This window comes from Acanthopagrus latus, chromosome 21 (assembly GCF_904848185.1).
Source record: "Acanthopagrus latus isolate v.2019 chromosome 21, fAcaLat1.1, whole genome shotgun sequence".
NCBI lineage: Eukaryota > Metazoa > Chordata > Actinopteri > Spariformes > Sparidae > Acanthopagrus > Acanthopagrus latus.
This window is the reverse complement of record NC_051059.1, coordinates 550317-611264: the sequence shown is the minus strand read 5'-3', so window position 1 is coordinate 611264 and position 60948 is coordinate 550317. Positions and strand designations below refer to the sequence as shown.

Genomic DNA, 60948 nt, shown 5'->3' with positions numbered 1-60948 from the left:
CCATGATAAAGACATTTTGGCTTTACTTATGACAGTGTAATGACAAAAAAGCAGTTATGATTCTCAGATGAGGGCTTAACAATTGTTTTTATATTTCTTTTTTACTCCATTTACGCTAATATGTTGTGGTTTCTCTCTTGTGACAAATGTAGGCTACATATGAACAAAAGCATCTGCCAAATGCCCTAAATGTAAATGTAAATGTAATGAAGATTTTCAGCGTTTCCTTCTTCATTTCAAACTTTTTCTTATATTTGGAGTGCCTGCCACCAAAATGTAATGGAGTGGTGGTGTAACAGAAAATAAAGATACAATTACAATTTTAAAAAGTCCTAATACCTTAAAATTATACTTGAGTTAAAATACTTAGTTACATATTATCACTGGCTACTCTGCCATTATAAGAACTAACAATAGCAGAGTATGTCACCAGCATAGTAGTCCATGCTGGTCCATGAAGTAGTGGTGCTCTACCTACACAGCAACGTTCCCTCAAGTGCTCCTCCAAACTGATGAGGAGAGTCTGTGTGGAGATCCAGAGAGTAAATACACACAGAAACAAATACACACAATCTGATGAAGGGAGAACAGTTGTAAGCCACAGCTACACAGAGCTGCAAACATGTTTGGATAAAGTGGGTCAGAGAAATCTAGGCCATCCTGACACAATGGGTGTGTTGCAGTCCCTGTCAGCAGAGGGTGTCAGAGAGAGATGTGCCTCAGCCTCAGCAAGGCCTGCTGCACATTTACCATACCAAAACAACATCACACACGCACACACATACACACACACACACACACACACACACACACACACACACACACACACACACACACACACACACACACACACCTAAATCAATACTTTGGGGTAATATCTAGTGGAGTAGCCCATACAAGGCCCAAAGCAGAATTTTATTTTGAGCCCCCCCCCATTACAAAATGACTGTATCACGAAATGCCATTTACCTTTACAACCTTTCTTAGTAGGAACAAATCAAATGGACAGCCTCTTTCAACAATAAAGAGACAGCAGAGAGGACAATTGTGTCTAGATGTGGACTGGAGATGTCTAGACAGAATTGTCCTCTCTGCTGTCTCATGATTAGCAGGCTGGGGAGTTTATGCCACAAAGTTTTTCTTTTTTATTTCAACAACACACCCACCCTCAAGTGAAGCATGAGCCTCCTCTTGTTTTGACATTTTCTTTCTTTTGTCGGTGTTCTTGAGTTACAATTAAATTAAAGTGAGAAAGTTTTCCAGCCCCATATGCTTTATAATTTTCAGCACGTCACTGAGTGTGTTTACATTCAGGAATTCATTCTTTTCATGGTAGTTTTAATGGCTAGAGGCAGAGTCCACCATTCCTATTCATTTTGAATTTCAATTTGTTACTTGTTCTCTTTTTTTTTTTCTCTCCTGCCTCGGGCTGACTTCAACATTAAAAAACGTGATCTGTTGAGCAAAATGCTTTGCAGCTCAGTTAGACAGGAAACATTCTTTGCGTTGGGGGAGTGTGGGAATTGTCTGTTGTTGGCTGTGGCAGAGTGACTGTGGCTGCTTCTAAACCTTAGGGTCTACATCTTATAAAGTCTTCATTGCTTCTTTTCCTGTAGAAACATTCTGGAGTCAGGAAGGAAGCTCACACATGCATTTCCTGTCACAGCCATGTTAAGATAAAAGCGTAAAGGTATAGAATTCCACTCAGAAGTAGTTAGCAGGAACTTCAACCGTCTGCAACCATTAAGGACACAAGCCCACCGACACAGCACTGTGACTCAGACGGGGGGGACCATTCCACAAATGCCTTCTGCCCATAGCGAATGAGAACTGGCAATTGTCCTCATAAGAGTACAAAGACATGCCATTGGTCATAATAGCAGCAGGTACATTCAGTACAAATACAATAAAAATATTAGGGCAAATGTAGAGGCAATAAGAAACAAAAAGTACTATATACAATATGCATCGAAAACAATAGAATAAAATAGAACGTTCCTAACTATAGATTACTATATACAATAAAATGCTAGTTATGAAATATAATACAAATAAAAATATTGAGGTAAATAAAATGAAATGTTGAGGTAACTGAAACATAAAGAGCAAGAGTGAAGGTACAGGTTTATGTACAAATGCAGGGTTATGTGCAGAAATAATGTAAAGCTCAATAGTTAAGTGTGTGTTTTGTGTTTTGTTATGTGAGCAATATAAAGTCTGATGTCAGCAGGTAGGAATGATATCCTGTGCTGGTCTTTAAGGCAGCGGGGTTGAATGGGTGAAGCTGCTCTTCAGTTTTGTGGAGGGGGTGAGAGACTTTGTCCACTATCGCCAGCAGTTTCACCAGCATCCTGTCCTCCACCACCTCCACCAGGGTCAACAAGCTCAGAGCCAACAACAGACAGTTTAACAACAGTTTATTCAGTCTGTTTGCATCCTTTGTTTTGATGCCCGCATCCCAGGACACCAGTGTGAAGAAGATGGTGCTCCCAACAACAGGCTGATAGAACATCTGGAGCATCTGATTGCAGACATTGAAGGACCTGAACCTCCTCAGGAAGTAAAGCTGGCTCAGGCCCTTCATAGACTGCCTCTGTGTTTGTAGTCCAGTCCAGTATACTGTCCAGCACCACACCCAGGTATTTGTATGTATCCACAATGTCAACGTCTGTCCCACCAATGCAGACTGGAGAGGGCGAGGCTTGTTCCTCCTGAAGTCCGCCACCATCTCTTTCATCTTCGCCACGTTCAGCTGCAGGTAGTTCTCCCCACCACATATTGCCGTCTGCACGTCAGATAGGCTTCAACCCACATGACGCAGGCAGAATCCACCTGCATGTTCTCCAGTTTGGCCTTCAGCAGCCTGGGCTGGATGGTGTTGAGAAGTCAAAGAACATGAAGTGGACTGAGGTGTTGAGTCCATCCAGGGAGGAGAAGGCTTCCTGCAGCAGGTAGATGATTGCATCATTAACCCCAACATGGGGCTGATATGCAAACTGTAAGGGGTCCTGTGATGGGCACACTAAGGGTCTGAGGTGTGCTAGAACTAGCCTCTCCTTGACCTTTGTGATCTGAAAAAGAAGAAGAAGAAAAGAAGAAGGACATTTTGAAAAATGACCCTATAAATCTGACCTACTTGTGAGATTTTTGAAAAAAATTCATTTTGAGAATTTCAGAATCTGAATCTAAGACATGAGACAAAATAGTGCTGCTTGAAAATACATTAACCTCTTGAGCTTTTTAACATTATTTTCATCAGTCAGTGGGTCACATGACATGGAAGCTATTGAGAAAAAAATCATAATTTCTGCATATTAATATTCATATAAAATAGAGGAAGCACTAAAATACAATAAAGATAGGTGTGTCTCATTCGTCCAGTTTACTAATACAATCTGCTGCTAGAGTCACAGGGTCACATGACATAGAAGATATTGAAAAAACTGCAATTATTTTGTATTGATATATTTATGCTAAGTAATTTAATGATGGTTCCTAAATCAGTCCCCAGCGATTTACCACGAGTTTGAAAAAATGGGTTTGCATGATTCACGAGAGACTCATTTCAGGTCGGAAAAGCCGGATTGCCAGAATTATCTGGCAGAATCACACCCATACTCTCTCGTTCCAATAGCCATACTTCCCTTACTTACTATACTTAGTTACACATATACACTGTACACATGCTGTGGGACAGCGTACACTGGAACAATGTTGGCATTATGTTTCCTCTAAAACACAAAAACGAAGCAAATTAATCATAACTGAACTAGGGCTGCACAATAAATCAAATGTTCATCGTCATCACCATATGAGCATGTGCCATAAACACATCTCGCGATAAACACATCGCAAAAGACTGCCTGAAACGCAATGAATAAGAAAAATCCTTTTATTTACACGCACCATGCGCGCTGTGGACTGCAGCACTGGGAGCGGCAGGACGAAGCGAGACAACATGGAGAGAACATACACGGGAGACTCTGCTTGGTGTTTAACGGAGGCCCGCAGCGAAGGGGGGGGGTCACTTATGGGTCACAGAAGTCTTCAACAACGTAACGTTGAATGGTGATATATTCCATTTGTTCTCTGATGTTATGGTGTAGTAATTGTTGGCTCTGTCAACATGGGAACACATAGCTAACATCATTATCGTTAGCAACATGCTGACATGCTTCATTGTAAAGAGCGTGAATCACTGCGACTGTGCAACAACTGGTTTAATCAAGAGGTCAATTTATACACTTTTTATGATGAAATGATCCGTTCAGCAGAGCAGGGGATGTCTGCTCACTCATCACTCTCCCACTTTGTGTGTCAGTAGGTTCAGGAAGGTAAACAACAAGCTTATCAAGTTATGGGAGGTGATTAGGGTTAAAAAGGGTGATGTGATTCAATTGCATTAATCTAAATTTTTCTTTTAAGGTTAAGGTTTTCAAATTGATTGCCAGAAATATAACACATTTATAATGACAGCCCTTAAATATTTCATTACTGCACTGTCATAAAGTGCAGTAAAGATATATATTTTTATTCTTAATAATGTTAAATGGGCCTAGGGGCCTACAGAGGGTAACAGAGTTATAAATAGGCCCACATTTTCCAGTTCAGACAGGAAATTTGGTAAGTTTGGCTAAAAGCTTAATATCAAACTGATATGCACACTTCAATATTTGGTTATTATTGTCACACATCACAGATTTTCCTTATATCGTGTAGCCCTAATTTGAACCCAATTTGAAAAAGACATGACTGCTGATGATGATTGCTACCATCATGGCATTTGTAATTCCCCAAATCAACATGTGGAGGAGCCACTATGAGTTTTAACATGACAGTTGACTTTTGGACAATAGTACATATGCATTATTTTAAAGATTATTTTTGGCATCTGGCATTGTGTTTTACACTCATACTGAATGAAACCACACTAACCCCTCCCCCCGCACACATCATGCAAATGACATTCCACTGAGGTGATTAGATCACTCCTCAGATACACTCAACAGTGATTAGGTCCATTCAAAGCCCTCACTGCCCCCTCCCTCAGCCATACATGCATACATACATACAGTGTGTGAGAACAACTGTCTTTGTCACAGCAGACAGGTTGGAGCTTTGTTTGCTCTGGGCTGACCAAATGTGAGATATGCCTGTGAGATAACCAGATGGTCAGCACTCTGCAGGAGTTATCACTACTTGTGAATGTTGTAAAAGTGCAGACAAATGTGCAATGTCTCTAAATCACACACGGGTCAGTCTATACCAAATCACCTTGGCCCTCCTTGTTCTCTAAGGAATTCAAGTCTTGCAAGAGTCTATAGCTATAGCTCAGGACTAAATTTCAGCATTTTAGTGATGCCTTGTATGTGTGTTTTAAACCTCACAAATTAAAAAAATAAACGTGTCCTAAAGATACAAGAGACACTAAGGATCATATGCAACATGTTTTCATTTATATAGTTGCTGCTGAATGGTTACAGTCATCATCATCATTAACATCAGGATTTTTTTTTTCTCTTTTCACCAGAATGAAGAATCTTTTATTTTCCAAAACCACATCTCCACTAGTCTTCACTTCCTTGCAGAACTAAGAGCCACAGTTCTTGTTAAACAGCGTTAAGCTTAAGGGGGGTGGACAAGCTGCAACAATATATGTATCATATGTGTACCACGTAGCCCTAACTGAAACCATATCGTAACACTGTATCCGCTGCTGTACCTGAGTACATGCGATGAAGCGGATTTAGAAGCCTATGAAGATGGCGGCTGTGAGTGCATCACATGTAGCGAAGCCAGCCGTGTATATGGTGCAGTAGCGACACATTTCGATGTTGATATTTGTGAAATTTAAAAAAGAAGATGGTGACATCTTGATGCCATGGAATCTACCATCTTGCCACGTTCCAGAAGAGCAGAAAGGGCGGGGCCAACGATAAGACTATCCACACGGTTGAATAAGCTCAACGCCTCTGCATTCCCATTGGTCTGAAACACTCTCCCGCTCCGCCCATTTTTGGGATGCGAGTCAGTCATTGCTCAAGAGAGCTGTCACTCCCAGAGTGGACGGGATTTCCATGGTCCTCAGTTTTATGAGGCAGGAGAAGAAATTTAGATTTTCTTTTTACTGCTCGAAGTGCAGCCGCTCCGGACCCTCTCTTTCTCTCTCTCGTAAGAGCTCCCCCCCGCCTGCCGCCACAGCTTCGCCATGGCTTCAAAGAAGAACGCAAAAGTACACGTCAAGTCCAAAGGTGCGTCGCAGCTCTCCTCCGTGTGTGTGTATGTGTGTGTAACAGTGTGGGATGAAGCGTCGCAGCCTTCAGCTTCCACAGGCAGGCCTCTCAAAGTAAATCGGGTGTTAAGCTGTTGTTTCGTTCCGGGCCCTGGTCCTGGCTAGCTAGCGTCATTTAGCTTCGTAAAACGGCGTGGACGTGTTAGCCGCTCTCTGCAGTGCTTCAGCCGAACTTAAGCTGTCCACACAGAGCATGTCGACACGTTGTATATAAGCCTGCTTATATACACGCACAGAGCTTCGACACCAGTGACCGTCCCTAACGTTGGCTGGCTCAGTGTGTTGATGTGAATCTGTGTGAGCGACATGACGTTACACTTCACCGTCTGTAACGTCTGAATCAGCTCTGTTGCATTAACGCTGATGTTGGCAACCCCAGCAGCACCGGGGTCCAGGCTGGTTGACCATGGCGACTCCATCTCGTGGGATTACAGTGGGGCACCGGCTCACACGCTACAGTTAGCCCGCTCATCTATGGGTTTAGTTTCCCTGCCTGCAGGCCTGGTACTGAGCCCTGATCTGTGGGCCTGTGCGCCGCCAGCCCCAACAAGCTGGACCGGAACTGCTAGTCTGTGCATCCCTGGGCGCTAGGCACCCCGCCCCCCGATTCAAGTCGAGTCACACTTCTAAATGCTCACGTGTCATTTCTAGAAGCCGTGGGTGGGGTTATACGTGGCTCCAGGGGTCTGGGTCCCCCCCGCACAGGAACCCTCACATCTATAGGTCTGCTGTTGTATACGCTCTGTGCAGCTGTTTGCAGTGTCGAGCCTCCTGCGGTCTAATGTCTCGCCTCATGCCACCCTGCAGAGATCGACGCTGCTCCCAGATATCAGTCAAATCGATCAAATCACGACACGAGCGTCGTCGTCTGTTCATAACACAGTGAGCTGCACAGACACCCGCTGCTCCTCAGGACAGCTTCATGGTCTGTGTGTGGATGGAGGAGGCAGTAATACCGCTGACACGTGGCTGTGGTTGAGCTGCTCCAGCTCCGAGTACACGCTGTCCTTTACGAACTGCACTGGGCTCCGGACCGTCAGAACGACGGACCTGTAGAGGTACACGTTGAAACACACGGCATCTGCTAAAATCATGCTCGTGTAAAGTGTTAGCTGACCCCTGAACCTATAGCCCCGCACACCCAGCTCAATGATTAAAGCTCAGTGTGGTGCAGCTTCAGACTGGAGTTTCCTCCATTCTAATGATTGTATTTCCATGTGCAGAGTTCATGGTGTTCCTAATCAGAGGACAATGTAATGGTTGAAAGCCCAGAGAACAAAATGTTCAGTTTTTCGTGTGAAGTGTAACCCCGCCCCCACCTACCCTATGCATGCACATATGTACCTAGTGGCTCAAGCAAGCTTGGTTACAGTGGAGCAGAAGGCCTGCAGGTCCTACAATGAGCACATGCCCACTCTCCAGCAGAAAATGACATTTATTAAATTAACTTGGGTATCAATTGATGGGCCCACATTGTGCAAATGTATGAAGCTCTCTGTTTACTAGGATAACCTCCAGCTGTTGGTTCATACTGCATCTGTGAAAGTTGTACCCAAGCAGTTGACAAGTATCGCAGCAAATTCCACTATCAGTATCAATCTCAAAGCTTTGAATGATGCAGACTGTATTGTGTGATACATGAGTGGATGTTTAACATAATATGAGAACCCTGCCAGATGTGGTCCGTTAACCCATTACCTGTTGAGAAAAATGTCTCAGCCGTCCCTGGTCAGTAGGTGTGATATCTTTCCCTACAGTTGAGTGTGAGTGTGCTCTCCTGTAGCAGCAGTAGGTTCACAGAGCCTCAACTGAAAGGGAAAGAAGGCCCAACACACTGACTCTGTATTTATTTGACTTGCATTACATGATCAAACACTGGGTGGCTTATCAAATAATGAAGTTGGCTCTAGGTGTGCTGATCACATGGCTAATGTAATCATGGACCTCTGAGGCTTGGATATTATCACAATATTATGAAGAATGGTAGTGATATTGATATTGAAAGTAATTATTTTTAGTTGAGTTGATTATTTTTGTTATCACTCTCCTTGAATTATTGTCATATTTCTCCCTGAACAATATGCAAAAAAAATTGTCTGTGATGAGTCACAGTGACTTTTTATTTAGACTAAAAGAGATTTGATTTTTGCTAGAGGTAGGTAAAAATATTGATTCATCAGTGCATTGCAATATGTTTTTTTTTTTCTAAATTCAGTATCGATTTAGAAAGTACTTTTGAATTGATTCAGGCAAGCAGCGCGCCCCGACCATCCCCTGTCCCTTGCAGGACGCCACTCGGTCCCCGCCTCCAGCAGCTGGAAGCGCCTCGCCCGCGACCTTGTTCGAGGGTCGGAGGGTGATGTGCCGCAGAAACGCTATCGGAGCTGCGGAAGTGGGTAGCTGATGTCTGACGTGCCGCTCTTTCGCAAACTGTAAAATCCCAACAAAGCAGGTCTCACCCTGATCGCTGCACTCTTTTCCAGGGAGAGAGGGGGTTCAGTGTCAACGTTTAACCCCCTTGCGTCTAGCTGGAGGGCAGAGGGACCGCGGTTATGTCGATGTTTATGTCAGACAAAAATGTACCATGCAGTCCCAGAAACAATGGCACTTTCTCAGCTAAACTATGGTTACACTATTTTATATCTTAACACATCGTGTGCCTTTGTTAACATTTCAGTTCAAACTAGAACTTCCTAGAGGAAAGATTTATGATTTAAGATTACTTCTTTAGGTTTAAGAAATATCAACAGGTACTCTAATGAATTATTTGTTTATTACTACTTATTACTGAATCGATATTGAAGCGTTTATATCAATATTGAATCAAATCGATATTTAATTGAATTGCAACCTAAAGAATTGATATTGAATTATAAGGTTCTTAACAATACCTAGCCTAATTTTGCAGGGGTGTTTACCAACAAAGCATTTCTACATCCGGACAACATGATGTATACCAGTGCCTCTGTGCAGCGCCACAGTGCTTCATGCATAATTATAAATTGTGACACAGCTTGCAGCTCCTGTGTTAAGTGGCACTTTTTTAATAACTGTGCTGTCTGACGTTTACCTTTTTTTTTGATTTATTGTTTGTCGTGTATTCTCTTTTCTTTTCTACATTATGTGTCATTTCATCCCTCAGGCCTCCTCCTCCCCTCGTCTGAGGTCTGGGAAGTTTGTACAACTGACAGGTTAACAGCTTGGTCTGTTCCTCTGATGTGTCATGCTGCTGTGTTATGTTCTTTGCATTTGCACAGTGTGTTTTTGAAACTTAAACCCATAGATGGACACATTGCCATGTAACTGCACAAAAGTTCAATGCTGTGTGTGTTCTGTTAAGGCTTGGTGTTGCATCTTCCTGCCTGCTGCACAAGTTTAACAAAACGTAAAGCATTATTAATGTTGCTATGGTAATGGAGTGTAAGTTTTGGATTAAACTGAGTGCTGGAGCTCTGTATGAGGCCCTATATAGGCTTTGCTTTATATGGATACCAGCCAGCAAATCTGAAACTTTTAAAAATCTATTTTCTGTTGCGAAGTTACAGGAATCATTTAAAAGAAGTGGCACATGATGTGCACAAGTGTAGTATTATACAGCAGTGTGTCCTCACTACTGTTGGAAACAATATGAAGTTGCAAAATGTTTTAAAGGTGAAACGTCCACGCTGTGTTTTGACCAGTGTGTTTTACAGTGAGCTAGTGATGAATCCAGTTGACTCAACACCTCAACAGACAGCCACTCAAGCTAACACTGGTGATTTTCTGGGGATTTCTCACAACAAAGCCATGAATGGGATCTGTTTCCTGCCTTTTCTGTTGTGCACAGCCTCCATCACTGGAATGTACTGTTCACCATCACAAACCATGGCCCATGACTCTGAATCATCCCAGTCCACTCTCTACACACCGTTCAAATAGAGTGCTGCTCTAAGTGAGTGTATGTTGTTGCTTTCGAGGCCATACGGGTATGTTCTAAAAAGCATCTGTTTTAAAGTTGGTTAAGGGTCAGAGGTCGGCCTCCTTCAGCAGTGGTGAGGCTGTGAAAGTGGTTGGAATGTATTCAAAGGTAGAAGAACCAGTATGTGCACAGTCATTAGCGTGCTAACGTCTTAAAAGCCAGAGGGATGTGGGAGTTTTGAAGGCGGTGCACAGCAGCCCTTACATAAGACTAAAGAAGAGCTGCTCAGGCCGAACAATGTGTACTGAGCCTCAGAGTAGAGACGAGCACACAGTTTTCCACTAGTTTGGAAAAGAGGATTGTGTGTAAGTGGATGCACTTGCATGTGTGAAGTAGCTGCTGTGGTCATACGAGGATGGAGTGTATAGACGAACTAAGCGGTATGTTATTGCCTGGTTTTCGTCTTCTTTTGGTGTGTGTAGAGTGCGGGATGGCTTCTCTTTGTCTTATGTGTGGAAATTGGTCCATATTATTGTAGAGTATTCAGTTCAGCACAAGGGGGAGATTTGCATTTATGTAATAGTGTATGCATGTACAGTATTTGTGTTGCTGTTGGGCTGATTGAATCCAGTTGGTATGAATTTCAAATGCTGTTGAAGGAGAAAACAAGAACTCATCTTAAAGGGGCACTGTGTAGTTTTGATGAAAAAATTAAAACTTGGAATGTTAACATTTACATTTTTTAGCAATTTCTCAACAGATCAAAATGTATTGAGTAATAAGTAAAGTAATAATTTAACAACAGATTTTCCTCATAACAATTTAACCATTGTCATTCGTATTTCAGTGTTTTATTCAATCATCAACAAACATGACAACATATGCACTAGGGCTGGGCGATATGGCCAAAAAATGTAATCTCCAATTTTTTCACACCGAACTTGATTTATGATTTTAATTGCTTATATTGCTTCTCAAAAACTACTAATGACAAAGAAATTATAAAAAACATTGTTTTATTTGAATACATTTATTGTAAACAAAATTGCCCTGACATTTTAAACACCTTCAAACTCACCTGAAACTTGTGGCAATTTTTGATAAAATGCTTTTGTAAACATACATTTAACATGTCAGATTGCTTGTTTTTATAAAAACAGATCAGTATCCCCGTTTGGTATAGATAAAAACAACTTTCATCAAATACTTTATTTTGCAAAAGGTATTTTATATCCCTGAAGATATGTAAACTAAATTAAACATCTGCATTGCAATGCATAGTAAACATGACATGTGATGTACAGGACATGAAGACCTTTCTTTTCTGATTTCTTTACCAAAGAAGTACACCATTTAAACTTCTTTTTTTTAATTCACTCTCCTGCTGACTTTAAATTGGGAGACCAAAGAATAACCTGAATGCATGAACCTGAATTTCTTGCTTTGTCAAAAATGTCACCATACGGGTCCTTTGTAGGTAGAAAAACAGTGCTGTAGCAAATTGCAGGTAAGGGATGAACAGACAGGACTGCAGTTCAAACAGTTTTTTGGGCAGGAACTCAACAGTCATGAGCTCCTCCCTGTCCTCTCTCTGTTGAAGTAAAAATGAGCCGACGGAGTTTCATCATGTCTGTAGTTTCATCTGTATTCCAGATTCACACACACGTCAAATAGGGACTCAGAAATGACGACATACTACATGTGAATATGATGAACATTCTCAGTCGCCCAGGTCATGGTAGGAGGCTACGACAGTTCTAACTAATTGGAGAGTTGCATGCTTTTGAACTCAATGGGAGTTTCCTTTATAGAGTTGTTATGGACACCTGTGAGCTCTGAGGCCCCATCCATACGGAAATGCTCTTTAGTCTAAATGCAGTTTTTTTCCATTGTTTTGGCCAATCGTCCACACGGATCCTGTAAACACAGCGCCTGAAAATGCACTTTTTTGAAACCGGTTCTCGGGGTGGAAAAATCTGCAAATGCTGCCCTTGCATTTTTGTGTGGACAGCAAATCTGCATACCTTCCGAAACGATGAAGCCATCGCCCCACCCCTCGACCTCTTGCCTCCGACCTCTGAACCCAGCGACGTCTAATAACAACAACAGTGGCGGACGACATGCTTGTGTTTGTGCTGCAGAAGATATTGAGCCTTTCTTGCAACTTACTCGCCTTGTAGTTGAGTGTGAGTCGCAGCAGCGGTTTGATCTCATTAACGGTCCACACAAACGATTATTGTTGTGTTTGGTTTCTCTTTCTGTCTGTTTGTTTACTACGGGTGGGAAAAGTAATTGATTCTTGGATGAATTATGATTCGGATATGGATGATTCTGAATCGATTCACAAATGTCAAATTGATTTTCTACATGTTAGTTGACAGCGTAATGTTGACGGGATGCAAGAGGCGGAACTCGGAAGTGCAGGATTGCAGCGCCCGGACAGTTGATGGCGTGCACACAACAAAAAACATGGGATGTGTCGTGAATGACTGTACTCACAAACAACTCATGAGTGGAACAGTCTGAGGCATTTGTTCATGCCGAGCGGCTCGAGAGCAGTGTGGAGACCACTGTTGGCTGTTAGTTGTGGTGTTGAGTCCACAGCGTCCGGTTAACTTGTGACTCCTGTAACTATCGGGTATTTCTGTCATTCCGCACTGTGTTCAAATGGTTACTTAAAGCCATCATTCCCAGCCGTGTACATCGTTACTGAGTCGATGTGAAAACTGTACACTGTCATACAGCCTGCACCGTATGTTGAAATCCAGCCCAAACTCATCGTGAGGTCAGTCAGCTATGGCAAAGTGTGAGACGTCCAGATCAAGCTGTGATACAAACACCTGTATCGACCGTCGAGCAGCTGCAGCTGTATTAATGTCCTACATGGATGCTGCTACAGGCACACTTTTTTCTTTTCCTTTTGGTTCTTTGCAAAGCTGGATGTTTGCTAGCAAATGTAACCATTCACTTGACTTGCCACATTTCTTTAATTTGTTTTATTAATTAAATAGATTGGAAGTAAATAGAGTACGGATCATTACAAATACTTTGCTTTGAAATTACCAAGTCGTCACACAGTCAGAACAAAGTAGGAAGTGAAAACTCAAAACTCACCAAATTTGGAATTTATGTCACATCTGACGAAAAATTTGATAATGAGCGTGCCTGACCTGCAGGCTTTGTAGCGCCCCCTATTGTTCTTGCCTGCCTTCCACATGGTCATAGATGAATGAAGTTTTTTTGCACAGATTCATCATGAGCAGGCGCACAAAGTCTGAGGTCCCTCCAACAGGAAGTCGACCATTTGATGTGTGGCAGCATTTTTCATGCCTAATTTGAAAACTGTCTTGTCCTAGAGCTTAAACACTACAGTCTTCACACTCGTTTAGTATTGTCTTCATGCCTTGAAGATGAAAAGTTATGGAAATCTTTCAGCTCTGTCATACCTGGTGGGCGTGACGGTGGTAACCATTTTTTTTCTTTCGCCGTGAAGCATCAAATCTTTATAACTTCAACATACAATTTCCCATCTACACCAAAATGCACATACATGTAGACGGTGTCGCCCCGAATATGTCTCAGCATCAATACTAAGTCGGCCATTTTGATTGGGGCCACCATTTTGAAATATTTCCAATCCTCGCACTGTTGTGACATCCTCCAACAGAATTAACACAACAGATTTCACAGTCAGTCAGTATCATCCTCAGACCTTGAAGATGAAAACCTGTTAAAAGCTTTCGCCTACATCATGCCTGCTGGCCATGGTGGTGCGGCCAATTTAAATCCTTTGCCATGAAGCATCAAGTTCTTGTAACTTCAACGTACAATTCCCCTTCTACACCAAATCTCTTGGGAATGTAGAGGGAGTTGCCCTGAATATATCTGTGCATCAAAACTGTGTCATCATAGCGCCACCCACTGGACAGAGGAAGTCAGACAAAAACCATAATAATTTAATGCCCCGCCTCCTACTTGCAGATACAGGAACTAATTCGGTACGTGTATTTGCATAAAAAGCCCCTCTTGGACCCATACTGTCAGTCCAACAGGAAGTCGTCCACTTTGATGTGAAATGCCATTTTATGCCTCCTTTGAAAACTATCTTGTCCTAGATATTAAACACCACAGTCTTCACCACAGTGGAAAACATTTTTTTTCCTTCGCCGTGAGGCATCAAGGCTTTGTAAGTTTAACATACAATTTCCCACTAAATTATTCAGGAATGTAGAGGGAGTCACCCACAAGGGGTGGGAATCTCTTGGCACCTCACGATTCGGTGCCAAGAGATTCCCACCCCTTTTGTTTACAGCGTGCAAGCTTTATGAGCATGCTCCGTCTGTTCTTCTCCATTTTTGGTGAATTTCAGGCACCACCTATAGGCCTGGAATATAGTGTTCTCGGTCATTTTCAGTGGATCCCTTTGGACGCAAATATTCTTGAAAAGATGCTGAGGAAGACAGAGGAAAAAGAGATTGTTTTTGTATGTGTGGTCTTCATGTTTCTAGGGCTAGGTGAGCCCAGGTGTGAATAGTTGTTAAGCTGTCTGGTTAGAGAACTCCAGTACAGCACTGCAGGTGGGTGAAGAGTGACGTCTTAAGGCCCCCACACGCCGCCCAGCCTCAAACCACCAGCCAACTGCCTTTACTTGACCACTCTGTTGCCTTTTGTCTGACCCATTCGGCAGAAAAGTTGCATTGAACATACCGCTACGACTTGCTGCCAACTCTATGGTAGCATGTACGTTCTGCGCTTGCACAAGATAAGCCTCAATAATAAGCCTCATTACCAGCGGGTGGCGCTAGTCTTGTGCCAAAACATGAAAACAGGAAATGACGGAAAGGAGTGCATAGAAAAACAAAGCTCATACAGTATTCCACCCCTCCCACACACTGCGCTGATTCGCTAGCACACCACCAATCAGTAGGGGTGGGCGATACTTCAAATTTTGGTATCGATCCGATACCAAGTAATTACAGGGCCAGTATTGCTGATACTGATACTTTTGACTTGAAAATTACTGATCATTGAATGATTTTGTACTTTTGCCTCTAATGAGTTGATCATGATTATGATGAAACACAGGACAAAGATTTTAGCCAATAAGAAAATGATATTTAACATAATTAAATCTATAACCCATCTGCATGTAGCCTAAATAGGAATACTAACAGATACAAAAGGGTTAGGAGGGGCACAGTGAACCTGAGTAAGCGTAGTGAGAGAGGTGGAGTGGAGCTCTGCTCATAACGACTAAGGGAGACGCTGCACTCCTACAAACTCTGTGAAGAAATGAGTGATTTGCTGAACTTATAGAAGAGAAACTACAACAAAAATATTGATCTCATCCCGCTAGTATCAATCCGATACCAATACTCAGCTTGGTATCGATACTGTCGATGTTTGGATCGATCCACCCACCCCTACCAGTCAGACTGGTCATACAGCTAACGCACAACCAATTAGAGAATCCACTTTTTCACACACATGGATGTTTTCCCAGACACCTGTGAACACACTTTGTTATATTGGCATGATTTAGTGCTGGGCGGTATGACCAAAAATATATATCACTGTATTTTTTTTTTTTCATGCATAATCAGGTGTTCACAGCATTTTCTACTGGTTGAGAGAGGAATTACTAGCCCCTTTTAGACAGAAAAGGCGGCACATTTCCTGCAAGGTAAATGCCGCACTCTGCCGCCCTGTCTATCTCAAAAGGTGGTTTGATATTCTTTCTTTCCCAAAAAGCCGCCACTGGGGTAGGCATAACCATCTGAGGTGACGTGAAGCACTAAGTTGGGCATGAACAGTGATGTACAACATATGCATCGGAAGAAATGTGTTGACACTTGATAGATTCGCTTAATTACTGACACATGGCCCATATTCTCGCCTGCTCAGTCAAACACACGCTAATGTCAAACCCCCGCTATTAAAGGAAGCGTGCAGTGGAGCGCCTCGCATTAGCTGCCTCAAGCAACAGACAGCTAACAGGGACGAGGTCGAATTTGTCTTCAAAATAAGAGCTTTACATTGCACCCCATTGGAGATTAGAACTGAATTCCTAGCGGGGGGCTTTTAATTTGAAAGTAGCAGCCGTTAGTAGCTTGCCGCTACAACAACAAGCTGACAGCTAGGGACCGAGGAGACACAAGTCTCTCCCGAATCTCAGTGGCTTTCCAGTTGCTCATCTTGACATCCGCAGATGAAGTCATGAACTGCTATCCTATCCATCTTCACCGTAACTTAACACCAGAGCACAACTGTTTACCCTCACCACACCTTGCAATCGCACTATACCTGTTTAGAAGCGTATTGAAAAGGGTCTGGGATGAAACAATGTCGCATGGTGCAGCATTCTGTACATTTTGTAATCAATTTCACTGGTATGGCGATATATGAAAAATTCATATAACAAAAATATACACCGGTATTCGGTGTGAACCGGTATACCGCCCAGCACTAGCATGATTCTACTTTCTGTGAAAGTTGCAGCTTGTGTAAAGCTGGTTGAGCTAGTGTCACCTGTAGAGCACAGACCCATTTACACTACTGTGTAGCCCCTCCTACCAGGAAGTGATACCCCCCCTTTTTTTATTTAAAAAAAGATAAGATAAAAAAGATAAGAAACCCCATTTGATCCTTCAAAGCTGGCCCTGCCAAGTTAGCCTTCTCTTCCTCTCTTTGTGTCAGGCACAGCTGTTCTAACAGCACTATAAATAGCTGTCTTTGACCTCCAGAGCCATATGAGGCTCAAAGAAAAGGGTGACAGAGAGCAAGGATTACTGGCAGATGAATGATAGACCCTGTGAACAGAAAAAGTGAGGAGGGACAGACAGGGAGGCAGAGAGGAGGTACGAGAGGGAGGCACAGCTACACTTTGCCTCAGCTGGGATTGATTGCTGTGCTTTCTAGCCACTTCATACTTGGTTAGTCGGCAAGCCAGGTAAGCAGGAATGGGTGATCCAGCGACCCTGGTTGAGGCTGCCGCTCCTCCTGTCGTCACGGCAATCCCTACGGTGATGGCAGGGGAAATGCAAGGTGAGGAAAGTCTCTGTTCAAGGGCTACTGACTTGAGATCTGACAAGGACAAAGGAGCGTGGAGGTCATTAAGCGGGCCTGGTTGTCCTGCTGCAGGACTGAGGACTGAGTGGGGAATTAACATCTCGACGGTCTGAGAGCACTTCAAGCCCCCTGAAACTCCAGTTCATATACAGTTTTTTTGATATTGTATGTAATTGTGGTGTGATCAGATCTCTGTAATAGAAGTGCATGAACAAATCAGATATGTATTCTGAGCTGCCTGTGTAAGATGGGTATCAGGAAAAATTCTCAAGATGTTGGAGACCTGCATGTTTTTCAGGCGTTTGCTGGATTTTGAGTTGTATAATTGGACAGTGATCAACTTACTGACCACAGTTGACCTCTGGTGTTGATCACTGAATATAATGGTCACTACTAGGGCTGCACAATAAATCGAATTTTCATTCTCATCGTGATACAAACATGTGAGATAAACACATCGCAAAAGACTGCCTGAAATGTGATGAATAAGAAAAATCATTTCATTTACACACACCATGCACGCTGTGGACTGCAGCACTGGGAGCGGCAGGACGAAGCGAGACAACATGGAGAGAACATACACGGGAGACTCTGCTTAGTATTTAACGGAGGCCCACAGCAGGGGGAGTGTTACATTGTTTCAAAGTAATCAAGTACATATAGGTCACAGAAGTCTTCAACAATGTAACGTTGCATGGTGCATGATATATTCCATTTGTTGTCTGACGTAAAGGTGCAGTAACTGTCGGCTCTGTCACACTGGGAAAACACCGCTAGCATCATTAACGTTAGCAACATGCTCACATGCTTCATTGTGAAGAGTGTTAATCACTGCGACTGTGCAACAACTGGCTTAATAAAAGGTCCGTTTATAAACTTTTTTATAATGTAATGATTTGTTCAGCAGAGCAGGGGATGTCTGCTCACTCATCATTCTCCCACTTTGTTTGTGAGAGGACTCAGGAAGGTAAACAACAAGCTTATCAAGTTATGGGAGGTGATTAGGGTCAAAAAGGGTGATGTGATTAAAATGCATTAATCTAAATTTAAAGGTTAAGGTTTTCAAATTGATTGCCAGAATTATAACACATTTATATTGACAGCCCTTGAATATTTAAGTGGTAGTAAAAATATGTGCAGTAAAAATATATCTTTTTACTCTTAATAATGTTAAATAGGCCAAGGGGCCCGCTGAGGGTTATAGACTTATAAGTAGGCCTACATTTTCCATTTCAGACAAGAAATTTGGTAAGTTTGGCTAAAAGCTTAATATCAAGCTGATATGCTTAATATTTGTTTATTTATCGCAACTTATATCGTCATTGCAATATTTAACAGCGTTATCACACATTGCAGATTTTCCTAATATCGTGCAGCCCTATTCACTACTGTGTGTCTGTGCAGCTTGAGTTTTAGAAAGTTATAAGATGCACTGTAGGTGTGAGGGCTTTGAACTATGCTCTTTGAGTGTATGTCTGAGTGTGACCTCTCCCAATGTAGTGGACTCCAACACCTGTTCATTCTCCCTGCCACTATTTTCTCCCATCATGCCTTGTGAAATGTCATCGGCATCCCTAGAATAGCCTCTTGCTTTTTATTTTCTTTCCATTGCCTGCACTTCTTTCTCCAGAGGCAGTTCTGAGTTGCATATGAATTCTAGCACATTTTCCCAGATTTCAGTTTAAAATGGTAACAACTTGGAGTAACTCACTGTTCATGTCTAGCCTTTATCGAATGTGTCCAAAAAAAGAGAAGGAAACCTGTCAAATTCTGAGATCATGTAAATATGTATATGTACTGTCCTTGGGTTGCAGATGGGACGAAAACACAGTCAGCCAATAAGAATGGGAAGAAGGCGGACTCTGGGTCCAGCAGCAGCTTCTTCACCTGGTTCATTGTACTGGCCCTGCTGGGTGTCTGGACATCGGTAGCTGTGGTCTACTTTGACCTGGTCGACTATCAAGGAGTGCTTGGTGAGTACGCGGTGCAGCACACTTGCACATTTGTATACCTGAATCTTTTCTTCCTCCCTCTACTTTTCCACCTGATGCCCCTGCTGGAGAGGACGTGCTAACAACTAGTTTAACTTTTGTCACATTGTCAACACATATGTCTGCCATCTGTTCCTGAAGTCCACCTCAGCCTTGGGTAAGAGCCAGTCTAACCATGATGTTTAGCATTCATATCAGAACACGAACGTCGCATCTGCAGAGTCTGCTTCAAGCCTCCGTTCTTCTTACTCTTTCCATAGTCCATTGTCTGACACACTTGCTTTATACCAGATACTTAAGATGTCCATCAGCCACCGTAATGGTTGTGATCAAGAATTGGCCAAATCAAGTGAAGCAACAATGCCTTCATTTAAATGAAAGGCCAATGTTTTGCTGCATCCTCAACATTCTTAGTGTTCAGTATTCTTGGGATAAATGTGAGCAGATAAAGGACATGGTGTGTATGTGGGATAGACTGATAATCGGCCTGGCTGATTATATTCAGCATTCTGATAGTCAACATATTCCAAATATTGACATCTGTGATTTTTCTTTCAGATTGCTGATAAAATACACTGATTTAAAAATGTTTGGCTCTGATGCAGCATCCTCTCACACAATGTCATGCCCACAACCCCGTCACAACATCAAAATGATGCCTGTAAACACTGAACAATTGAATCAGCAAAGTAACTAGTAACTAAATGTACCAAATATGAAGCGTACTGAAAATGTCATGTAGCAGAAAATGGGAATACTCAGGTAAAGTTCCTTTTTAAAAATTGTACTTAAAGCTGCAGTCTGGAGTTCTGAGAAAAACGTGGACTTGGAATATTTGAATGATACAGCTCCCAGGTCCCCCCTTCTTCCTCTCTGCTGCCTGCAGCCCTGCCTTCAAAGCCCCTCCTCACAGAACAGCCTGTCATACACAAGCAGGCTTGTAACCATGGTAACAGAGGAAGCCAGTTAACCAAGATGGCACATTCAAAATAACAACATCATTCGCCCTGATTGTTGTATTTCAACTAAATTGTAATGAGGGCCTCATGCCGATCACTATAGATATCCTAGGTAACAAACACTATTCCTCACATCCACATAAATGGAGTTACCAGCTAATCATTCAGGTAACCATTGTCACCATGCCGCCTTTTTTAAGCGTAAGTGATGTTATGTAGTGTTGTATTTCTCTAAACCAATTCAACCACTTTAGAGCAAACCAAACACAAACTAACGTTGTACTTGCCTGGTTACTTAAAAACACTTTTGCTAACCAATAGCACTAAGCTTAGCACTAAGCTAAACACTGGAGTTGGCATACAAGCTAACAAGCTAGATTTACCAATAAGCTACATAGCTTGACTTAAAGTCTCAAGGCGATACGTGCTATTGCGAATATTACTGTAACCGCTGCCACTATAGCCTTGTGGTTAAAATATAGAATGAATCATATCAAGCAGGGCTTCTTACTTGTCCAGCTGAAAAGTCCTTACAAATCCCCCAGCTCCCTCCACATCTGAATATGACGCTCCGATATTTATCCTAGTTTTCTCTCTGGCTCAGTACAATTCTTTTACACTGCTTTGTCAGTCTTCTTATTTCTTCTCTTTGACGTTGACAATGGTGGGGCATTTTTCTGCTCAGTTGCTTCTCCGTCATTGTTTGCAGTTTGGGCATGACCGCATCTGACCAGGTAAGAGCAGGCACTGCGCCTGCGCGGGGGAGAGGCACTGCCCATTATACACTGCGTATTGGAGGGGGGCTGCCAACAGCATAGGCACAAGAATGATTGACACTTCTCCGACACTGCCCTGGTCTCTGATTGGTTGTGTTGACCCGGGAGTGGTGGATTCTTGCAAATCAAATTACAGCCACTGGGTGGACCCACAGACAGTGTATTTTTACACAGCTGACCTGTATCTTATTCTGCTGTCAGATCATAATGATAGTTTTAGCAATTATAACAAAAAATAGTTACAGACTACAGCTTTAAGAACAGTACTTGAGTAAATTGTTTGTAAATTATTTCATCACTGGGTTCTCAGTGTTTGGACATCATTTCATTACTACTGTAAATGAACATCAGTCTCCTTAATTTCTAATGTTCTGTGTCAGCCCTGAAAAAAGTCATATCAGGCGACCCCCTAGTGTGTATACCATCTTATCCAGTGTTTTTGTTAATATGATAATCCATATATTGCAGTACCAACTCTTGTACCTTTTAACAATCTGTCTGTTAGATGCACGTCTGTCTCTGAGCACACGATCCTGTCTCTTAACTTTACTGCTAATGATTATTGTTGAACATTCTTGTGTTTTTAGTAATACACTATTAATGTATGAATTATAAATCTGCTCTGTTGTTTTGGTTAATCCTGCTCCTGTTCCAATATGTGTGTTTTGTGTTTGCATGCAGACAAGGCTAAGGGCTTACAAATTAACCTGTCTGAGGCCTTGCAAGGTAAAAAATCACAAGGCATATTTCTGTTGCACCCTGTGTGATCGTGAATTAGTGTTGTCCTGTGTCTTGTCCTTTGTGCGCTCATTCCATCACTCCCTTTCACACTCTCCTCAGAGCCCAGAATCTAAACCAGGCAGTACTATTAACACATATCACATAACACATATCATGAACTGATGATGTAGTAAAACATGCTGCACACGAGCCTCATTGCTTTCTGTCCCTGCACTGTGTTGAAGAAAGGCTCAGTGTATTCATAAACTGAGGCCTAGTCCACACAACTAAAATAAGAATGATCTGTCTATGTGAACATTTAGCACCTTATGATAATAACAGCAATAATCCCTTTATAACCTTATCCATACTACACTGAGCAACCCTGTGCTGTGTAAACAAGACGGGCAGCAGAGTCCTCCCAGAGTTATTTGATCACAAAAAACATTAAAACCAAATGTCCCACAGTGTCCTACTGGCTTATGTTCAGTGATGGACACTGTAGTTAACAAGTCTCTGAATGTTCCTTCCTGTTCCTTCCTGTTTTACCCACCTGGTCTCAGTGTCCCATATCCCCTCACATTTAAAGGACCTCCTTCCACTTTTTAGCAGAGGGAATGATGCGGCCGATCTCCTGCAAGCTTGTTCTAATTCTTTGTCTGTGTCTAATGGTGCATGTAAATGTCCAGAGATCAATGTGTTTGCCGAGAAACAGTAAGTCTCTGTGTGTTTGTTGCTGCTGTAGGTAAACTGGTGGCATACGATACAGATGGCGATGGTGATTTTGATGTCGAGGATGCTAAAGTTCTGCTAGGCAAGTTGATTTCTGTAATTTACTGCTGATGTTGGTGGTTACTATCAGTGTCTTGCAGAAAGTAAACACAGGCAATCCATTTGTTTTCGTTCAGTGTTTCCCACAGAATCAGACTTTATTTGTGGTGGTGACTGTCCAGCCGGGGTGCCAAAGAGCACTGCCACCGACAGTCAGCTAACTTCCAGTTTAGCGCCGAGCTAACTTGTATCAGGATAAAATAATGTTATCTGGCGGCTCTTCTAAATTCTCCAAATTTCGTTGGACCGAATTGCCCAAAGTCTAACAGCAAAATGAGTCATTTCGCAGTGTTGATGTTTTCAAGGCCGGCGCCCTTTGTGGGGGCTTGGTTTCGATGATGAGGCCAGCCGTCTTCTTTGCAGAGGAAGTTTCAGTCAAGCCAACTGCGGTAAATAGTCCCCCTACTCTTCCTTGATGGTTTCATCATCGGTATGTAAACCACACCACCATCCACTGTATCAGAGTACATAACCTCATGCTATTCACGGTGCTGTCTTGAGTGAGAATCAATATGTGGCGGCTGATGTTGTGGTGGACCACCACAAACAAATGAATGTGTGGGAAACACTGCATCGAGAAACATGTAAACATCACCTCTGCATTACTATTGAGAGGCGTTATGGCTGCAAGAGTCAAAACAGAGTTTGAACTTTTCTGCAGGCCACTGATGAAGTATTTTTTGTGTTTGTTAATTACATTAAATGGCAATTTGGGTTTCTTTTGCACGACTGACAATTGTACAGCTTACTGTTACCATTGAGACAGTCTCATTAATGAAAGCAGCAGAATATCTTCCACATTTACTGCCTCAGTACCTCTGTGAAGTTTTTTTTTTTTTTTTTAACGCAAACTTGCTATATTAAAAGTGTCATAGTTTGAATTGGTTCTAAGATCCAAAAGCTTCTAAAGCTCGCCTCCCAACTTAAGGCTTGGGGTGGCACCTCTATCTATCTCTATCTCTCTCTACACACATACACCTTCTTAATGGAACATACTTACTGTGTGCAGGGGTTGTATGCAAATTGCTGAATTTAAAACAGCATGAAGCATTAAAACTTGGCTTGCGATGACAAACAATCTTCATGAAACTGAAATTATGTGCCCAGTTAAATTGTCACATGGGCATAGTGGTGCAGACGCCCCGGATCCGTTGATGGATGTCAAGCCGATGGATCCTGCTCATTTCTATTGATATGTGATATACAGTATGGCAAGTTGCCAGTGCTTAATTTGCATTATTATGGCCCTCCTCTGTCTTATTGTACCAAAATCCTACCAAACTAGAAGTGCTGATCAAATATCAGTGAAGATTCTGTTAATTCTCAGCCCATTTCTCACCCCAAACATTTGCAGATACATGATTTTGTGTGCTGTTACTTGTTATATAAGTATGTGTGTGATCTGGCTGCCACATTGAAAACGTAAGATTAATAACCAAGCGCCACCCAAATCATTGTTACCTTATTCATAAGCTGGACCTCCTAGTGTTCCGATGTGTCCAAATGCATCCTCTTCTGATTCTGTGTGTCTGTACCGTGAGAATTACAGGTTCAAGTTTATCTTCATTCACATGATTTAATGAGGATCCAACAGACGGTCTCAATCTTTTAACGGCACACTCATGGTTTTTGTGATACAGCAGAAACATTGCTTTTTTGCACTGGTTAAAACCTTCACTTAACTGGTATACAGAAATCTTGGCTCAGACTGTCCCATCCTGAAGTGGTCTTGCATGGCAGCTGTTTGCTCTGCCATTATTTAGATAAAGCTCTGGGCAGTCATTTTTGTCACCAGAATTCATCCCTCAGCTTTCCTCTCCTGCTTACATGAGACATGGATGATGGATTGTATCAATCCCTTCTCAAATTGGCTTAAATTAAGTGTTAACTCTCCTGGCGTTTAAAGGGCACGCTTCTATGCATACACTGTACTTCCATTGCCCTCAATTGATCCCGTCGTTATCTCCACATGTATGCCTTCTTTTTCACACTCTTGTTTCTTGTTTGTTTGAGCTCGTCAGCATAGAGTCTGTATCAGGGCTCTATGCTGACATCTTTCCCCAACCAGCACATGTGCTCCTAAAGTTAAATATCTGGGAGCACAAAAAATATTTATTTATTGATTTATCGAACACTTCACACTTAAATAGGCATAACAAACAAAATGATTTACAGTGTTTGATTTAATTTGTTTTCCATTTCAGTTTGTACCCAATGTGTACTAAACACAAAGGATGTCAGCTGTCCAAGTGCATATTAATATCCATATAAAATAGAGGAAGCACTAAAATAGGATATAAATAGGTGTGTCTTATTCGTCCAGTGTACTAATACAAACCGCTGCTGATTTGGAGTCGCTGGGTCACATGACATAGAAGATATTGAAAAGCAATTATTTTGTATTAATATATTCATGCCAAGTAATTTAATGACTTCCCTTTATTGTCATTTGAGTTACACTTTACTGTGCAGTGGGAACAAAATTTTGTTTCAAGAGTAGTGCAGGAAAAAAAGATCCTTTTACGAGGGTCAGTGTTGAGTCAAAGCAAGCTTTGTGCTGACCATCGTTACTGAAGCAGTCTGATGTGAAGTGGTTAGCACACACACACAAACTTACAGGAACCGTAGCCGTCACGTTGTTGTTAAAAATCTTTTGTTGTCTGTAGCTGGGACAGAATATAGGCACTTATGTTGATTTTTACAACCAAGAACAGAGCAATTTGCGTGTCTAGCTCTGAGCAACGACTTTGTGAAACACTGCTATCTTACCGCTGGACACACTGATCTCCACCTCGGGGATGAACGCCCCCCTCTCGGATATTTCCTATCACCACGCAGAGGAGGCCTGCCTATGTAAATGACTCCTTTCGTTACAAAACTGACACATCAGAAGAATAACAATGAACTTGTCCCACTGGCTCTCTGTGTGCTGACAAATGCTTGCTTATCCTCCTTCCACCATAATCTACTTATAAACAGTTTGTATTTGCATATATGCGTAGTAGGACCGGGAGATGTCTGGAATGATCTCATAATGCACAATATTTATCTGGACATTTTGAAATCTCATCTGAAGGACTTCATAAATGTTCAGACTGGGCAACGATACCAGATTTAATATTTTTGACCAAATACTTTTTCAATCGTGTAATTAACTATGAACACATTCAGATGTTGGATCAGTAATCATCAGTATTTTGGATTTAATGACTGAGTGGGTAAAGACCAGTAAGATCAAGTCACTTAAAATATCACTTTACTGAAATTTGCCCTTAAAATCAGGAGAAGACAACACTTATGACATATCATCATGTAGCCATATCCAATGGATATCCTATATATATCTCATACAAGGGTAATTATACAATATCGATGTGTATTGCCCAGCCGTGCAGTGTATGTGTATTTGATATTGTCTCTGCATGCTTGGCCTACTGTAAGATTGATAACGAAGTTACTGTAATGTCTTTTTCTTTTGGTTCATGGATCTCTTGATGCCTTCTAGTTAATGTAATATATTCAGCAGTAAATGGCAACTCAAACACAGATGACAATTGCACAACGTTACTGATGTGGTGGAAAATGTACATCTACTTGCAAAGAACACGTGTATGTAATGGTAGTCTTGAGTGTGATGATATCAACAGTTCTCATTTTTCTATGATGAGATGACCACAAAAACCGGTTTGGTTCAATAATGAGTTTATTGCGAGTCTTCTGAAAATGTGACCAAATCTGCTTGACCAAAAATGTATATACAGTAACTTGAATCACTTCTAGTGAGTACAGAAAGTTGTGAGTCAAATGTTCTTTGTAGCATGGCTTCTTAACTTGTGCTGAGTGATTCTGATTCATACCAGCTGCTGATTTTTCTGAGCCCATTTTAATAGGACCTGTTTGGGTCCTATTTTTGGGTCAGCTGTCTGTAATTATAAAGTGCATGGCGCAGTTGTGTCACTGCCACGACCAGAAAACAAAATATCACCAAAAACCACCAAAACGCAAGTCTGCAAATTATTAGAAGCTGCTGGAAGGCAGGTGTCAGTGTCCAGTCAAGTGTGTTTCACATTAACATGAGCTGAGAGGCTGCTGTGTTAGAAAGAAGCTGCTTCTTCCGATTGGTTGTTGTTTGACCACAATGAGCAGCAATATGTTTGGAGGACAGAAGGTGAGGCCTTTAATCCCAAAAACACAACGCTGACTGTCCATCATGGTGCTGGTAGTATTATGATGTGGTGCTGTTCTGCGGTCAGTGGATCTGTTGCTCTAAATAAAATAAATGGAATAATGAAGGATTATCTCCAAATTCTTCAGGAAAACCTAAGATCATCAGCAGAAGATTGGGTCTTGGGTGCAGTTGGGTGTTCTAACAGGACAATGATCCCAACACACATCAGAAGTGGTAAATGAATGGATCAATCAGGCTAGAATTTTAAGTTTGCAATGACATTCCCAAACTCCTGACTTGAACCTCATCAAGACTGTGGACTGTGTTGAAGAAACAAATCTGTGCCAGGTAGACACCAAATTTAGTTGAACTTCACCAATTCTTTCAAGAGCAGTGGTAGAAAAAAATTCAGCCAGAGGACAACCAGAAGCTTGTGGATGGCTATCTGAAGCACCAAACTGAGGTGACGATGTCTAATTTTAATATTAGATCTGATCTGAAGCGGATTTGATCACATTTTTAGAAGATGTATAATAAATTGAATTGGTCACTGTAGAATTCACTGGAGGACTTGACATAATGTACATGTTCTTTACAAGTGGACGAAACTTTTGACCATGACTGTAAGTTTTGCCTGTTGAAGTGAACATAGGCAACAAATAAACATTTAAACTTCATGCGTATTATGCTATTTTTAACTTTTTGTTAAAAAAAAAAAAAACACAGTTTAAAGGAAACTCTGCTTCAGTTGTCCTCTTTTCCTGTCTGTGTTTGGAAGGCTGTCTCCACATGATGAGCAGTGAGCTCAGACTCTCCAGTGTTTGGACTCAGTTGATGCAGAGAGCTCAGCAAGATATTTCATATGATCTTATGAAAAGGTGTCATGAATAAATGAATATGGTTAAAGCTAAATCATGTGTACACAGCCTGACTGCAGCTGCTTATTATAAAACCTGAGTAGTTCCCTTGCTATCTAACCTACGCTTAAAACTTCTCTTACCGTTTCCTTGTTTCTTCCCCTTCTTTCTTTCCTCCTCTGCTCTCAACCCTCTTTCATTCTTCATCACTCATTCTCATTTAATTTTCTCTATTTATTTTCCCCTGCCTTTTTTTGTTTAGTTTTTTTCCACTTCCCTTACCACACTGTTCACAACTTACTGCCACATGTTGTGCCCCTCCATCCATCCCTCCCCACCTCTTATTTGCGTAGGCCTGACCAGTGAAGGCGATGGTCAGGGTGAACCCGAGGTTCTGGATTGGTTAGAAGAAGTGGAGGAGGGCGGCTCTGATTGGTTAAACGGTTTCTTCACTTTCCTGTATGGTCTGATAAACCCCCTGGAGACCCTAGAGGAGGAAGAACACAGTGCTTCAGGAGGAGTCTCGGAGACACAGGAGGAGGACGAAGATGATGAGGATGATGGACGGGTCAGAAGAAGAAGAGCAAAAGATAATGGAAATCAGGGGCAAAAGATTGTCATAGTCGGCCTCCATAACCAATAGCCTCAGGCCAACTGCAGCAAAACAACTATCCTCCAATGCAAATGTTTTCAGAATTCAACATCCAACAGCCCCAGCGTGGGAAAACTGTTCCTCCAAGATTTTCTCTGCTTACTCTGGGCACTTAAACCAGGCAGCTGCTCTGGATATGAGTATCACCAGTCTAACCTGTTGTGAGCCTCACCCATCCCAGGTTTCAACCGCTGGAATTCCCAAATACCATCAGACTTTACAAACTTAACTTTGTGTCTCTGTAGAGTCAGAGAGTGAAATTCTTTCTGAAAGCGTTTTCTCTGATGTCAGTCCCAGTGTTGGGATACGCCTCTACAGTCCTCAGGAACACTTTCAGAAGCTCTCTTAAACCTTTTTTTTTTAATTCAAACACCTGTTGGCAACAACTGGCAATACTGATTAACACAAAATACAGAGATGATTTGCACTTGGACAGCTGCTCGGTTGTCCCTTCTCCACCATTTTGTCTTTTTCTATTCCTATTGCCGCATGCCATATAAACTTGTCTTCAGCATATGTACTCTGGACTCTCTGGACTATACGCATGAATTTATACTTTTTAAACCTTTGTCAAGGTTAAGGCTTATGGTTTTGTCTTTCTAATTGGTATCGACATGCGATCTTGATGAGAGAAGTTTGACTGAGTTTAATAGTGTGCCCACAAGACTGCGCTTGGACAAACGGGTTTTGTGTTTCCCAGATATCTGCCCACATGTGCACTGTATGTGTGGATTTTGTGCGCTGAAATATAAACATGTCCATTTATGCAGCCAGTTTAATATTATTGGAGCTGTAGCTGCAGTTCCGAATCAGATTTACGGTACAGCTGACCCTTTAAAGTGTAATACTGCTTTCTCTCAAAATTAGCAGGTTTACACAAATGTTTGTTAAATTTTTTTTGTAAATGCGGGTACATCCACTAAGAATCACGTATTGACCCCATTCCCACTTCCCACATGTATCCCGTCTGTGATTTTTAGCAGAAATGTTGCTTGCATTACATTTCACATCACAAATGCGCTTGAAACAGTTGTAAAATTCCAGGAAACTACCCATTATGAAAGAAGCGTCCGTAAAACATTGGATAAATCTTTTGGAGTGTCACAGCCTCTGCGAAAAGACTTGCTTTATGGTCATAATTTGAGCCATTTGGTCCAGTAACACTGAGCCAGTAGTTAAATTATTTAATCTCTGGGCACCAAACCCAGAAGTTAGCTGGCTCAGTATATTTTGACAGACAGCACTTTTCAGCTCATAAACACCACTGAGCAGCTTTCATAGGAGTGAACAGGGCTCCACCTCTAACACTGTATCCAGTAATGAAACGTCCTTTAATAGATGGCATCCCACATTCTTTCCTAATTTACATGTCACCAGTGGATGTTGTCTAATCACTCTGTATGGTGGAATTTAGTGTGACCACCTGGGCCTTGTTTGTTTTAAGCCGAGGTGACTTAAAAACTTGTGTCTGCTTCAGAGTTAGTTGACCCAGGTGTAAATGAAGAGTTACACATTCCCGTTGCACACAAAAGCCTGATCTTAGCAGGGTTTAATGGGATTTTTCACCAGTGGGAAAGGGGTAAAGTGATATCAACCTCTTAGGAGGCCTAAAGATGCACTCAGCCAAAGTGAATGAATGACTGAGTGAATTCTATGATGCCATCACTGCCATCAGTAAGAGTCCTGCGATGAGCTGGTGACTCATTCAGGGTGTACCCTGGCCTTTGCCCATCGAGTAAACTGGATCTGGCCCCAGTAAGCCCCGCAACCCCTTAGGGGGGAAAAAAGCGACAACATCCCCGTGACCCTCAAGGATAAGCAGAAAAGAAAATGGAACGGAGCTCTTATAAACGGCACTGACAGTTTGTAGCATTGCCTTTTTAAGTCATGAGTATGTTTGAGCCAAATTGGTGCTTGTCGTCATTCAGGTTCTTGTGTATTCTCTAGCAGTCAAAGCTCCATATTGTTGTCGGTTGTCTCTTATTCCTTTGCCAACCAATGGCGTTAGCAGATTCTGAAGCCATTCCATTGCCTCATTTTCCTGTAAACATTCTCCAAATGGAGTAAACACCTCCATTGTCAGCTGTGAAACCTGAATTGTGTGTTCAGGTTTATTGCTATGCACAGGTAGAATCCACTCTTGCCCAAGTTGTTGCCATTCCAGTTTTCTTGTCATGGGTCAGAGTTGAGAGAGAACACTGCAGTAGAAAGGTGTGATTTGTGGATTAGGCGTTAGAAGAGAGGTATGTTTGACTCACTGAGCTTGAATCAGCTAATCATTGCAACAAGATCAGGTGTCTGGAACTGTAGGGGTGTGTTTGTGGGTGTATGTGAGATCAGGGTTAGCTGTTATGAGTGCATGTACCATTCCTGATTTAGAAATGGCGTCCTCCTGTGTCTTTTTACAAGAATGAATATACAAAGAGGACAGTGCCATGTACATTCAGTCTGAAAATCCCTTGCCCACGTCACTCCTGCACACAACAGGAAGAACATATTCGCCAGCCACTTCAAATATCAGAATTTGTTTTACCTGTTATTGGCAAAACCTTGAATTTACAGTGGCTGTCTCACTGTAGAGCTTTCTTTGATTCTCTGTCATCAGACTAACACATAGAATCATAACAGGAATCAGATGCACTCTGGATCTGCTTTTACCGAATTTGCTGTTGGAACATAACATGCATCCCAAATGGCACCCTGATATGGTTACAAATCTGATACTCTTTAATAAACCAGTCATCCCCTGTGGTGATTTTACTTGTCTCACTTTTTTAGTTTTATTTGAAGGTAATTCCAATGTTTCCTAGGTCCTCCTCAGGGATCAGTATGACACAGGCACAGATCTCGATCTCTCTCGACCACTCAGTCGCTAATGTTTAGCACAGAACCTCTGCACTGTTTCTTTTCTGAAAGGAGTTACTAACTTTAAAAACAGAGGTGCTGGGGATTCTTATTATCCCATATGGTAGTCTCCTGGTTTTGATGGTTACTTTTGCCTTAACTATAGGTATATCATTACTGTGTGTTCCCAGTGCCTAGGTTCTGGCGGAGAGAGACAGAGAGAGAAAACGTAGCATCTGGTAGGAGTGAGAGCAGGTGACCTGCTAGCGTTGACTGCTCAGTTTGCTTTACTTTTTTACAACATGTGGTGAACTGTGACTTTCAGCGGGGGATCAGTATCAAGACATAGGAAACATTTTTTTTAATGATTTGAAATACTTAATTTCTTGATCATCAGTTCCACTTCAGACCTCATCACAGCACCTCTGCACTTCTACTCGTAGAAGTCAGTGTGCTTCTGCTCAAGGCTGCAATTAGCTGTATTTCTAATGGCCTTGAAGTATGGTGCTGTGTGATGGGGGCTCGTACATAAAGTGCAGCTGATATTGGACAGTAAAACAGTTTTTATATATATATATATATATATATATATATATATATATATATATATATATATATATATATATATATATATATATATATATATATATATATATATATATATATATATATATATATATATATATATATATATATATATATATATATATATATATATATATATATATATATATATATATATATATATATATATATATATATATATATAAAAAATCTATTGTATTTTATGTTTATCAATTTATTCTTTGTTTAGTTGATGTTAAGTCTCTTAGTTATTAAGTGTCCTTTGCTTTATTATTATCATTATAATAAATTGATGGAACAGTTGTCCTCATGAACAGTGGTACACAAGCAGAGCTGAGTGTTGTGACTGTTGTCTTGTTTGTGTGTGACATCATCAGATGAAACACCTGCAGATGCAGCCAGGAGAGGAGCGCAGAAAGGTATCGTCATGCAGCTCCTTGCATGAAGCCGTGCTGTGTTTGAACTGCTCATAACTCTTTGTGAATTCAACCAAGTGTGTTGATTTGATAAACTGACAAAAACCCTCAAGGTTTGTTTTATGAATTAGTTATTAACCTGTTTTAAGAGTTGATGTGCAGTGAATTTAAGATTTTTGGCCAAATTCTGTGCTCAACTCTTGTTAGATCTGTATAGTACATTCATTTCACTTAATATTTAAGAAAATTACATGTTTAATGCTGGTTTACAGCAGTTTAAACTTAGCTGACCAGCATGATCGACACACTGCGTGGAAGAGAAAGTAAGAGCAGTATGGCATGGAGCCATGAGTAGAGAGAGTCCTGATTCATCCACATACATGCACATGCCTGACTCGTGTGGTGATATCAAATAACCGAGTGACTTGGAGCATGGGCTTCGTCATATAACAATTTATTTGACAAGTGGTATAGTGTCACTGCTCATCCATCCTAGAATCTCCTCCAACCAAGGATGTGGGCTTGAAGCTTCGGGAGGCTTTGAAGCAGCAGCTGGCGATCATCCATGAACGCGTGGAGGCCAGGAAGCTCGCCAAGTTGGCTCTGGCTGAGGTCAGAGAGCTTCTGGCAAAAGAGGAGGAGGAGAAGGAGCTGGAGCTGGGAAGGAAGGAAATCACCGCTAGAGTGAAAGAAAGGGTGGCCACTAGGCTGAGAGAGGAAGAGGAGAAGATGGAGAAAGATGAGCTTGAGAAGGTGCTGGAAAAACTGAGGAAGACCAAACAACTGGATGAGAAAAAAGAGGGCCAGGATGAAGACGAGAAGGAAAGGGAGAAAAAATCAAAGAAAGGAGGAGAGAAGGAGAAGTCAGAAAAAAAAGAGTGTCAGGGAAAGAAGACACAGGAAGAAGACAAGGGGAGAGGGAAAGAGTCTGTCAATGAAAAGAGAAAGAAAAGTGACAGAGGAGGCAAGAAGTGAAGTCAAATGATGGGGTTTTAGAGGAAAGTTTTTATCCCACTGGAAGCCAGTGTTGGCCATTTATAAAGTCAAGGCAGACTGTCAGATGTTGTTTGGTTCTGACAAAATTTGTCTGTTGCATCTACTATCAAAAACCTCTGAACGCTTGATGCAGAATCTTCTCCTTCGAAGTTCTCTTCCTGCTGCTAAACTGTCAATTTACTGAAACATTTAAAGAGCCAGTTTCAAGTTAGACTGGCTGGGTTTGGTAATTTGGATATATCATGTGTTGTAAATATATTTTGGGTTATTTTCTGGAGCTAGCTAGCTACTGCTATGTCCATGCTACTATCAGAAGGGACTCTCGAGGGTCTAGAGCATGTCTCGTGTGGTAAACATTTTTGATTTTGGCCATTGTACACTTTTTTTTTTTTTTTTTTTTTTTTTTGCAGTAATTCCTTAAATGTGGTTAACTGTTGTAACAGTTTCAGCAAAGATTTTTAGTTACAATAAACTTTATATATCTAAAATGACATCAGTGAACTAAACCGTAAACACTGGGTGTTGAATAGTAACAAATGACCTGATCATCTTTCTCTGCACTGTCATCTGTAAAAAATAAATAAATAGATAGAAAAACAAAATAAAATAAACAAAAAGAAAACGCTTGCTTGTCTGACAACATACACCAGTACTGATATATCTGTAATAGGCCTACCGATATGTCAGGGAAGCTCTGGCAAATGCATTGTTACATAGTGAGATTGAAAACATTAATTTCTCCGTGCCACTATCATGAATGTTTTGTTTTGTCAATAAAGCCTCTGGCTCTGTGTGTGTGTGTGTGTGTGTGTGTGTGTGCTCGTCCAGCATACTGCATTAAATCAGATCCATTCAAGTATGCATTTTGACACAAACATGTCTGTCTGTCAGTATGACGGTTGTGTTCATGAGAAGAAGCAGTCAGTCAGCAAAAGAAATCCATGCCTTATCTGATGGTTTGATTGAAAGACTTGATTCATGGTCTATGTGCCACACAATTTTGTACTTTGGGTCTGGTCCAAGTTCTTGTACTGTGCATCACATACACAACACACACGCCCCACCAACACCTGCTGCCACACATACACACATTTACACATCCTGTGTCTATACTGTACACATAGAAATGTTTCCTGTCAACAACATGTGCATCGTCTCATGTAGGACTGAAAGAGAAGGCTGTGGTCGTCACTGCCCGTCAGGAACAAGCTGCTGCCCCAGTGGAGACTCCTGAACCGACACCAGAAGGTACCACACGTTCATTAAACACATATGGTCATACACACTCCTTCCAGTGTCTACAAAGGTGTTGTTGTATGGTTATAGATCTTCCCTTTAACATTGAGCTTGTTGATTTTTCAGTAAACCTCACGCTGGGCCTTCTGTTTGACGTGTGCTGTAAACATATCTCAGCGGGTCATGAGAACTTTACAGATATACTCTTAAATTACGTTTATTAACTTCAATAAAGGTGCACTTTGATGAGAGCCATAAAATCTAATACGTGCACTGTAACATCTTTATATCACTACTCCGTATGGTGCTCCTGTTAAATTAAAGAACTCCTACCACAGGGCATTTGAATCAATAAATAAATCTGTCTGTATGGACAGTGTTTTGAGCCTATGCATGGAACTGATAATCAGATATAAATAGCAACCTACCTCTGTGTAGCCTCACTACAGTTAACTAGAAAAAAAGCACAAAATCAGCCAAACGCAAGAGACCAACAATGAATAAGTGGAGCTATTCATTTTAGTGGGTTAGAGTACAAACAATGCTATACAATGTTACACAATGCTACACAGCTTGACAGCGCAGTGGATGTGCTGACCTGTCTGACCATTATTCTGTCAGCCGGGTGCACCGCTGAGTCCTCGACAGTCTGCTCTTGGTTCAACTTCACTTCCTCAGTGACCAGTCCACTCACTCATCAGAGTTGTTAAACATTTAATGAGGCTCTGCAGTCCAGCCTCCAGCCAAATCCAGTCGCTGCCTTATATCTGTCTGTCTTTTGTTTAACCATGCAGAGGTACAAGAAAGCTCACCGTAACCTATGACCTCATCCTTTATTTGAGTGCGTTATTGTATTTACTCTAAAGTAAGAAATACTGAAAGCACCCAAAACATGATGGTATCAGTATCCAGATTAAATAGAATCAGTTCCTTCCTCCTTTTTGTTTGGCTATGAAAGAGATTCTGAGATGACTCCAGCTGTAAGTAGTATGAGGTGCCCTCTGACCTGGTGGATTAGTACAAATATATAAATGTTGCACTAAGAATTAAATTAGATGGTTTCAGAGATCTGTGGTTGAATCTGCCTATGGACTTTTGATATAGTTGTAGCATCTTATTAAATATGCTGTAGTGAGAAAAGAAGACAGTCATGACAGAAGTAGGCCTATGTATTTCAACAAGGGAAAATAAGAATACAGTTTTAACAGGCTTTGTCACCATACAAGTAGAGATTTGAGTTAACAAGGTGCATCAACGTAAATGCACCCTTTTTATCGTGTGTGTGTGTGTCTCTCAGACAGCAAGTGGACAGAAGCAGCATGCTCATAAATGACACCCAACTGTAGTAAAGGCTCTAAGTATAGTTGTTAGTTAGTACAAACGTTTATCTCCGAGGGTGGCAGAAAGCCTTGAGAGAATTACTTGACAAATGAGAAATTTAGCTTGGAGAGTGTTCGTTTTGGACCCTAACAGGCATCTGCAAGAAAAGGTGTCATTTTGATTGGGTTTAGTTTTAGTTTGTGTTCCCAGCGCTGCTGCTTGGTGAGACAAGTGACATACAGATGAGTCCTCAAAGTCAGACACCTTTCTGTACAAATCATTATTTTTCCCACCATCTCTCCTCAGCTGTTGATGAGCCTGAACCTGTGGCAGCTGAAGATGTGATTGGAGCTGCTGTAGCAGAGGACCTCTCTGCACCACCACCAGGTACGTGTAGGCCTGCCGCGGTCGTCAGTGTTCCCAGTGTTACACAGTGGCCGGGTGTACACAATTACATCGCTTGTCCATTGCCCATTCTGTCATTTTACTGTTTTTAATCAATACGTAATCAGACTTGGACACAACATTGGAAATCTAATTTTTGCTTTTTTGTTTGTAAATATAAAGACAGTGCTGACAGGGATCCTGATATCATCAATGCGCAAGAAGGAGTGGGTTGCTTTATTGAGAAGTTGGAGGTGTGCAGCCTGTCACTTGCAGCTGTTCATCAAACAGCTCCTTCTTGTTCCAGTGCTCAAACAGAATGACTTAAACTACTTATTAAAAAATGGATCTGCTGTTAACATTGCTGAGACTGACATGACAAAAGCAGCCATTGTTTTGCTCTATAGACATGTTTTGGTATCAATAGCTACCTGACAACACTGCATTTCCCCAAAATAGTCTACTTCAGCAGTGCAGTGCTCTACTGATAGTGAGCATCTCTTCTTGTGTTCTGGGTAACACCAGTGTTGTCGCAAACATATTCGAAGGTGTATAAACTCTGACTGCATGGGAACCTTACAGTATAGCTAGAAGATGATCGCTGTCAACGTTTGACATCTAACTGTGCTAGATAAGTAAATTGATCTCAGTCACATGTTGTTGTGTTACTGGGCTGAATGTGCATGCTAACATGTTGATACTCAGAGTGTAGTGGTGATATTTCATGATTTATGATTTTATGCACTGAATGCTGTCTTTTCTGTCCTGACATCTTTGAACACGAGAAGTGCCAATGGTGGAAGTGTAGGTGTGGTAGTTGGCAGTGGGCCATTTAGAATGAAGAGTTGAAGATATGAAACACAGAATGAGCACATTTTTCCTAAATGCCACTGACCTGACTCACCTCAGTGCAAAGCTTGGTGTGAACTGTAAAAATCTGTACAACAGTCTCTGCTTCTCCCTCCAGAGCCTGAACCAGAACCTGAGGCTGAACCAGAACCTGAGCCTGAACCAGAGCCTGAGGAGATTCCTGAGGTTGGTACAGTCCATAGTGAAACCATCAGTGGAACCGGCTCTGATCACTGCCAGCCACTTTTGGAGGCTCTTTCTATCTCAAAATCAAATGTAGACAGGAAGCTTGCTATTTAACAAGAACCTGTTGATGACATTCAGATGATGAATTTGTTTCAGGTGATAGAGGAGGATCCAGAGGTGCTGGAGGAGGAGGCTCCTGCCGTGGAAGAGGAGGCCCCTGTGGAGGAGGTATATAGTTTGTTATTGAGTTTTGCATTATATCTTATACTGGTTTCATAGACAGTTTGCTATGCTGGTGAAATAAATGACTTTATGGTGGTGTTTTGATGGATGCAGGTGGAAGACTCTCCTCCCTAAACTGGTTGTTTGGACTTTAAAACATTTCAACATATTTCCTATGTTATAATTGATAAACCAGTAACCAGCGACAATGTTCGCGAAAAAGCGTGGCGGACATTATTTATCATGAAGTCCGGTTTTGGACATGCCGGTGCGTCCGTCGACTCAGGAAGTGGGGCGTCGAGGTGGGCTAGCAGCTAGCTGCACACGAACATCCACAGATTCCGATTCCAGTTTGTTGTCCTCGTGTATCCGGATCTCCTCAGACCAGAACAGACTCGATCCGGACTCGTTTAGTCTCATTAAGCCACACCAGTCAGTTTAGATGCACAGAACGGGACCGAACCACCGGAAAAATCCCGGTCCAGCTCACGCTGCTGCAGGTATAAGTCCGCTTGTTTCTTAAGATATGTCGTGGGGGTGAGCTCTGCAGTGATTGGCTCTGGTGTGCATGTGACTATGGTGTGCAATGCCAGCGAAATAGATAAAGCATTTATGAAATAATTTATTGGCTGTATCACTGCAGTCCAAACAAAGCCGACATTGCACACCCTTGAACCACGCAGCAGCCATGTTGAAAATCTGAAAATCAGGACAATCTGATCCTGATCTGCAGGGATATTTGAGGCACACATACACGTAGACAGAGATTCCTTGCTTTTATAGAGAGATTAATGCAGGAAATGGTTTCCCCTGATTTAGTCAAATACCTCCTCTCTTGTTTTATCAGTAAACCTGTTAAAAACACATATTTTATAACCCTTGCTAATGTTGTTTGATTCAGACTGCTCCAGTTGAAGAGGAGTCAGCAGCTGAGGAGATAATGGCAGATGAGCCCGCAGAGGAGGTGGAGGAAGTGGCAACAGAGCAGGCTGAGGATGAGGCTGCTGACGAGGCTGTGGAGGAGCCTGTTGCCGAGGAGGAGGCCTCAGATGTTGAGACTGTGGCTGAGGAGGAGCCAGCTGAAGAGGAGGTAGCCCCTTCAGAAGAAGATGTCAAGGTGGTAGTGGAAGAGGAGGAGGCTGCTCCAGCAGAGGAACCTGCTGAGGAGGCTGCTCTAACAGAAGAAGCTGTTGAGGAAATAGTGGAAGAGGAGGTGGCATCACCTTCAGAAGAACCTGCTCAAGAGGTAGCTGCTGAGGAGCCTGCTCAGGAGGAGGAGGTAGCTGCTGAGGAGCCTGCTGAGGAAGAGGAAGAGGCAGCTGCTGAGGAGCCTGCTGAGGAAGAGGAAGAGGCAGCTGCTGAGGAGCCTGCTGAGGAAGAGGAAGAGGCAGCTGCTGAGGAGCCTGCTGAGGAAGAGGAAGAGGCAGCTGCTGAGGAGCCTGCTGAGGAAGAGGAAGAGGCAGCTACTGAGGAGCCTGCTGAGGAAGAGGCAGCTGCCGAGGAGCCTGCTGAGGAAGAGGAGGTGGCAGCTGCCGAGGAGCCTGCTGAGGAAGAGGAGTTGGCAGCTGCCGAGGAGCCTGCTGAGGAAGAGGAGTTGGCAGCTGCCGAGGAAGAGGAGGTGGCCGCTGCTAAGGACGACGAGTTGGCTCCGTCAGAAGAGGCAGTGGAGGAGGTAGTGGATGCAGAGGAGATTCCAGAAGAAGCACAGGAGCAGACAGTACCAGGTAAAGGGGAGGAGATACAGGTGTTCCAGTGGTGTTTGGTCCTGAAACGCAGCTTAAAGTCTGTGTAAAGCAGAATTAAATTTGTGTTATGAGTTTGTCATACCACAGAAACATGTGTCAATGACCACTGAGCCAAATTTGAAAGATTAAAAAAATTGCCAAGTATATGAGATTAGGTCTCAAAATCATGGAAAAACAAGGACTTCTCTCTGCTGTGAAATGCTGGGGGCGTGTCAGTTAGAGGCGCTGGAGCCACGTCCACGCGCAGGAGGGGAGCCTCCGTGTACTGAACAAGGATATAACCTACAGTAACAATGTAAGCTAGCAGCATCATCGGATGGACACAGCCCGAACTGTTCGAGCCATCAGAGCTAGAAACTGACTCTGAGTCAGGCACTGAGTCCATGTTTTACATTACACACAAACATAAAACCCCAGTCTACGTACGATTCCTTGTCATAGCTATATTGGGGCACATAAAATATTACCTGTGGATTATCATTGTGCTATCAGATGGACTCTGCTCAGGGAATGAGACCAAATCATGTCATGATTAAATGCAATAACATTTACTAGCATTACATGGGCATGACAGGATGCACGGTGTAAAATCACTTTCAGGATTTGCACCTTCAGCAAAATGCATTTAATTGCCAAAATGTACAATATTTGTAACATACAAAAGCACACACTTACACTTAGAGCTTAGATCTGGCCCAAAAAAATCAAACCCGAGGCGTGCACGTGTCCCAGCTGGCTGGCCCGTCACATTAACTGTAATTATGAGCTCGAGCCCAATTTAAACACGACATTTTTTTAATACGGGGGCTGTTATAACAGTTCTCAAGCTCCATGTTGCACTTACACTACACAGTCAGTGATGCGATAACGCGTTACTCTAATCTGACCACTTTTTTCAGTGAGGAGTAATCTATTGGGTAATATTTCCAAACCACTAATCAGATCAATGTTACTTATTCAAATCACTGTGTGTTACTATTATTTTTGTCATTTTGTCATTCTGTCGGGATGGGAGGATGCAAGCTGGGGACGGTGAGGGTTGGTTCAGCCCCACTGACCAGTGTCAACAGACTCTTCAGATATCCAGATTTTGCCTGGTGACAGTTGGTGAAACTATCGGGGGTAAAGTGGACACTGCAGGGACAGGTGTTGGTGGCGATTTTAACTCTCCACAGTAGCTCCTTTTGACAAAATCGATCCACCATTTCCTTACGTTGTCGTCCTTAGGAACCTTAAATAAGCTAATGGCGTCCTTACTCTGCACACTGTGGCATCCAGGAAAGATGCAGGAGTGATGTGGAGGAGACATGACTGGTTAGCTAGCTGCAAACTATTCTAAGAGATGCTATCCAAGACTCAAGAGCCAGCGGAAAAACCACTGAAGCTAATGCCTGAATGTATTTATACGGCTTCCGCAGCAGGGCCGGGTTTATGCATATCATCGTAATGCGGCCATGATTTGCATGATTTTCTGACCCGCCCATTAAATCCTGAACACAGAAATCATGAAACAGTTTGTGAGCCTAGCTCCAAAATTAAATTCTAAATGGTTAAATGCTTTTTACATGTTTTAAGGAAATACAAGTATGACCTTTTGAATGTGTTTAGAAGAAAATGGCTGAATTTGCTTTACACAGACTTTAAAGACAACATTTTTGGAGATTATCAAATTCACCATCTGGTGGAGTATTGGATGAGGAGATTGATACCACTCCCCCGGTTAAAGGGGGAGTCCACCGATTTAACACATCAGTGTTGTTTAAAATCCTAATGTGAAACTATAACTTTGAGTCACATGAATTGGTGTCTGTTACAACAGCAGGAACGAAATGTGAGGGTGTAGATAACAGGGTCTAAAAAAAATTAGGATTGATGTGGACCACTCAATATTTCCAGTAGAGTTTCTCCCGCTGGCCACACACACATGTTCTGTCATGGCGTAGCCTTAGACATGACATTGTGATGGCATCACTGGTTCTTAATTTGCTTTTCTCTGCTTGAGGAAAAATGTACGTAAACGATGCCTCCATTGATTAAATACTCAAAGCTTTGTTGACCTTGTAATAATCAAAATGTATGAATTTCTCCCACTAACTAAGCTTCCAATCCAGACCTCACTCAAGAAGGGGTTAGCCTTAAACCCAATACAGTTACGGCCGCTATCTGGACGTTCTGGTTAATGCTCATGTTTCCTGTAGTTGCATGTCTCAGAAGCTATGTGGAGAATATGCGGCGAGTCTATTTTCTTTTTTTTAGAAATCCACTATTAACTTATTGTCTGCAAAGCTGTCAGCTCTGTCTGTGTGTGTCTCTGTGTGTGTCTATGCCCAGGAGCTCACAGTAATTTATGGATTCAATGTGTATGTTCCACAGAAACAGAAGAAGCAGCAGCACACAAGGCAGAAGACACAGCAGAGGAAGGTGGGCACACACACATGAAATTTTGCAGTGTGATTAGCACATGTGAAAGCTGAAATCGTTCTGACGTGTTGTAGATGTTGTGGTCTGACCTCTGCCCGTGTTTCTCTCTGCAGCTGCAGCAGCAGAGTTTGTTGAGTCAGAGGAAGATATTCAGGATGAGCCCACAGGTAAAAAACAAAAAACAACTTCATCCTAAATATACTGCATTCTACAGTGTATCACCTGAGAATGTGGCCACAGTAAGCAGTCTAAAGCTGGTAGAGCATCTTTTTCTTGTTATCTCTCCAGTCCACCCAATGACCAATGAAGCTGCGTTTTCATGATCAACTAATCTGCAGATTTTTTTTCTCTGTTAGTTTTTATTGATCTGACATTTTATTCTCCAAAATATTGTTTTTTTTCTGAGAGATGAGATGTCTTCATGCTCTGTTTGTCACCAGTTTACAGCATTACGAAACACAGAAAAGCAGCAAACCTCTCATTTAAAGAAACTGAAGGTTTGGTACCTGTGTGAAAATGGAAAATATTATTAGATCATGAGAATTAATTGATTGTGGATTAGAGCCAAGCCGACCAATTTATCGGCGGGCCGATAGAAGGCATTTTCCAGACTATCAGTATCTGCAATTATAATGGCCGATAAATGAATATTTGAAGAATAAAATAAAAACAGACGTAACACCCTCCAACCTTGTTATGAGTGTTGGCGTCCACCGAAGGGCACTCAACAACAGGTCAAGTGTATGCCACCTGATTGACGTACAGGATGGCCAGTCTGAAATCTCTACGTGTAGGGTCACGCGTCATGTGTCAGAGGTCAGTATGCATGCGCAAACGCGCTAGCTACTGCAAAACACAAGCGAGCTAAGTTTCCTGGTTAGCGGATTCCATTGATATAAACCAGGGGTCGGGAACGTATGGCTCGCGAGCCAGGTGTGGCTCTTTTGATGATTGCATCCGGCTCTAAGATAAAACAAAATATTCTCACTTGTTTTAATCCATCCATCTATTTCCACTGCTCATGTCCTGTTCAGGGCTGCAGTTGGCTGCAGGAGCAATTGTCCATTATTTTAATTGGATTATAATAGCCTACGTTGGCCGTTGCTGGGTAAACAGGTAAACGCCCCCTTTTGAATCAGTCTGCGCCGTCATTAGCTCAAAGCTAACCCTTCGACGAAGAAGATGGCGAAAAGAAAAAAAAATGAGGAGTATCGTACATTTCAGGACAAGTGGACCGAAGAATTCGCCTTTGTGGAGAGAGAAGGTTCTGCGGTGTGTCTAATTTGCAGTGACAATATTGCATCGATGAAACGGTCGAATGTACAGTGGCACTTCGACACACGCCATGCTGCCTTTGCATCAAAATACCCTGCGGGAAACAGTAGAAAGAAAGCGTGCCAAGAGTTACTGAGCAGGCTGAAAGCTAGCCAGCAGCAACTCCGTGCATGGACCCAACAAGGTGACTATAATTCTGCTAGCTTTGCTGGATCTTTAGCAATAATGAGGAACGGAAAACCATTCACAGATGGCGAGTATGCTAAAACGTTCATGCTGGATGTAGCCAATGAACTTCTTGATGATCTTCCGAACAAAGACAAGATAATCAAATGGATACAAGACACGCCTCTGTCTGCAAGAACTGTTCATGATCGTACCATCACGATGGCAAACCAAGTGGAGGAAACGCAAGTGAAAGACCATTCTTTTCCTTGGCTTTGGATGAGTCAACAGACGTAAGCCATTTGTCGCAGTTCAGTGTGATTGCAAGATATGCTGCTGGTGACACACTGCGCGAAGAAAGTCTTGCTGTTCTGCCAATAAAAGGATCCACAAGAGGTGAGGATTTATTCAAGTCTTTCATGGAGTTCGCTAAAGAAAAAAATCTACCTATGGATAAACTTCTCTCAGTGTGTATTGATGGTGCTCCGTGTATGGTGGGGAAAAACAAAGGATTTTTGGCGCTTCTCCGTGAACATGAAAATAGACCCATCCTAAGTTTCCATTGCATTCTACACCAGGAGGCACTTTGTGCTCAGATGTGTGATGGGCAGCTTGGCAAAGTAATGTCGCTGGTCATTCGTGTGATCAACTTTATTGTTGCTCGAGCCTTAAATGATCGCCAGTTTAAAACACTGCTGGATTAAGTTGGAAATAACTATCACGGTCTGCTTTTACACAGTAATGTGCGTTGGTTGTCAAGAGGGAAGGTGCTTAGCTGTTTTGCAGCTTGCCTGAACGAAATCCGAACTTTCCTTGAAATGAAAGGCATCGAGCATCCTGAGCTAGCCGAAACCGAGTGGCTCCTCAAGTTTTACTATCTCGTGGATATGACTGAACATCTGAACCAGCTCAACGTGAAAATGCAAGGCATTGGAAATACAGTGTTGTCCCTTCAACAAGCCGTGTTTGCTTTTGAAAACAAGCTGGAGCTCTTCATCATGGATCTTGAAACAGGTCGTTTACTACATTTTAAAAACCTGAGACAATTTAAAGATGCATGCGCAGCAAGTGAGCCCACTCAAAACTTGATCTCCACCAGCTAGCTGGCTTCACATCCAGTCTCCTACAGTCGTTCAAAGCACGCTTTGGAGAATTTCGTGAGCACAGTTGTCTTTTTAAGTTCATCGCCCATCCAAACGAGTGTTCACTGAACACAGGCGACCTGAGTTACATTCCTGGTGTCTCTGTCAGAGATTTCGAAGCAGAAGTGGCTGACCTGAAGGCCTCAGACATGTGGGTGAATAAGTTCAAGTCACTGAATGAAGATTTGGAAAGAATCGCACGACAGAAAGCGGAGTTGGCGAGCAAGCACATGTGGACAGAAATGAAAAAACTTCAACCCGAAGACCAGCTGATTATCAAAACTTAACCAAACACTGCAGCGTGTGAGTATTGCTGTATTGACCATGTTTGGATCTGCGTATGCATGTGAGCAGTCATTCTCACATCTTAAAAACATCAAGTCCAACCTACGATCACGTTTAACGGATGAAAGCCTCAACGCTTGCATGAAGCTAAACCTCACCAAGTACCAACCAGACTACAAAGCCATCAGCAAATCCATGCAGCACCAGAAGTCGCATTAATGGTGAGTATTATAACAGCATTATTTAAAAGAATAAATTCAGAGGCTTATTATACCCATTTAGTTGAATTCAGTCTTAAAATATATTATATGGCTCTCACTGAAATAAATTTCCAAATATTTTGCTTTCATGGCTCTCTGAGTCAAAAAGGTTCCCGACCCCTGATATAAACGAAAGAAGGGATATAACAAAATTTATATTTGTCAAACTACTGAAGAAGGGGAATGTTGAGAGGCAATTTCGAGCTGTTCATAAAAAGTACGACACTGACTTCCCTCCGAAAAGCGAGCTGAGAAGGAGAAAGTTGAGGGAACTCAAATCACAGTTGAACGGACAGCAGTCGTTTTTCACACAGCGGAACTCAAAAGCAACGGCCGACACCGAAGCCTCGTTATGGGTGAGTCACTCTATCATGTGATTGGATGCTGGCGTGAATATCGCCGCTTCTCAATCCGTGGCAAAACTGTTTTTTCTGTTGGAAAAAGAAAGCCAAGTTGTCCCTACAAGCTCTGGGGCTGTAAAGGCTGCACACCTGAAGAATTGACTCCATGGACTCACCTTTCTCCGCTGATTAGCTGTTAGCCTCGTTTATCAGCTGTTAGCCTAGCAACGCTAACTTTCAAACTGATGCACTCAATACTCTGTGCTGTCCATCATTGCTCCGTTGGCCCTCCCTCCACCACAACCTCAGCGTTATTCACCACCTGGCTCCTTTGTCGCTCTCCTCTGCTGCTGTGGTCTCCCCCGGCTCGCGGCATGTTGGATGGTTGCTGAGGGTCTTCAGGTGTTCAGTGCAAGAGCTCCTGGACCTCTGCTGTCACTTCGCCCCAGACTCCATCACTGGGATTGGATCTCTTGGTCACCTGCGTCGCCTCCACTGTGTGCATGGAGTCTCCAGATGCAAGTTTGTTTATACGGACGGTGCTATTCCCTCCGTGTGGATTGACAGGCGCTCCATTTATTCTTTGTTTTTTGTTTGTTCTATTTTGTGAAGTGCTAAGATGATAAATAGGCCTTTGTTGAGGCAGCTTATTCCTCGTTTCGGGATTTTAAAAAGAGGCATTGCAGACTGCAAGTGTTTCTCATTGCAACGAGTCTACAGACACCAGCGATACAGCCCAGATGTGCTTTTTTTATTCGGATGGAATATAGATATGACTGCAAAAGAGGAGCTATTAACATTACTGCCCATGAAACAATGCACGCAGGGAGAGGGCATTTTTCAGTCATTCAAAAACTTTATGGAGAAAACCACCAGCTCCCGGTGTGTGAACTGTGTGCAGTATTGATGTCTGTCACCTCTGTGCATTACTGCTGTCAATTTTTATGTGCAATTCCAAGGGTTACGTAGATAGATCATTTTGATCTGGTCATTTTGAAAGTAGCTCGCAAGCTAAAAATGTGTTACAACGTCCCTGTTGGTCTGGTTGTGTTTAGAATGCCACAAACGCTATGATATATTTTGATGTTCCTCTGTTCTGTTCTGACAATAAAACAAGTTTGTTTTTAAACTGCATTATCATATTATTTCAGTGAGGATAAATAACTACAGATAACTAATGTTACGGAAAGCTGTTTATGTTTTGTTATGCGTTTCTGCATTTATTTTTTTGATACCGGATTTTTAAATCACCAAATATTTATCAGTATCGGCCTTAAAAATCCTTTATCGGTCGGGCTCTACTATGGATTGACTAAATGCTTCAGTGTCGACAGAGATCTGTGCTTGAAGGTTGCAGGCTGTTTCCACTCTGATCGCTGCCTAGAGATGGACATTCCTGCCTCTGTATTACATAATATTTCATAACAGCCAGAGCAGCTGTCTGTTATCTGAAGTCTGCTGTCAACGTGGAACTGATAGTCAGCTGCACTTTGGCTGCTTTTCCAGAAGAACACACTATCTGTTCGATTTGTAATTAGATGGCTTGTGAAAAGGATGTTCACAAGTTTTCTGAGAGCAGACTCCACTTGCACACAAAGGCTTCATTATGTTGCTTCACTAGTAAATAAAATCACTCTGACACACAAGGAGTCAAAGAAGGTAAAAGGTCTTTTCACATGGGAACTGCTCCACAATACACATTCAACATGTTGAACTGACCTTATCGGATCACAACATCATGGGCCACTTCATGCTTCAAATATTCAGAACCATTTCTAGGTGTTGTATGGTAGGCAACTGGACTTTCAGTTTCTTGAAGATTTTTCTCCCCTCAGCCAAGAAGAGAACTGAAGAGAGCTCTGGCTGAGAGGAGAAACGTCTTCAAGAAACTGAAGGAGTCCGGTTGCCTACAATACGGCACTTAGAATTACAATGACCTGGATGACTGAGAACTTGCATCAGAATCAGATCTGATGAATCTGATAACAGTAAAATCTGTATGCTCTAAAGGGGGCCAGATCCTGAGGACAGGCCTTGTACATGTGAAGACTAAACATCACCCTGTTTGTGCTTCCTGTAGAAACGTAGAGGTGTCACAGTCGCCGTGGTGACGGAGCAGGGACCCACAGATGTTGCATCAGCACAATCTGAGCACACTCAGAGAGATGATGCACCTGTCCACCTCCAGAGAGATGACGGAGCCGCCGTGACAACTCGCCTCTACCCCCCCCCCGCCCCCTGTTCCCACCCCTCCCTCTGACTACTCCTCTCGGTGTGAATGTGTGAGATGATGGATGAATGTTTATGAATTATGGTACTCCTGTTTTTACCCTTCCTGTTTGTCTTCAGCCTGTCCTCACCACTCCTCCCCCTTCATTTTTGTTCAGGGCCGTTCAGTTCTGTGTGACTGGCCAGATGGTCAGGACATGTCAAGTCTATGTGCTCTACTGGAGCTGCAACTTTATTTTGAAGTCTCAGTGATGTATTTTGGCTTCCTGGAGCTAAAGTGTGTTGCCAAGTAAACCGAAGCCAAAGTTCATAACTGAGCATTTAAAATCAAACTGTAGTCCATTCAGTGAGCTCTTTGAGAACATAGCTGGCTCAACAAAAATAAAGGTGTTGTAGTGAACGGTGCAGAAGGTCTCCACTGTGAGCTGATGTTTCCTGGTCCTCATGCTGATGACGTCATCATCTAAAGTGCAGTCATTTCTGCCCCTCTGTCGCAGTGGGACTTTACATTGATTCCACTGTGTTGAGTTGTGGTCACAGTGTTTTAGATCCTATGCAAAGCTGTCATGATGCCTGTGACCTACCCTCCTCTCCCTCCTCGGCCCCCTCACCCAGTCAGTACCACTCAGTACGTGTCAACTCCAGGATGAGCCATATGCTAGCATGTGAATTCAGAGAAAAAGTGTGCGTGTGTCCATGAGTGTGTTGTTGTGGGTTGACTAATCTCTTTTGCTAATTAACCCTTTGTGTGAGCCGTAGATATCAGGATGTAGTCTTAGAGACTGTTTGACTCTTCTTGTTTGTTCTCTAACTACCTTTACCTCTCTGTGTGTGTGTCTGTCTGTCCGTGTCTGTGTGTGTGTGTGTCTCTGTCTGTGTGTGTGTTTTTTTTTTTGTTTCATGTATTCAGAACGATTAGCAGACCATCTTATTAGACTATCAGAAGAGTTTGAACTGAAGTTGTGACTCAAAGTTCAGCTCTGTAAGTTTAAACTGTGATGTAAATGAGGACACTGTGGGCTGCGCAGAGCTCACTGTGGTTCCAACACACCAGTTGTACATGGATCCAGTTATCCTGAATCATTTAATCCTTTGTGCTCCAGATTCCCGCTGGCTCACAGAGGGTTAAACAGATCAGGTGTCATATTCCTCTGGAAGTCAGCCATAAGCAGCTGCCTGACACCAGTTAAGTGAACCTTTTGTGGTGAAGCTTCACTGCCTCATTCTCTCTGCTGAGTAGTTGTGTGTTTGATTTACTTAAAGGGAAACGCCTTGACACGTTTCTTTAGTCTTTTCCTTTTGACCTCATAATTTGTCTGGGTTTTTAATGATTGGTCCATGGCAGCAGGGCTCCTGTAGAGAACAGACCTGATTCCATCACACAGCTCATTAAGCTCAGTGAAGGTGAAGGCAGGGTCTGCAGGTGACCATCCTGTGTGTCCCTGTTGTATACATGAGATATGACTGACACTGATGCTGCAGCACTGTGGATAACACATTCCTGTTGTGTGATACTGACAATAAGCATGTAGATCTCATGTTGTAGGAATAATTGCAACACAACACTACAGACCAAGTCAGACATTCCTCATTTATAATAATTCTTCCCACTCTGTCTGTAGTCCTCACATACTGTAACTACCTGATGGTTTTAGGGATGCAGTGGTGTGCAGTAGGTCCTCTTCGTAGGAAGTCTTGTTGTCTTTTCTGTAACACTAGCTGGTCTTTTCTACTTCCTAACACTTTGTACGCCGATGTGAACTGTCAAACCTTTTTAACATCGAACATTACAACCTTATCAAGAGAGAGCTTCTAGATTTTTAAAAAGGAACATTTTTTAAAAGGACTTGGGGAAACAAATCTTTAATTTTTCTTTAAAATGCTTTAAAAGCTTTGTACAAAGCCATAAGCTGTTGACAGTAAGGTTTACAGGGCTGTGATACTTCAGGACAAACTTAAGTCTAAGAATACTAAAAGAAGAGCAATAATAAGAAAACTGCAAAGCCAACACAATGCAGCAACCTGCTCAAACAGATTCTTCAATATTAACCTGTGATCAGAAGTAATCTACAGTATATGTTGGCAGGGTTGTGATGATTTGCCTCCAGACAAAGGAGGTGGCAGGTGTAACTTAGTCTGCTATAAACAGTAGACTGAGCGCCACACTGTTCTGGGGGAATAAAGCAAAGAAACTGTCCATCTCTTTGCCTCACCGCAGGTGAATGCTGTCTTGTAGACTCTGACAATGGTCATTAAATTATTGTGAAGTACAGATGAATTGTGTAAGGGAGATTTGAAGTGTCAGTTTTCTGTAAATGATCTGTTGCTGCAATTAAAGGATTGGGACAACACGGAGACTCCAGTCGTCTTATTCATACGTTGTGTGTTTCACATGCCATTCTCAGTCAGTGTTGGTCTATATTCTGCAGGTCTGCTTCTGAGCAGTAATATTAACAGTGCAACAAACAGTAAATGTGCAGTTAAAATGGGAGACAAACAGCCTTCTCCTCCCAAGGTCGTGGGGTGTGGCAGGGATGTAACCTTAGTCCAATCCTCTTCAAGTTATACATCAATGAATTTGCATGTCAATTAGATAAATCCACAGCACCTGGCCTCAACCTGAATGGCACAGAAATTAAGGGTCTCCTGTACACAGATGACTTGGTGTTGCTGTCACCAACAAAAGAAGGTCTACAGCAGCACCTCAACCCCCTGCATACATTCTGTCAGTCTTGGGTCCAGACAGTTAACCCAAAGAAAACAAAAATTATCTTCCAGAAGCTTTCCGAAGTCAGGACAACACACACAATTTCTATTTGGACACCACTAAATTACAACATACAATTAAAGCTGCAAACAGCGATGAACGGGCCCTTGCGGTCCACGCGTGTCGGGGCATGCTGCCATAGGGTGTGTTGGTGTCTGCACATGCTGACGTCGGGGCTTGTTATTGCAGCTAACTACTACTGAGCTAACTCAAACTCACACAACATATTTCCATGTAAAATAACACAACCTGCAATAGTGATCAAATTGTCCGCAGCTACAAGCAGAAACCACTTACATTTCCTCAAGAATGCACACATCATTAGAGAAACATACAGGAAGTCCATGCAGCTTCACAGGGTCTGCTCACTGACTGGTCTGCTGCATTTCAGTGTGACTGATTATGTCCTGATTTGTTCACTGCTAGTTGTCTTTGCACCAGTAGAGGGTGCTGTTGGACCTTTACCTGTAGAGCTTTCTTACAGTTTCTGTGGCTGCACATGCTAGAAAAGTAGCAGAGGCTAAGTAGAAAATGTCCCCGTAAGAATGAATGGGAAAACGCCCCCCAGACTCCTGCCATTTATGGAAAGAAATGTAATGGTTATCGCCAAAATATTATTTGTAGCTGCTCTCCATTCTAGCGATGATGTCACGCACTCAAGCGCATGCAATACACACCCATTATAAAATTAGAAGACGGCCTAAAAGTCCTTAAAACTAAAACTGTGATGATTGCAAAACCATAAAAGATTTTAAAAAGTTGAATATATGCCCAGTAATTCAAGGTCTTCTGACTCTTTAAAAGGTGCAATGGTGTCTGTAGCTCAAAGTATGAAGCACCAGAAAGATGGTGAAATTCACTGAGTTTTGAAGAGGCTTTGGAGATTTTCCCATTTACTTTCCATTCACACTAATTAGACTGCAACCAGAGCGCCACCTATAGGCCGATTTGCACCAAATTTCCACAAAGCCTCATCAGTACAGGGAACACAATTGTGAACATTCACATGATAGACAGTATCTTGTAAAGATATACAATATATATGTCTGTTTTCAACACAGTGTGCAGGAATTTGTTGTTTTATATTTTGCGCATTTTATGGACTATTAAAATTCTTTTGATAATTTTTTGTCAGGAGGGTCCACAGATGCTACATGCAATGTTTGGTGGAAATTGGTCAAATTGTTTAGGAGGAGTTTATAAAAGTAGGTTTTTCATTTGTTGAGATTTTGCAAATTGAAAGTTATCGCAAAGTGGGCGTGGCCTACACCACCCAATTCAGCTGAATTGGGGGAACATGTAGATATAAGGTTTAACAATGTGTGACATGTGGGAGTTATGGGCCAAAAACGCTTTTGCATTGAAAATAGCGCCACCTGCTGGTCATTTTTGGTGTGTAAGTCACAGGGGCCATTCTATAGCACCTCCATGAGTTTCATTTCCATAAGTGTTACGGTGTGGACACAGTGCAAAATATTAAATTAGACGGCCACCAGAGTGCCACCTAGTGGCGGATCGGTAAACCCTTCATCAGATGTCCTCAGGAGGGCACTGATAATAAATATACTAAGTTTCATGTTAGTCCAATGAACCGTTGCGCAGATATAAAATACATCAATTTAAAGAGCGCCACCTTGTGGTCATCATCTAAAATTTGTACAGGGCCTCAGGGGCTCATGGGGAAATTCTAACCTGAGTTTCATGTCATTAGATCCAAACAATGTGCACATATGCAACACTTACAGTTTTGAACCAAATCTGCAGTAAATGTGGAAATGGGCGTGGCCTATACCACGAGAGTCAGCACAATTCACTGAACGCGTGCATATAAGGTTTTTGAATGTGCATCAAAGTATATGGGAGTTATTAGCCAAAATGGCCTTTCCTTAATAACAGCACCACCTAGTGGTGGAAATTCAGGACGACAATAGTTTATAAAATTTTTCACCAGGTGTGACTTGCATTCCAACCTGAGAAACACAATTCAGCATTTACTTCTTTTTACTTGTTTTTAATTGTTTCATTCTTAATTATTTATTTGTTCATTTATTTCTCATATCAACATCAACACACACACTAACTTAAACACAAACTTCCACAATCTTTGTGCCTGCCATAGACTGAGAGACAGGATGTGACACATATTTTTCGTTTGTTGTTTTCTTCTTTTTTTATTATTACTGTTGTGACTATGACTGTGATTGAGCCAATCATAGTGATACATATTATACATACAGTATTACCAACAGTATAGATTATAACTAATTTACTGTAAATATTGTTTTCCTTTATTATTATCATTTTGAATTCCAAACGCTTGCTTTGGCAGTGCAAGCATGAACACATCACACCCATCCTCCATTCACTTCAATGGCTTCACATCTCTGCCAGGATTGACTACAAGGTCTCCCTCCTCAGTGGCAGGTGGATAAAAAAGTTCATTTCCATCCCTGGTAATGTTACAATTTTTGGCTACTCTAAAGTTACCCACTTCTGGGTAGAAAATAATATAATGTAAGAATATAAATGTATTTGTTTTCCTTTGTTTTGCTGATTATCATTTTGATTGAATGATTACATTAATGTTCTTATTTGATGAGTAAATCAGATGTAAGGCTACTCAAAATTTACTCAGTACTTGAGTAGTTTTTTTTTTTTTTTTTTACCAAATACTTTTTTACTCTTACTCAAGTAATCATTTGGATGACTACTTTTTACTTCCATGTAAGTAATATTGGTCTAAAGTAACAATATTCTTACTTGACTACACCTACTAACCCAGGATACTTGGCTACTCTACCACCTACGAATAAACCCACTCCACCTTAATTTCTGCATAGAACTTGTGCTCACTATTGTTTTGCACATATTTTTTAATCATTATACAATAGAAGAGCAGGGTCAGGGAGGAGAAAGTGGACCAGAGGCCAGCAGCAGCAGGAATGAACAGGGAGGGTCTTCACAGCAGGTGAGGAGAAATTATTACCAAAGTCCTTAGAACGTCTCTGTTATAACTGGCTGAGAGAAAATATCGATAGCATAAAAGGGACTTTGAGGCTAAATTCTACAACAATTTCACTACTACTATTGTATTCCTAATTCTATATCAACACGTTGCTTTTTGCCATTAAATTACATTATGTGGCTTATAACCCTGTTACCTTGTCACTACCATTCCATTTTGGTGCTGATAATTGGAAACAGGAATGGTGTTTTACAGAACTTTTCATGTTCAGTGTTGTCATTTGACACTGTGGCTACTCACCGTGTCGATGCTCGAGGGTCATTCTGTGTCAACTAAACCAGAGTTTGGCAGCTTTAGATTTTAGATTTTGACTTTAGATTTTGATAGTATATCTCTCTATAAAGGCATGAAATCTCTGTCTTTCTGTGTGTGTGTGTGTGTGTGTGTGTGTGTGTGTGTGTGTGTGTGTGTGTTTGTCTGTCTGTGAGCGCGAGATTTTCAACATGGCTGCTGCGTGGTTTAAGGGTGTGCAACGTCAGATTTGTTTAGACTACAATGATACCGTTAATAAATTATTCCATAAATGCTTTACAATTCCGCTAGCATTGTCAACCATAGCCACCATAGTCACGTGTGCACCAGAGCCAATCGCTGCAGAGCCCATTCCCACAACACACCCTAACAAACAAGTGGATTTATACCTGCAGCAGTGTGAGCTGGAGTGGGATTTTGCCGGCGGTTTGATCCTGTTCTGTGCATCTAAACTGACTGTTGTGGATTAATGAGACGAAACGAGTTCGGATCGCAAGCAGGAAGTGTTTGCAAGCAACAAAGCACGTTCCTATTGGTGGAAAAAGACAACCAATCACAACATTATGGCTCAAGACTTTTTTCCCGGGGCCGTGAGCCAGAAATAGAAGGACAAAGGTGGCAGCGGCGGCTGTCTTCCGAAATAACTGCAAGCAAGAGTGCCATTGTGCATCTAGTTTGTGTAATTATCATGTACACTATATATGAAATAAACAAAGGTGTAGCTTCTCCTCGCTCTTCATATGGCATCTTTTTTTTGACAAGTCTTTATTGACAACAAGACAGGATTGAATACAATTAGAAATGAGATGAGTGAATACAACATTAACACATAAACAAACAATCATAGACACACCAGGGGAAAAAGAAAACCTTAAATATTTTGTCAAGCTTACAGAGATCATATGTTTTAACAGCTTTTTTATTTTCACAGTCACAGAGGGAGGAGATATATTGACCAACATATGCAGACAGTTTCAGGAAGTTTGTTGGTTCTTACCAGAAAATTTAGATTCGTGTATTTAAAATTTAGATAAAATAATTAACAAATTAATCAAATAAAACTGGGAATTTAGTCTTTTATCATACTCAGTGTAGCCAAATAAAACATTGTTCCAGCATAAATTAAACTGGGGGTAAATATGATCACTGATAAAGCGTGCCAGTCTGCTCCAGATTTGTATGGGCAAGACCAGAATAAATGGAACAAGTTTTCGTTGACAGAGTCACAGTGGGTACAGTTCACATCAATGTCCTTCTTAAGCCTTTGTATGTAATGATTAGTTGGGTAAAATCTACAAAGCGTTTTAAATGATATCTCTTTGACCTTTTTCCCAGTTAATATTTCCGACAAATGTAGACCAGTAGGATAACGCAGAGGGTGAACTCATAATGTCCTGTTGAAATAACTGATGAATAAGCTTGTTTTTATTTTTATTATTACCTGTGAAACAAGCTTCCCTCATTGCTGTTTCAGTAATGTTTAAAGATATGGGCAAGTTATTATTTACATAAAGATTTTTAAAAAGGGAAATAATACCCATAGGCACAGCATTGAAAACAATAGAAAAATCATTGGGTGTAACAGGGATTCCATAGCGTTGCATAAATTCAACATAATTGTAAAGACGCCCATGCTGGCCAAACAATTTCATATGGCATCTTTCTCGGATGGCAGCTGGTGACATGAAGAGGGCAGCCCGAGGTGGCTCTATTACCATTAGTTGAAATGGGTACAGCGCCACCTAGTGTACAGGGGTATGACATGCTTCGGCCAGTAATTCGATTTTCTTACTGGCATGTACTGTATACTTGGACAATTGCAGCTGTCTGATTGAGTAGCATAGTTGAACTATGGCTGTAATCCGACTAAGCTAGGCATGTAAACGCACTGACTGGTATCTTGTTATGGAACAGTTTGCCACCTGTCACAAAACTTTTAAATTGTCAACAGTCTTTTAGAAATTAGGTTAGGGCCTTTTTCATGGAACAAGGTGAAGAATGTATGATAAGTCATGTATTTGCTTGCTCTATTTATGTTTTTACTTGACATGTATTTTATTTTCTCATAATTTTTAGTAATTTGTTTTTTTCTTTGGATTGTGTCTGATAGTATGTGGTTCTGTGTCTTTGTTGTCTTATGTGTTGACACCAGGGACCATGTTGGAAATAGATGTTTTCATTTTAATATGTTATCCTTTGGATTATGTTTTCTGTCTTCAAATCCAAAAAAATAATCAATCAATCTATCAATCAATCAAAAAGAAAATTAAGCCACATGTTTGTACTGTATGTGGGAGATAGAGGAGACTGTTGTGCAGACTGTGTGAGGACTGAACTGTAACAAGGAAGGACAATATCATCGTCAGAGACACTGAAGTGAAAACCACTGAGACCAGGGCATTTTTGTGTAGGGGTCTATTTAACCATACACAGCTATACAGTTAATGAAATACTACATGAGATTTATGTCTTTGCCCATGTCATGTTATCTGTATTAGTCAGAGCTGAGAGTTGAGTGCTGTATCAATCTATGAAGTTCAGTGAAGAGTTAAAAGACATGCTACTTCTACGTTTTCATTGACTTCATAGACATGATAAGCACTGCCTCCATGTCTGAGAGAGGAAGAGTCCACAGCGAACGTGACTCATGCCCTCAGAACAAACACAATTGCCTTAATACTGATAACAAACAACACGCAGCCTCACTGGGTCACAGCGTCGACCTCTGGACTCCACCATGACAAGAGTCTGAATTACTCTTGAATTGCTTCTTTTCATTTTCAACGTATTGTGCTTCACAAGTTGTGAGAGCGTGGAGCGACTTGTCTTTCAAAAGAAGTCATGTTAAAATCAGCTGTTGAATGATGAGACAGTGAGAAGAGCTTAGAGTGTACAGAATGAAGCTTCTGCAGGCTGATCGGACAAAGAATGAAACAAGACACCGTGGACCCTCTGCTTACATTTCAGTCTGTGCATGGTGTTTTTTTGCCACATTAATCACCAAAGAGAGAAACATTTTCAGGCTTCTTTTATTAAAATTACACTTTATGTTTGCAGATGGTAAACACTCATCCTGTGATGATGGACATATTTTAGCAGCTACCTCTTGCTCCTTCACTCATGCAGTTAACATAAGTTAGCAGCCTAGGTTGCCAGGAACCAAACCTAGCATGAAACCACCTTGGAACCTTATTTCCTGTTGTCAAGCTAGAGTCCATTGGCCGTCTGCCTGGCGCTGTGTTCAGCGAGCCCTCTCACTGCTCATTCAGTACTGCTCAGTTTTTGCCTCTATGTCTCCATGAGGTGGCAGTGTGTTGATTCAGCTTGAGCAACAGTAGTTTGTGAGCTAGGACAGTTTGTCCTGTGGCCTTCCTGTGGAGAGTCAGTACACACCACTGTCAGACAGCTGTCAGGACCTCACACTGACTGGTTGGTCTTGAATCCTGACTGGACTGCACAATTCACATCCATTTTGTGTGTGTGTGTGTGTGTGTGTGTGTGTGTGTGTACACTCCACTGTGCTGAACTCATACTGAGCTGTCTGCCATAGTTGCCATGGTGAATTTCTGACCAACCAAAGCTTTGTCTGCTGTGTGTGTGCAAACACATACACATAAAGTAACACATGCTATATAAAGACACATACTACATAAACTCACAGATTACATTCCTGCTCAGATATGTGTAATAAAGCACATCTCTGTGTCCCTCCTCTCCATCTAACCCCCACCCCCGCTCTCCTTCTTTTTATTGCCATGGAAACTCAGCTGAGATTGCAGGGCTGCAGCAGTGATGAGGGGAAGCGGCAGACTGAGAAAGGCAGAGAAGAGCTGTGAACTGGGGTAAAAGATAAATGGTATGTTGACTTAAAAATATTAGCCCTTTATATTATCTTGTATTTGAAGTCAACATACAGTTTATCAGGATCTTTCCTTCAGAGTGTCTGTTCTCTGTTCAGTCTCTGTATTCAGGTCATCAGTTATCTGACCGTTTGTCTGTTTCCTTTCTCCACTCCACACAGGCACACAGATATTGTCTCACCGCTTCGACCCTCAGTGGTTTCAGTAAACATCCCACATCAAGAATGATCCACATTTAAATGATCTCATAACATAATAACTAGGCCCTGTCACTCTAATTTAATATGCTATTAATAGTCTGAATTGCTCCTATAAACACATCCACTTTGCCCCCTCTGTTCCTGCTGTGAGAACCTTTCTCTCAAAGATCTGACACAGCCACTTTGACTAAAGTGACTTTAAAGTGACAAGTTGCTTTTTCAGCTATGAACAACTGTTGTGGTCTTAATAACCCTTTTATTCACATCATTGAACACAGGTCCATGTGATAAAGTCTTTTCACTGTGTGATTTGGTGGAGATTCAACAATCAGCCACTGATTGAATGAACAGTTTGTGATCAATATGAACAGTATGTCATCCCTCCTGACTGCCAGATGCAGTGCTTATCATTGGCTATCCATCTCGCACATCTACAGTTTTATATTAACAAAGTCACGTGTCCTCAGATGACCCCAACCAGGTATAACCACCGTTGTTATCCAGGTGATCAGTCCCTTATCATCTTTTCGCAGGTCAATTGCTATAGTAGCATTGAGTTGAATCACCTGAAGTTAAAAAGTTTTGCCGAGAGCTCGAGTGGTGGATTTGCCTTATGATCTTTGACAAGCAGATGCCTTAATTTCCATCAAAGTGATCAGTATCAATTTCACCTGTGGGGATCACTGCGTAAAATCAATCAGCATTATTTAGCCGAGTGTATAAGTGTGAGTGCTCTCGCTCAGTCTGACTTTATCTGTGTTGTCACTAAGATCAGAGCTAGTGCTGGACAAAGATGTCATGTCATTAGCACCTTCAGTAGCACATGCCACAGAACCTGGTTCATGCTCTTGGGGTACTACAGAAGGTTCAGAGGGCTGATAGACGGCTCTATAGGCTTTGTCATTTGCATGACAATGGCTCACCTGCAGCTCGATTTGGAGCAGTCAGAACCAGCAGTGTTTTTTCAGCTGCACTTTGGCCCTTGCTAGTTTTTCCGTTCCTCAGGGTTCAGAATCAGAATCAGTATTCTTTTGTTGTCCCACAAACAGGGAAATTTCTTTCACACAGCAGCAAAAAGACAGTAGTATTTTTTTTTTTAAAAAAAAACAACAATAGTGAAAAATAGACAAAATAATTAAAAGGTAAGAAATAGAACAAAAATAATAAGCTCCTATATACATATGAACATATTTATTGTACAAAAATGAAAAAACAATGTGGCATTGAATTTACAAATAATAATAAATATGGTTACTTATAAAAATTGTATGCAGATGTAGGCTACTGGGAGCAGAGCTGGTTGTAGAGTCTGACAACAGCAGGAAGGAAGGACCTGTGATACTTCTCCTTCACACACTTGGGGTGTATCAATCTGCCACTGAAGGAGCTGCCCAGTGCTGTGATAGTGTCCTGCAGGGGGCGGGACTTCTGCACCAGCAGCGATGACAGCTTGTCCATCATCCTGCTCTCTCCCACCACCTACACTGGGTCAAGAGGGCATCCCAGGATGGAGCTGGCCTTCTTTATAAGATTATCTAGTCTTTTCCTTTCTGCTGCTGGGATGGTGCTGCTCCAGCAGACTACTCCATAGAAAAAGAATGAAAAGTTTATGAAAATATGATTTAAGTTAAAATAGAAGCTTTCAAAAATGTTACATAACTTACATAAGAAAGAGTATTGTTTCCAATGTGCATATTTTAATGAGTGCTGACGAAGATGAACTGTGAATAAAAAAAGAGCTGGTCAGCTCACCAGTGCGACATTTTTTTTTATATTAGTTTGTCATTGTTGTGTTAACATAATTATAACCTATGGGTCTTTACAAATGCAAAAACAATAGTACAGGTAATACAGCTTAGTCACTTTTGTGCAAATTGCTCACTGAAAGTATCGCCCATCAGTGCACCAGGAACCTGCCCACGAAACTCAATATGAGGCTAGAGCAAAAACTAGCAGCTGGTGCCTCATTTACTCACATTTATTTGAAGTGAGCATTAACTAAAATAATGACAGCAGTGAGAACTGTTTTTGACAGAGGGACTCTTACACAGAGCTCACTTTCTGGTCTGTATGGTGTCAAGTGATAATGGCGGATACAGTGGTGTATAATCCCCAACAAAATTTGAAGTAAGTCAGCCTACACAGGACAGCCTGATACACAGAGTGCCCAGAGCTCCACTGGAATTCTGGGGCCCCAGTTGGTAATCCGGCATTTCGATTGGCTATTCTGTTGGCTCAGAGCAAGAAGGTCCTGGGTTCAAATCCTGCTGAGGCAGGACCTTTCTGCGCAGCGTTTGCATGTTCTTCCAGTGCTTGCATGGGTTTCCCTGCCATCAAAACATGCAGTAGGTTCATTCTCCAGTGCCCCTGTCCAAAGGCACTGGGTCGGATCTGGAGTTGGTCCCTAGGTGTGAGGGTTAATCTGTTCCCATTGCTCCCTCACGATGGGTATAACACAAAGTATGTCACTAAGTAGTACATTGTATGATATATCATCAATGTTCTTCTTCCTCTGGACTATAATGTAAGTGTAATGTAATATAATGTAATGCTTCTTTCTGCTGATTTAAACCCCTGTTGATCTCTGCCAAAAATTTCCTCCTTTATTCATTTTCTCTGTCTCCAGACACACAAGCAGAGACACTACTACCATAGTACGAGGTACAAACTGAGACAACAGGTTTGATATCAAACTTTTATTTTGTTACAGAGACACCACTAGAAAACAGATACTTTAGGATGTCTGTCATTATCAGCCACTGTTGTACATGTTCACAGAGTGAGTTCAAATGTTCAGTCCATTAGTTGCACAGTTCACACTGCAGTTAGCCCTCAACACAGTCCTGCAGGCCCACATATGATGGCACTCTGAAATAAATCAAGTCAAATGTTCTGTTGTCCATGTCTGTCCACTTTGGGAGAGAGGAGTCGACTGTGTGTAGTGCAGAGTGCTACAGTCACAGGATGAACCCCTTCTCAGTAGCTATCGTTACATGTACACATTATTTGGATAAAGACTTCCATTCCCACTTACAGTCACTTACATGGCGATGTGATTTATCTAGCTCGCATTAGATTACTGAGGAGAGAAAATGTAAAAACAACACTAAAAACTGACAGGACAAAATCTTAATTTTAGGGGATTCTTATTCATATTGTTCTAGCTTGCTCATGCTGAGCCCAGACACTGATTTTGGTTGGTTTGACTGTGTCGCCTGTAAGTACACACCAAATGTGATCATTTTTGGAGCATGGTGTTACCCTGAACGCTTCCTGGAATTACTCTACTAGGATACAGTAGGTTCAGTGTTTGATAAAATCAGCTTTGTATAATATGTTGTAGACACTCTTTTGGAATCTGATGACATATGACATATGTATATCTATAAAAGCACTGTTGGTTATGGTCTTGACTGTAAGACTGTCATGTTGTGTCGAGACTCACTGGCAGTCGACCCATTCAGTGGTCTAGGTGTGAGGATGTGTTGCTTTAATAGGATATGGTCTGTATGTACTGGCCAACAATTCAAGTATATGTATTCAAGTAGATGTACATGTAAACCTAACCACTGAGAGTGAGCACACACATACTGAGTTCCATAAACACTCAACATAAAGTTGTGACATTGTTTCCTCTCTCCATTTTACCTCATTTACAGTCATGCTGCAGCTCACGCTCACACCGCAGAAAAACATTATAACTAGGGATGTCCCGATCAGGTTTTTTTTTT

General features: G+C 41.8%; 1 protein-coding gene and 1 long non-coding RNA gene across 6 annotated transcripts; one reads left to right on the top strand and one right to left on the bottom strand.

The window, feature by feature from the left end:
* Positions 1-1184: 1184 nt before the first annotated feature.
* LOC119010860 lies at positions 1185-5859 on the bottom strand. The gene is made up of 3 exons (XR_005072071.1): positions 5723-5859; positions 3907-4118; positions 1185-3071 (listed from the first exon to the last, which is right to left on the bottom strand). It is a non-coding gene; the product is annotated as an uncharacterized LOC119010860 (long non-coding RNA).
* Positions 5860-6061: 202 nt separating this feature from the next.
* asph (aspartate beta-hydroxylase) lies at positions 6062-49464 on the top strand. 5 transcript variants are annotated; one of them, XM_037083406.1, is made up of 12 exons: positions 6062-6251; positions 19073-19231; positions 21666-21710; positions 22450-22518; positions 34218-34301; positions 35916-35996; positions 36961-37028; positions 37185-37256; positions 38152-38974; positions 41369-41416; positions 41530-41583; positions 46965-49464. In XM_037083406.1, the coding sequence occupies exons 1-12, from the start codon at positions 6209-6211 to the stop codon at positions 46970-46972; spliced, it is 1554 nt and encodes a 517-aa protein (XP_036939301.1). In that variant the 5' UTR covers positions 6062-6208; the 3' UTR covers positions 46973-49464. The 5 variants fall into 5 exon arrangements, with proteins under 5 accessions (XP_036939301.1, XP_036939303.1, XP_036939302.1 ...); XM_037083408.1 differs by lacking the exon at positions 6062-6251 and adding an exon at positions 10533-10630; XM_037083405.1 differs by lacking the exon at positions 6062-6251 and adding an exon at positions 17063-17234.
* The last annotated feature ends 11484 nt before the right edge of the window (positions 49465-60948 follow it).

Excerpts from the sequence above, each read along its gene's own strand:
- asph (XM_037083405.1), top strand. The coding sequence starts at position 17,150 with ATGGGTGATCCAGCGACCCTGGTTGAGGCTGCCGCTCCTCCTGTCGTC. Across the intron at positions 34,302-35,915 it reads TCCTGAACCGACACCAGAAG|CTGTTGATGAGCCTGAACCT; the intron begins GTACCACACGTT and ends ATCTCTCCTCAG. Across the intron at positions 38,975-41,368 it reads ACAGGAGCAGACAGTACCAG|AAACAGAAGAAGCAGCAGCA; the intron begins GTAAAGGGGAGG and ends TATGTTCCACAG.